At 47.0% G+C, this 72,089-nt stretch overlaps 1 protein-coding gene across 1 annotated transcript; it reads right to left on the bottom strand.

Annotated features, from left to right (window-relative positions):
• Positions 1–25,335: 25,335 nt before the first annotated feature.
• LHFPL1 (LHFPL tetraspan subfamily member 1) lies at positions 25,336–71,815 on the bottom strand. The gene is made up of 3 exons (XM_030575749.1): positions 71,431–71,815; positions 56,577–56,675; positions 25,336–25,517 (listed from the first exon to the last, which is right to left on the bottom strand). Exons 1-3 carry the CDS (start codon positions 71,810–71,812, stop codon positions 25,336–25,338), a joined length of 663 nt encoding a protein of 220 aa, XP_030431609.1. The 5' UTR covers positions 71,813–71,815.
• Between the last annotated feature and the right edge of the window lie 274 nt (positions 71,816–72,089).

Here is a 72,089-nt window from a genome sequence, read left to right as displayed (position 1 = left end):
TGGGGCACCAAATTGCCCCACATTTCATGGTGCCCTAAGCAGCTGCGTGATGCATATGTGGCAGCACCAGCACCAGCAACCAGCCCCATCCCTCGGCTGGCCCCCCTTGCAAGGGGAAGGGGCATCCCTGGGCGGGGGGCCCGGACAATTCCCTCCACCCTGCCTCTTACCCTTCCTCCCCTGCTCCACTCCGCCCTCATTCCACCTCTTCCCCCAGCAACCCCACACTCAACAGGAGTGGCGGGAAGCAGAGCAACCTGGCATCAGTCCACTCTACTCCGCCAGCTCCCACCCGCGGTGCTCTGCTTCCCACTGCCAGTGAGTGTGGGGAAAGGATCCCCCCTCACACTCATCGGCTCCGCTTCCCTTGCCCCAGCCCCTGCCCCAGCTATGTCGCTCGGGTTGGGGATGGACAGCTCCTGGTTCTCACCGGCGGTGGGCAGCGGAGCACCATGGCTGGCAGCTGGTGGAGTACAGCGGGCTGGGGCCGGGCTGATCCACTTCCCGCTGCTTCTGGTGAGTGTGGAGGGGACTCCCTCCCCAGACCCTCGTCCCCCAAGTGACACGGCTGGGACTGGGGCGAGGGAAGCGGAGCAGGCTACTCCCAGCCCCCTGCTAATCCCCCGGGCCACTCCAAAAGTGGCCCTCCACAGCTCCTGCCTCCCATACCTGGCTAGGGACAGCCCTGAGCACATAGGCAAATTTCCTTTAATAACAGGGTATACACGTCTACAAAATGTGACACAACCTGCTAAAGGTAACAATCAAACATATTGTTTGGCAAGAAACAACCTTGTTCCAGTATCCTGCTAACTAAACATTTATGTGAAACTTCTTTTATTTTGATTTCGTTCCTTTAAAGATTAATCAATATTTTAAAATATTATTAAAGAAAGAATGGTTGAGTTTTTATTATGCTTTATTATTTGTAAAACAATAGCACCTAGAGACCCTGACTCTGATCATGGCCCCAATTTTCTAGGCCGGGGTGGGCAAAGTTTTTGGCCTGAGGGCCACATAGGGGTTCCAAAACTGTATGGAGGGCTGGGTAGGGAATGCTGTGCCTTCCCAAACAGCCTGGCCCCTGCCCCCTATCTGCTTCCTTCCACTTCTTGCCCCTTGCCTGCCCCCTGAGAACCCCAGATCCATCCAATCCCCCCTGCTCCTTGTCCCCTGACTGCCCTCTGGGACCCACTTCCCCTTATCCAACCCCTCCTGCTCCCCACCCCCTTACTATGCAGCTCAGAGCACCAGAATGACTGGCAGCCGCTCCGCCCAGCCAGAGCCAGCCACACCGCCACACCGTCTAGAGCACCAGGGCAGGCCAGCGGCTCTCGCAGTCGTGCTGCCCGGCAGGAGCTCACAGCCCCACCACCCAGAGAGCTGGCAGCACAGCAAGCTGAGGCTGCGGGGGCGGAGGGACAGCCGGGGAGGGGCCAGGGGCTAAAAACTGCCTATGGTTCCGAGAGTATAATTCTCATTCTATTGTACATGTTCACTCAATCCCTCGCAAATGGCCCACAAGGATGCCAGTTGTGATGGGTTATAGCTTTAATCTGAACCCTTCTCCAGTGAGATCATCAGCTCCTTTCCCTGGTGCCCTCATATCATCAAATCACAGCATCTCTGGGCATGGACTGATTAAAGGCTAGTCAAAAGAAACAAGTTCTCAGGAGGGAGCAGAAAAAGAAAGTAAAGTTGCTTGGAGCACTGGAGGCAAGAGACTGCTACAAGCATAGGGACTGGCATGACCAATGAAGGCAAGTCTTGATTAGGAGCAAAGGGCGAGCTTGGGCAAGAATCTGCAGAGCATGAGGTAGGAGAGGGAGATTGTGGAGATATATGCTGAAGTATAGGCAGGGGCAGGGCTTTGCAGAGCCTCGATGAGGGGTTCAGATTTAATGTGACTCTGCCAGTGTAAATCTGCTGGCTTCAATGGTAGCTGTGAGTGCATCTCCCCAAGTAGAATTTGGCTCGTTGTGTGCAATCTAGCCACCATGTTTCACCTCCGTGCATGGTATATGGTCACAATTATGGAAGAAACTGATAAAATAATGACACGTTTGTGCAAAACCTAAACCAGTTGTTCACTAGAAGCATCCCCTGCAATGCTGGCTCCTGAGTATCATCAAGGACACTTAACAATTCATTCCCTCTGTTGCTTACCTCACATTGTCAGTTAAGTTTCAGAGCAGTCAAAAGCTTGGCAAAGGGGCTTTTACACACATTTACTGATCTGGTTGATCTCTGCCAAAATCTTATAAACAAGAAGGCAACCAGCCAGCTGGCAAACTCATGCTTCTCTAAAAGACCATAGCAACTTAAGCCCTGACAACCCTTCCTGTTTCTATTAAAAAGAGGGGTGAAGCCAGCAGCAAACTGCTAACACACGGCTGGATTCTGAGCTCATTTAAGCTGATGTGAATCATTGGGAGTCTTTCTTGTATTGGAATGAAGTCACACTGAGGTAAACCCAATGTAAAAAAGGTTAGAATTAGAGCCAGAGAGTCTTTACTGTACCACAGCTTGCCACTGAGCTGAACAGTGCAGCTGAGCTGTCAAGTTCCTATGCTCATTTTTTTTCCCCAGGACCTGCCATTAATATCGCAAAGCAGAGCTCAATCTATATATATATGTTCAACAAAAGGAAAAGAAATGAGCACACCCGTAGGCTGATAAGAACTTTATTATGCCATGTTCAAGGTAATATTTCTGGCTCTGATTTATAAGGCCACAAGTTCTCACGTGCATGACTTGTGCATGCACAACTCCAGGTACAAAGGCAATTCCAGATGAGGGTTCACAAGCATAAACCACAAGTCACAAGCGCACATCTGGGGATCTGTGCATTCATGATGTGCACCTACAAATATGTTGAACATCTGGCCATCGGTGCTGAGGGAATATCTAAACTACAAAGCGTCTACATTAGTGTAGGCACTTACTGCAGCGACAGGAGTTCTTCCATCTCCGTAGTAAATCCACCTCTCCAGGAGGCAGTCACTAGGTCGAAAGAAGAATTCTTCCATTGACCTAGCAGTGTCTACACTGGGATGGTGTCAGTTTAATTGCATTGCACAGGGATTGAAATTTTTCACTGCTCTGAGCACTGGAGTTAAGCCAATCTAACACTGTAGCATAAACTAGCCCAAGTAACTTCAGCTCTTCTCTCACCTTAGATTTCTTTTAAAAGAAATATCATTGTAAGCAGTGTTTGTTCATTTTCTGTTTTATGTGTTCTTGTCTCTGATTTGATCATTTTCCAATAAACTCTGCCTTCTTTAAAACAGCTGAGATTGGCTGTGGAAACTGTTAAATCTGGGCTACTTGCTGCTGGGGAACTTTGGAGAGAAAGAAAGTAAACTCACAGGAGTCTGAATGAAGCATGCAACTGTTTGGGCAGAGACGGATGTTCATATACTGCCGTGATGGATGTAAAGGATGAGAAACTAAATAGGACAGAAAAGAATCAAATAGGGATTCCCTCTCCGAAGAGTGCTATGAGGAAGCAATCTTAACCCAGCAAGGAACAAAATGGTTTGAGTAGCATCAGCCTTGGCTGCATTTTGAAGGATGGGCGAATGATCTAGTGATGAAAGCACAGGACTAGGAGTCAAGTGATCAGGCTTCTGTGCCAGGCTCTGCCAATGATTCAAGAGTGACTATGGACAAGTTCATCGCTCTGAACAGATCCTCGGCTGGTGTAGATCAGCAGAGCTGTGTACATGTGTACTAGCTGAGGATCTGGCTTTCTGTGTCTGTTTCCCCATCTTTAAAATGGAGATGGTACTAACCTCACAGGCACATTGAGAGTCTTCCATTAATTCTTCTAAAGCATTTCAAGGTCTTTATATGGAAGCCGTTTGTAGAGGTTCACTCACTGGCCAGTGTGCCCCCTCGTGACCAGGCATGGTGTCATGGTGCCTCTGAGACTGGCTGCCCCTGTCAATGTCCTGCCCCTTCTCACTGCTCAGTCCTCCAGCCAGGTCGTTTATAGTTCCACCCCTTCCAGAGTAATAGAGTCCAACTAACAAATAGTCCAATGACCTTACACCAGGTCTTCAGACCCGCCTTGGGCTCAGTAATTCTTGCCCCCTTGCATTGGAGGGTTATGGGGGACTTTACATCCCCTTCTTTGGAGGCAGGTAGGGGAACACAGGCCGTCCCTCTCTCTGGATTCCAGCCCAGGGACTAAGGTCTGCTCTCTCAGATTCACTGCTGCTTCCCTCAGCCACTTCCTACCTTGCTCTGCCTCCAGAGTAGCTCAGCCCAGTGTTTTTCCTTGGAGGTTTTGGCTCCTTGTGCCCCATCCTCCCAGTCTGTAGCCAGTGCAAAATCCTCCTCAGGCTCCCAGGCAGCAGCCCTCCCTGCCTGAGCTGCAGCCTTTTATGCTAATGGTCGCTACTCAGATATTTAGCCAAGCTTGAGGAAGTAGCTGCTCTGTCCATTCACCCCTTCAAGGCTGTTGTGGGGCATGGAACACCCTCATTGCACCCTCATTGCACCCTCATTGGACATCCTGGATCATACTGCACCAAGCCTGCTTGGGCAAGGGGACGTTGTAAGAATCTCTGCTCAGTTAGTGACATAAGCAAATTCCTTGATACTTAGGCCATATCTATACATCCAGCACTACAGCGGCATGCCTGTACCAATACAGCTGTGCCACTACAGCGTGCCTATGCCCACAGGAGAGAGGGCTTCTGTAGGCATAATAAAACCACCTCCCCAAGCAGCAGCAGCTACGTCAACGAGAGAAGCTCTCCCACCAACATAGCGCTGTGCACATAAGCGCTTATATTGGTGTAACTTATGTCACTCGGGGGGGTGGATTATTCACACCCCTGAGCGACATAAATTATGCCAAGATAGGTTGTTGCATAGTAAAGTTAGATAGGCCTCAAACATAACAGTGATGGGAAGAAGAATGGCCTTATCTGAAGAAAGATATTACTTCATAAAGTCAGCCTTGCCTCTTGCACAACACATAGAAACCCTGGATGTCTTTGTGATACATCTTTTAAATGATAAAATATGTCCTTAAGAATAAAAGCCGTCAAGAACCTCAAGCAATGTTGTATGACAAAGCTATTAGCAATAAAGAAGTTATGAGAGGATGGAAAATGTGTTATTCAAAAAATGATAACCATCAGAAAGCTACAATACAGCATTTCTACAGTGAAAAGAAATACAGAAACAATAATTCTCCACTCCAGCGTACCAATTTCTCTGAGTAAAATCCAGAGTTTCCAAAGGGATATCAATTATTCAGAGACAGCACAGAAAGCTGTGCAATGATCATATTTTATCTGATTGTTTAAATGTTCACCTGAGGCTTTTGATAGAAGCATATGCAACCATTGGTATATGCAGTTAATGCTGTGCCACTATTTTCACAGAGAGCTCCAAGCTGGATGGCTAGAATTCTCTAGTTAGAAGCACAGATTTATACTGAACTAAGCAATCTCTGGACAGTTGCAGGCAATCAGTGTTAACATTATATAACCTGCAGGTCCCCACTCATGGATGAACAAGAAGGAATCAGACTGAATACATTGTTCTAACTCTACAAGTTTCTTCTTACTGTTTCTATTAAGAAGTTAAAACAATTTGAGAAGCAACCCATATTATCCCACCTGCTTTTCACATGCCCGATTCTGATCTGAGCCTGGTGAAATTCGGGAGTAACCTGGATGAAGTAAGCAGAGTTACGTTGATATTAGTATGCTGAGAATCAGGACTCTGACATAAGTTTTAACTTCGTGTTTCTGAGATGACTATTAACATTACACCCTGGATGAAGTTTGAAAAGATTGCTGCAAAAGATCTCTCTCAAGACTTACCAAAGGGTAATCATCTTGCTTCTTTTCCCAGGCTTGGAGCACCTCCATCAGTCACAAGTTCTAAAGCCATGATGTCCCCTCAGTCTCATGGAAAGTGATCAAAATCTGGGATACCTTTGCTGAGAAAAACACAGGTTTGTGACCAAATTTGTCCTCAGTCACTTCCTTTCCATGCAAGTTCTTCCTTTCAGGCCTTTTAGTCTCTCTCAACCTTGTAAAATCAGAGTATACAAGTGGGAAATTTTCTTCCTGTCTTTAATGCATTCTTCAAATTCACTGCATGGGCATGTTCACAATCTTCTGAAGTTTGATTAGTGTCCCACTTGAGTGCCTGTTAGAGCCTAGCAGACCCTCCAAATAATTACAAATAATAATGTCATAAAGAAAAAGAATTGTTTGATTCTCCACAGGATGTCTTTACACTGATTTCATTCCACTCACTTCTGTGGAGTTCTTCCTGATTTATACGAGCAGATGCACGAGGAGTATGAGGCCTATCAACCCAGGCTTCTCCTTCTTGGCTCTGAAGCGGATGTAAGCATTATTCTTTGGTCCTCGAACATCTTCGTGGCTTCTGTCCTGCTGCTCCCTGAAGACTTTTTGAGTTAAAATCTGTCCTTCGATGTACCCAGATCTTAGCAAACTCAAATGGAGCTTCACACAATATCTGAGGGCTAAATCGCCAGTAACGTTGCTGAAAGCTACAAGAAATTTCTTTCCTAAACCAGGTTTCCTAGGTAGAAAGGCAATGATGGAATGCTTTTGGTGAGTTCAGTCTGTGACAATCAAGTAGAAATTAGAACTTAACTGTTGGCTTACATTCTTCTTCACTCAGATGTAAATCATTTAGCTCTTCTGTTTCTTGCTTTGGTCTAGGATGGGAAGGGTGCTCTTGTGGTTAAAAGAGAGCACTGAGAGGTCTCTAAACTTTATTTCACCCCACCCCAGAAAAAGGTGATTAGCTCATAGGCCCAAGGCATTTCATGAGAGGGCAACTCCCTGGAGGAAACCTTCAATGAGAACCTTTGATGATTTTCTCCTTCTAGCTGTCTTCAATGGGTTTTCACCAGACGGGGGCACTCCAGCTATGTGTTACTGCCTAATATAAGTGGACCCATCAATGTTATACTTAAAAACTATCTCTAAAACTATCTCAGAGCTTGTCCCATGAACTTGTTTCTCAAGCAGATAGTGATGGAGAAGTTATCAATGAGAGTCACAAAAGATGCATTTAATCCTGTGCAAGAATATTCTCCATTTCATCGTTTTTTCTCTCTGAACAGGTAAACCATAGGAAAGAGCCTGGATGATAGGTCAATAGCTCAGAACTTCTTAAAAGCTTTTGTCTCTGAAATATTGGGGGAATTAATGTGGTGGAGAATTGCTTTTTGTTCTCCTACAAATTCACAAAATCCTTCATTATATAGCTTGATTTCAGGAGAATGGATGATGGGTCCAAGTAGAAGCGAAGGGCTATCAGTTTGAGCAGCTCCTATATTTTAAGGCTAATTATTCTTTATTTGGAATTACCTATAGTTAAAATTACACAAGTGCTAAAGTCAATTGCAGTGTTGCTTCTGCATCAAAGCTTTGAACTTTAGCCACCTCTTCGACATTCCCATAAAAGACATGTGGAAAAACACTGACTGTATAAGAAGCATGGAACCTTGCTAGACATTTTAAAAGTTACTTTGAGCCATCAGCAAATCATGGCTACAATTAATGTGACAGAGAGAGTGGGTATTACTGCAAAATAGTCATCACAATAATAATACTATCTTGTATTTATATAGTATTATAATGGTCTTCACTCTGGTGGGTATGGAAGCATGGCCTATTGGTAAGGGCCGCAACCCATAACCATTATGGGGGTTGTTGACAGAGGAGCTCAGGCCCTCCCTTTCCACCAGGCTGCAACTCAGGACCCTTTGGACTACCAGAGATCTGGCAATTCAGGCCCTCCCTGGGCCACTTCCTCTCCCTGCCCCCCTAACCAGCTCAGTCCAAGACTTTCCTCTGCTGGAGTAGTCCAAATCAAGACAATAAAAAGTGACTACCAATATATACTATATGCTATATGCAGGGGGAGGGGAATGCTTCCCTCTCTGTTTCTGAGGTGGGGCCTCCCTTCCCTTAGGGAGGGCCCTTTGGGGCCATTATCCTGGAGATTTCAGCCATCCCTCTGCTCTGTGCGGCTGGAGCTGTGGGCTACAAATCTGCTTTCTTCCAGGTCTGCCCCCAAATGACCTGTTTCCCTGTCTTTTAATTTCTCCACCAGATGGAGCATTTGCTGCTGGTGTGGCGGTGCAGGGCTGACTAGGCCCAAAATAATCTTTTAACCCCATATTGTCCAGTGGGTGGGGGGGAGGAGTTGTATATCCCACCACAAGTATCCTTAATTCTGAGGGATTTCAAAGCACTTTAGAACCAGGAATCACTACATTGAAAAGCAGTCATCTCTAGGGTAGAAAGTTGCAGGCATTTCCAGAGAACAGCAATACTGTACAACACTGCACGATAAAATGGGAAGAAGAATACCACGGAAAATTGATGTCAGTGCAGTTGCAGCAGGTATGAATTATGCTTCTTGTACAATGTTTGCAATGATGGCTATATTCCCCCATATTCAGCTAGTGAATCTACTCAGTATGGTCTGGTGCTGAGGCAGAAAATTCTTAAGGGAGCCCCTTGTCAAAATTCTGACAGCAATCACTGCCCTAGAGTGAAATATCTTTTCTCTAAGTGCAGTTGCAAAGAATGTGGAAGCCACTGACAGTGTTTAAATAATAAGCTCCCAAACCTGATCCCATTGAAGCCAGTGGAAGTTTGAGTCAATCTACTCCCCCTACAGATCACGACAAGCAAATTAGCCTATTAAAAAAAAATTGCTATAAAAGTATATATAATCTTGCTCTGGTTCTTTTGTTGATAGATTCAACTAGCAGGTGCTGAGAACCTAAAAAGAAGTGCAACTTGATTCCTTCTGATTCCTGGACCTTGTGGCAGTTGTAACTTGTTAACTCCATCCTGGGTTTATAGTGGTATGGAGTAATATAAAGTCTGAGAGTCAGGAGGTATGGTTGCAGCATGTAGAGACATACCAGAGCATGCTTTGACCAGGTATGTCTACACATGCTGCAAACCTACCTCCCAATTGTAGTGTAGACACACCCAGAGTCTGATCAGTTGTCAGGAGAGAAACTTAGGAATACTTTGGGGAGCAGACTTGGACTGGAGTTTATTGTTTATTTTGTGCTAACTTATTAATAAAGCCAAGCCCCGGGAATTTTCCCCACTCAGCGCACGTTGACTGGGTTGTGGGACAGGGTGGGTACTTGTAAGCTGCTCACACCAACATTGATTGAACCCACTAGCAACTGCACAATATCCAGCGCTAAGTCAGCGGGCTTGTGAAAAAGAACAAGTAAAGGAATTCAAACACACAGTTGGGACACCGAGTCACTCATCAAACAGGAGCCTGACCTATTTTTGCTGGCTCAGATCTTTACTTTGTATAAAGTAGGCACTAATCCGGTGGCTTTTGCTGTTCTTCGGGCCATGACAAGGAGCTCCTCCAACATACCATGCTTAGAAGTGTGTCACCTACCCCCATGTGTTATCCCATTACCCAGAAAACAAACAGAAATCCTGAGCCTGTACAAAATGTGTTCACTGCCCCACTCTGACAGAATTGTGCTATTTACTTCAGAATAATTTGTGTGACTCTAACACTGTGTAGGTCTGACATTTGCTGTCTGCAGTCCAACAGCGCAGCCAGTTTGCTTTTCTGAGCCAGTCCAGAAAGCAAGGCCAAAGCTGTATTGAGCAAAGACGAGATCTAGATCATTACAGGGAGGGGCAGTCAAGGGCCAAATTAGCTCAAGGATTCTGTTATGGAATGTTCCTTGAGGGAAATAACATGTTCTTATAGTAGAACAAAATGGCAAAGAATGCCAAAGATAAGTTTTAACCAAGGACTAGAATCTGATCGTGTTTATATGAATGCAAATGCTGAGTAACACCAATAGTTACTCCAGATTCACCCCAGTGTAAAAACCAAAATGGCTTTAAGTGAAACTGGAATTTGACCTCAGGCTGTTGTGATTCCTGTGGCTTATTTGCCACCACATAGGCATTGTGATTAAGGAATAAGAAAGCTCCCTCAGTTCAACCAGGTTTGTACAACGATTATTCTGCAGAAGAGGCAGTGATTTGACTCAGATCAAAATGAAATCAAGCTGAAGGAGGAAATTAAATCTGTTTACAGCCATGTATGTAGAAAGATGCTCTTTGTCTCCCTCTAAGCAGGCTCTCACATGCCAGCATCCTTCCCTAATGGCAGGGCACCGAGAATTAAAAGCATAGATTAGTATAAAAACGGATTGAAATGAATCCCTGTGGAATAAATTAAATACCTCACCCTTGAAAGGTGATTATGTTCTTTTCATTTGTGAAATAGGCCCATTCACACTTACAAAAATAACATTGCCATCACCTTTTGCAGCTGAGCTAGGTTAGTTTTAACTATTTATAGTTGTCATTGTTCTATGTACTGCCATGACTGGCTATCATAGCATTTCGTGACAGCCATAGATCAGCTCCTATGAGATTGTGAACTCAAAATTAGACTGAAAATTCATCAAAGCAGGGATTGCATCTTTCTTTGTGTTTGTTAGTACAGTGCCTAGCACAATGGGGCCCTAAACCCCACTAGGGAATCAAGATACCACTGTGATACAAAGAATAAATCACATTATTCTGTTAGCTAGGTTTTAGAGATGGGCCCACTCCACTGGATCTGAATACTCTGATGGTTGGGGAGATTTGGAACATGAACCCAGATATGGCTGCCACTTTTCTCTATTTGTTTACCAAACTGTCTATCAGGTTCTTACACCATGCATATCTCCATGGTATTTGACACATAGCATCTCCGTAATGAGTTGAATCAATGACCTGGGTCTGAAAACTGCCTCTCACTCCCCAAGCTTTGCATCCCAGGCCCATTTCTGTTGAGACTAAATGTGATGCTTTAGTGTCAATCAAGCATAAGGACAGCTACACTGCTGAGTGCTGCACTCTGAAGTATAATTGGTACAGCCTGCTAAACTGACCCATTATTCTATCAAAGAAATAAATCCAGGGTCTTGACCATGTCTGAAATGATCGTTAAAGCTCTCATGGCTGATGTCCTGGCTAAGATCATAGAGTTTGTTGGATTTTTAGTCCAATAATAAATCCTCAGATGAAAGGTGACAGTAAGCACCAGCTGTTGTTATTAATGATCATGACAACTACAGCAGATGCTTAAGCTTTAATTATTTTATATTTACTGTATATTCTTTGGTACTCATGATAGATCAGTCTGGTAGGAGATGTCTTTTGTATGTGGGATCCAACAAGAATGACCTATATTTGACCTACCTTCCTTTCCACAAAAAAATAATCACTATCAAAGCAGCTTTGTATCTGGTGTCATATATGAGTCAAGTGCATGAAAAAAGGGAGAGGCCATTTTTGTCCTTGACTTTTTCAGAAAGGTGAGGGGACAGCACAGGCCTAGCATGACTTTGGATACAGAGGGTGTGTTTTGACTTCAGCCCATATTTCTAATTAGAGAGCCAGTTCCTGTGGTTGCTCTGGGATTGATAGTTATCTTGGGTAGCAACTAGCATGATAGACACAACACAATAATGAAGTGGACTCTAGGAGGGAGAAATGAAAGGAATGAGTGGAATAAGTGTGTGTGACCCTCAGGATATAAGGCCCAGTCACTGGACCTATGAAATCTCTGCACACTTAAGGTGTGCACGGGCCTCCCAAATAAGCTTTATTGTTTTAATTTTGGGAAAGAGGGTAAGGGAAGCATTTAGCACCACATTTCTCCCTTCCCCAGTTAGGGTGGCCAGGTGCCCGGTTTTCAACCAGAAAGTCCAGTCATAAAGGGGACCTGATACTGTCCGGTCAAATCTACTGACCAGACACACAAAGCCCGGTCACTGCAGGTGGGGGAGGCGGAGAGGCACCAGGTCATCACCCGTGCCAGACCTACTCAGCATGGCCCACCTCCTGCCTGCATCAGGAGGCTGCAGCCTGCAGCTCCCAGCCACAGCTCCGCAGGCGAGTCCCTCCCAACCCGGGCAAGGGAGAGAGGGGAATAGCAGCGAGTGATGGGGGAAGACGAGTGAATGGGTGGTGGAGTCTTGGGGGGAAGAGGCAGGGCAGGAGAGGGGAATTGGGAGGGGGGAAGGCAGGATGGAGGAGTGTGAGGCACTCCTGCTGGGGTGTCTGGTTTTTAAATATTACAAAGTTGGCAACCATATCCCCAGTGGTAATTCCAGCTAATTCAACTGGTTCCTACTGGCTTCAGCTGGCAATTAGGTTTTGGAACAGAACATCTATTAGTTACTCATTTCTGGAGCAACTGGTCCTTAAGATGAAATCACTGAAGGTTAATAGAAATTAACAACAGAGGCCCAGCAAGCCCAGGTGAAGGACTCTAACGTAGTTTTCTGGAATTTCCACTAGGGTTCGCCAAACTGGCAATAATTCTCTGGTTCTAGAATCTGAACATGAAATGTCATCTCCATAAACAGCTCTTGCAGAGATCTCAGGGAAAGCTTATTTCCCAGGCCTAAACTTACATCATACCTCAATGTTCCCAAGGTAGAATGCCGAACTGATGCTAACTATGCCCTGCCCCACCCTATCCACAAGCTGCTCTGAAGGGCCTTGACTGTAAATCACAGTGTAGAATGGAATAATCTCATTCCTCAGTACTTTTATTTCTTTCAAGCTACAATTAAACATTTCTAATTTCTAAGCTGCTTTGGAGAGTAAGGATAATTAGTAACAAGGCACATGTGTTAATAACAGGCAATTATAACCCACTGGGTTATAATTTATGTCTTATCCTTCTGTGTGAAATAATTAATATAGTATAAGATGATTTATGGCTAAATGCTTAGATGGCAAAGTTAGCTGTGCATATATAATGAAGCCCAGCTAAATGGTTACCTGGTACAGGGACAGGAGACTTACTAATAAGCCTGTACTTCTCTCACAGGCTAAACTTCTCTCACAGGCTACTTAGAACTGGAGTGAAGCACTTTTTAGAAGAATTCTTGATATAAATTAATAGGCTTCTTGACACTAAATATTCTGCGCACCTGAAAGTAAAATGCAATGAAAAATTGTCATGGTAAAAATGAAAGGCTATTAAATGAATAGGCTGCAAGCTTAGCTGTAAGAAGACTGGTGTGACATGTTCCCTAGGCTGGATACTGCGTAAGAGGCAGGCAGCTGCATTCTGCTGCAGCAGTAGCTTTTGAGTGGCCTTTGTAGCCCCAGGCAGAACATACTGCAGGACTGCAACCTAGATATCAGGAAGACTTGGCTCATAGTAGCAAGGTCCAGATCGGAGAGGAAAAGTCAGAAACATCTAACCATGCACTAATAGGAATGGTCCTTCTGGCCATCAGCACCTCCTATGACTTCAACCCACTAGCATCACCTTTGTCTTATCCGGATTTAACTAGTCCAGCTCACTCGCCACCATGTCACTATCTCAGTCAGACAATGGAAAAGCAAAGACATGGCACCATCTGGGTCTGACCATAACGTGCAGCGGCCATCCTCACTCTGATGGCATTGCAGGCCCAGTCCCCTCATGAGCTTGCCCAGCAGCCTCATAGTAGAGGTGGGGTGACAAAACAGAGCCATCCACAAGAGAGCCATTGGAGCAGACAGACATTTGCCCTAACCACCTCTTCCAACCTGTTATCCTATAGAAGAGTAAGACCCATGTAGCTGCGATGGGATTTCAGCCTCTCTAGTACTCTGGCAAGACATGGGAGATGGGCAGTGCTGTCTTCAGAGACAGCTAGAGAGAGGTACAGGCTCCATAGCAGAGAAACAGGAGGGCCTGATCTGTTTCAAAGTGCTTTTACTCTAGTTTCTTATAGAATGTTAGTTACCTAAGCCAGCCCCCTTCTCCTTCCTTCCCACTACAGGATGGGCACCTATGGAGTTGTGACTGGTCTGGTGCAGGACCAAGCAGTGCTGTAATGTTCATTCTGCACAATCACAGTCTGAGGCTGCCACTCTGATCCCTGGACCAGGGCAGGGTACACACTCTCCAGCACACACACTTGAAGTATTTGTACCTATACAATCACGCGTCAATCACACAAACACTTATGCTCATACACTGCAGGATCTCACCAAAACCAAACAAAACACTTGGAAAGATGAGCTCATAGGTGCCCGGCTTGCCCAAGAGTAACTGGAAGGGTGTCTCTGCTCTCTGAAGCAAAACAAAGGCTCTGCTCTATTTTATGGATGCCATCTGTTGCCCCAAACCAAAGCTCTGTCACACAGACATCTGCGTGTGCTGAAGCCTTTGGCACATTTTCTGCCCAGACAATGAGGAGACATGACCTGCCTTCTCAAAGCATAAGGGCATCTTCAAACATTTAACCTAGGGCTGGTGGGAAGTCATGGAGGCTTCTCAGAGGGACAAGATCACTGAGGTACTGAGTCCTTAGTGCAACGATACAATAGACTCTCCATTGCACTTGGCACACACTTGGTCAGTATACACCATTCATTATAAAGGATAAATGGGGTGTGGTCGAGTGCCTAGGGAACTGGAGGGGAATCAGGACACTATGCTTCTATTCCTGGTTCTGCCATTGACCTGCTATGTGACCATGGGCAAGCCATCCTTCCACCCTTTGTGTGTCTTGTCTATTTTGGTGGTAAGCTCTCTGGGGCCAAGATCATCTCTTGCTGAGTGTGTGCAGCCCCTAGCACAATGGAGCCCAGATCTCAGCTGGGGGCTCTAGGCCCAGCTGTGCTACAAATAATAAATACAAAATGCATAAACCTAATGTACTGAAGCCCCATAAAGACTGAAACAACATGGCATTTTTTTATTTTTTGGTGCACTCATGCACTGTTGCCTTGCAGAGGGTATCAAAGAGCAAATTAGTGCGGATGTAAAATAGAGGAGTGGTGTGTTTCTTTCCCCTGCAAACGAATCATCCTGTCGCCAAGCAGAGATATTTCCTGCATTATGTAAGCCTCTCTCAAATTGTCAGTATTTCCTGTGGCGCCAGCATTGTAATGATTGCCTGTGTCCTCACCTTCTGCAAGCGTCAAAGGAACTGCCAGCAGATTTATGTTGTAATGAAAGCCACTCTGCTGCATTCAGTGCTCTAACTATAAAGTGAAGGGAGAGGAGACAGCATAGAAAGGATGATTAGTCAGGGTCTGGACTGCATGGGCTTCTAGGGGAATGGTCACTGGAGTAGGATTTCTGCCACCTTTTTCATAAACTCTACCACCTGCTGGACCCAAATATAACCCCCGCAACCAAACTAGTGCTGATGTGGGGAAGAAGGGGAAGCTGTCATATTTCTATCATCATGTTGCCCCGGCTCCTTTTGTGAAACTGGCATTTCCAGCAGTGCTAGAGTTGGGCTCACTGCTGGGATTCTGGCTGGCCATTGCACCGGGACATGAGGTGATCAGAAATGTACTTGCACCATCCCGGCTCTTAGCACTCCCATGCGGGGCCAGTCACAAAATGGCACATCATGTCTAGTTTCTAATTCCAGTCCTCACAATGGTTCAGCATTCCAAAATACACTGCTCTCTGGCCTTGTTTTTGTGGAAAGGAGGTGGAAGGCCCATGGCTAATAAATCATTATGTAATGTTGTAATATTGTCATATAATATTGTCGTTTATCTCCAGCAATGGCACCTGATCAACTGTGCCTACAGCACACTAGCTCTGCCGATATTCCCATCAAAATCAGATTCGCCTCTTTTTGTCTGTTGTCTTCATTTTGCTGCTGTTGTCGTTAAAGTGCAGCTGCTGGGGCACTGTGCATGAATGGTAACTACCTTAACTGGATGACAGATCTTCCATGGCTGACAGCGCTTGCGTTTCTGGTGGTAATTGTTAATACGCTGCGTACGCTAACGTGGTATTAAGTACCCTAACAGATGGAGAATGTGTGGGGAAAGGATTCAAATAAGCAGATACAAAATGCATTTGTTTATTGAGTTATGCTTTTTTCCTTGCCAAAGAACAACCATATATTTTTAGCCTGAGTGACTTTTATTTTAGAGGAAGGGAACACAACAAAAGTAACATCTCTGTAAGAATGAGAGAGCGAGCAAAGTAACATGCCACATGAGCACGGCTTCTAAAAATGGCAGCAGACGCCTAGAAATGTAAACGTGCAGTACCCAGAAAACAAACTGGAAACGTTTCCCAGTTACATCCATCAGGGACTAGACTTTCCGAAAGAGCTTAGCTCCCATTTACATTTCCAAATAACTGTTCAGGGTCTCAAAAGGGTGAAAGCTCAGCTTTTTGAAAATATGGCTCCGTGTGTGATTGGTTTCATTAAGTCATAGAGAGCTTGTCTTTGGCAATTTACTGAAACATAGACCATAGTACCCAGAGCCTGCTGTCTGCAGTTCCCCAATTTGCCTGCAGTCCAGTGCCCCGCCTTCTGAGGTTGAGGATGACCTTTGGCCTCTGCAGTCACACCCCACACTCTTCCCCAACAGCAGCCCCAGTTACACCACAGATCATTTTTCTATAGCATTTCTCAGGGACGGGGGCTCTTGGAAGGACGGGGGTAAGTGGATAGCTACAGTTCCAACAATTACAGAAAAACAAAATCAGTATGTAATTGCTTCATGTCTCACTTTATCCAGCACAGGAGTTCTCAACCAGGAATACACATACCTCTGGGGGTATGCAAAGGTCTTCCAAGGGGTATATCAACTCATCTAGCTATTTGCCTCGTTTTACAACCAGCTACATAAAAAGTACTAGTGACGTCAGTACAAACTGAAATGTCATACGGACAATGACTTGTTTATACTGCTCTATGTACTATACACTGAAACGAAAGTACAATATTTATATTTCAATTGATTTGTTTTATAATTATGTGGTAAAAATAAGAAAGTCGGCAATTGTTCAGTAACAGCGTCCTGTGACACTTTGGTATATTTATGTCTGATTTTGTAAGCCCGTAGTTTTTAAGTGAGGTATAACTTGGGGGAGTGCAAGACAAATCGGATTCCTGAAAGGGGTACAGTAGTCTGAAAAGGTTAAGAGGCACTGATCCAGTATGTACCCAGTCCCATTAAAATGCTTGCACTCTGTGGTCCTATGCGTAATAGGTCCGTGGTTTTCATAACTGAAGTCTAAAGGCTCTATCCATTTCCATTCAGGGAGATGTACAGCTCTGCACTGTCTGGACAAAACTTGGTATGAAATCAGGATTTGTTAAAGAATAATCTGGCTATTTGGCTTCCCATTCCGCAATTGCTTTCCCCAGCTGAGCATGAGTCTGAAACAAATGAGGTAACAAGGGAAAGGCTGAACAAGGTTACGGGCTGTTCTTAACTAACAGCAACATGGAGAAATAAATAGATTCTGGGGAAAAACAGGCACAAAGACCACAACCTGGCTATGAACCAATTCAAAGGTGGGCTGGGAAAGGGGTTGCTGGTCAGACAGAAAAACAAAGGGAAATATGGAGCTCAGATAACAGCACCGCAAAAATGGTCATGCCCAAGTAAGTTTAGTAGTTTGTGATGCAAATTAGTAATAATTTGCTTTATCTTAGTATCTTGTGCTTGTGAAACATCTTTTAGCAGAGGGTCTCAAAGCACTTGACAAAGCAAATTAGTACCCCCGCCCAGGATCCATGTGAATAGGAAAGCATTATTATCCCAATTATTCAGATATATCGAAAGCTTAGGAGATTTGCTCAGGGTCGCACAAGAAGTCAGTGGCAGAGCCAATTGTCATGCTCTCTGGGGTGGCTCACAACTGTGAGTGCTGACCTTAGGGCAGACTGTCGCAAAACAAGGATAGACACCCCAAACTGGTGACATAGTCCATAAATTAAATTTCACCAAGCCAGTAACAAATGTGAACTCCTGGATCCCTATACCAGTCCTACCACGGAGTCACAGGCAGTCCCCTTAGACTCTCTCGTCTATCTTGCCACCCACGCAAACTAAACTTCATGATGAAAGGTCACTTAAACCTAAAATCACACCACATCAGGTTGTTCCCAGTCCCAAGAGATCAGTCACTTACCCCAGATCGATTGGTACCGTGACTCTTACCCCAAAGACGAGGCTGGTAGCAAACTAATTATAGGTTTAATCGCTAAGAAAAGGAAATGAGAGTTATTGAAAGGTTGAACCAGGTAAAATATAATAACAGGTGAGTCACAGTTTGTAATTCCAAATGGTAACAGAGCTGTAGTAATTGGCCAGTTTCCCAAAAGTCTCTTGGGGCTACCCAGAATAACGCTGGGGAGCTCCGTCTTCTCGCTCAGTTATTCTGCACTGTCAGAATCCAAACAGTCGGGAGATGAAGGATCTTTCTTTGAATCCATATTTATCATCTTCTCACACAGAAAACAAGCTGACAATAGGCTTTTCCTTTGACGATGATGACTGAGGAATGCACTTAGTCTTTGAACCCCCGACCATCACATAATGGCCATTTGCTTTGAAATTAGCATTTTCTGTTTAAGACTTTAAGTCCTTTGTTAGCATTTCACAAGATTTCTTTGATGCTTGATGAGTTATTAGTTACAGGGGTATTTACCATGTAAACGTTTGCTATTACATTATGACAGGAATAGATATGTGAAAACAATGCATGTAACATCCCATTAGTTTTATGAAGTGTAAACACTAATCACTTTGATCTATACTAATGCACAAGTGAATTGACCTGAATCCACACTAGCATGACCTGGTTTGCCAGTGTCAGACCAGTAATTAAATTTCTTACTCCTGCTCCTGTGTTCTAATCTCGCTTTCAGTGGGGATATCTGGGATCCTGCAAAATATTACACATTCCAATGTCTAGACTATAACCAAAGCTGGGGGGATACTTCATGTTACCCAGAACAGGTTTGTATCTACCCCAGTAACACTCTCATGCATCACGATCTCATCTGATTCCCAGGGTGCTGGCACATAAGACGGGACATCAATTTGCAATCAGCATTTCCAGAGCCATAACATTTCAGGGACAGCAGTTATGTAATTCAGAGACAAAATTCCTATGAACAGTATTACAAACACAGTGCCCTCACGTTATGGTTAGCTGACAATATGGATACAAATATACCAATTGATCAAAGTACCTCCCATGTTTAGAAGTTCCCAATGGTCATTTAAAGGGGAATTTCATTCATCTCTGCTTTCAGTTGCCATTACAATACACTTATGACACTACAACAACTGGAATAGCCAACAGGTTAGTGCAGCTGGGAATAGTAGATGTGCAAGGACCAGTTGAGAAATGGTGTGTGTACATGCATGCAGTTCTCAGGGCTTTCAATGGGGCTTCTGTCTGCTGACAGCAAGAGTGAGTTTGGCCTCAAATCTACAATGATCACTCCAATAAGTTATAAAAAATACCACGCTCCTTGTGCAGTATTATCATACTAAGGATGGATATGGTCTGTATGATCCTTAAACAGAAAAAATAGCTATATTTCAAGAAGCAATACACATGATCTGTGGCCTTGTCAATCATAAACTATGGATGAACTGAACCAATGAGAGGAAACATTATCCTCATGCTTGTGGAAGTGATAGTCGTTATGTCACACTTCCCTCTATACTGGGCTCGCCTCATGTGTCTGATCATCTAGCAGGTTGGGAGGCCAACTTCAGATGCTTTTCATGTTGACTACGAGTGACCAGCAATTCTGTTCAACTCAGTGTATTTCATTCGTTGAGACTGCTAAGCAGTCAGATTTTTCTCAGTGTAATCGGAATTAGGCTTTATGGTGGGATTGTCAAAACCACTCAGCGCTGGCTGGCTTAGCTCTGCTTCCATTGGGCCAGTTTCTCTTTCACACCAGGGCCCCTCTGGGTATGTTCACAATGCTGCTGGGAGTAAGCCTCCCAGCCCAGGTAGACAGACTCGTGCTAGTGGGGCTTGAGTTAGCATGTTGAAAACAGCTGTGTGGAGACTGTGGCTTGGGCTCTCAAGCCCACCTGATCCCCTAGGTTTTGAGAGCCCAAGCTGCAGCCCAAGCCACAACATCCACACTACTATTTTTAGCATGCTTGCTCGAGCCTCGCTACTGTGAATCTGTCTACACAGGCTGGGAGTCTCGCTCCCATCTGCAGTGTACACATACCCCCCTAAGCACTCTTTTCATTGCCAGGGCTGTCTATGAGTATGTCACAAAAAAGGTGTGTGCTTAACTCAGGTTAGCATACACATATTAACTAACTCAGGTTCAAGTAGCAATGACGACACAGAAACTCAGCTTTTAACTCGGGTTAGCAGCTCAAGTTCAAGGAAAGCCTGGGGCTGAAATCAAGCTGTCTTTAGTGTAAGATCCAAGTTAGAAGTTGAGTTACCTGGTCTTCATTTATATTTAACCCATTAGCAAAGGGTGGGTTAGCTAACCTGAGTTATGAACCCACAAACTATTTCAGTGTAGATATACCTTCAATAGGCCTTAGTGTAAACGAGACTCTGGCATATCAGCTTCAGTGGTAAAACTCCCATTGCCTTCAGTGGGAGCAGATTTAAGTCAATGCTGAGCAATTTTGAAAATACCACCCTACTACTGTGGTCTTATCCTGAGCCAGTTTTATGACTGCTTCCTACCACACAACACGACTTTTCACTGCAAACACAATATTGTCAAGGTTCACAAAGAGTTAATTTAAATATTGAAAATAGTTGAGAAGTGCTAGAGGAGAATCAGGCAAACACCTTAAGTACCCTAATCCAAAGTAGCATCAAATATTTTCACTTCTGCTCACGTTAACAGCCTGCCTGCATCACCAATTTTCTTTATGACCTTATGTCTGTTGGGAAAACACACTAGCATCACTATTGTCATTGGTCCACTAATTCACTTATGTAACATTCAAGGCAAAGTCCCCTTTTTTTTTTTTTGGTTTGTTTGTTTTTCCCTTAATTCTGACTCATATGTTGGTTTAAAAGCTAAAAAAATGGGGGCTGTGATTAAAAATAGTGCTTATTACTAATAAGTAGATAACGCACGTTTGGATTTTTTTTTGTCTTTTCTCCTTCAATGATTCTCTAAAGAGAGTGAGACCAGTCAGCACATCCCTAATGGAAACACTGAAGTGGAGATAAATCTGATGTTAGCCCATCATCACACTGCAAGAGAGCCTATGTTCTTCTTGCAAAGCAGTACAGAGGGCTTTTCATTCCAGTAATGAGTGGGAACAAGGGTCATATGCTGGGGTAGGAAGTTAGTAAGAGTCGTGCATTTGTGCATTTCAGGAAGGGTCAGGGAGAAGGAAATCTCTGAGGGGAAGACATTTCCTTGGCTATCTTCACAGTCCAGCCAGAGTGGGACACTTTTCACCCTCGCCAGTGTCACTAAAGTTATAGCCCCTGTCATGAGTGAGGCAGGCAAAGCCAGCTACAGAAATTAAAAACAAGCCAGACTGCGAATAGCGAATTCTCAAAGAAAAGTACCCTGTAAATTTCTCCTGTCTTGTTGCTTCAGCGTCACGATGCAGACTGTAATAGGAAATGAAAGTAGGAAAAATACGATAGCGATGTTCAAACTGCAGCTTCACAACCCTTCTCATCACTGGTGTTTAGATACGGTGCCATAGAGACCACCACCTTAAAAATGCCTAAGATAGACAGACATAGAGGAGCCTGAGGCAGAAGAGCCTAGAGAGCAACTCAGCAAAGACCCCAGGGTTTTTTTTTAAATCACTATCATCATCCATATTTATTCAAGAGAGAACACTAAATTTACGGTGAGCCAGAGTCTGCTGTGCCTATTTTCTGCTCTGTGCAGCAGAGCTGGGAAGGAGGAGGTGGCTCCCTGATTCTCAAGGCAAAGCTGCACTGTTTTGGGCCCCAGCATAGGTTAGAAGGGCCTTGAGGCTGCTATAAATTATGCAAACTGTCAATGGTTCCTCAGGTAATATCTGTCACCTGTTATAGCCAAAGCACTGAACTCTCTGATCAAACCCCGGCTCCAACATCTCCCCGGGCCTGAGAGTGGGGGTGCAGATCTGGCATAGGTAGTCTCTGAGCTGAGAGCTCGCCCATGCTTGGGAATGTCTTAGCTGGCCAGAACAGGCTACTTTCCAGTTCACAGCAGCACAAAGGGGCTAGAACACAGCTGAGAATCTGGCCCAGTGTGGTTAATTAATAGCATCGCTGCATTGTTGTTAAACTAGTCTGCTCACTGTGAGCAGTAACAACTCTGAGGCGAGTACAGATTCAAACCCCTAGGCTCAAGAAACTAAGCATAAGGAACAAACCATTTGCAGCATTTCAGTTAATCCAAAATGAATCCATTTATTCTAATGCCCAAAAGCATTTTTTGCATCTGATCTCTTAGCTTGATGATCTGCAGTGCAAGAATGGCAAGAGATTGACATATCTCAAGATAGTGTGCTGGCCGGGGAAAGGAGGTAGGAGGCAAAACCACTGAAACCATCAGTTCAGTGCACAGCAGCAGTAAAAGAAATAATGAGAGAGGCTGGGGAAAGAACACAAACCAAGAGGTGGTACTCACACTATAGGCTATATGGCAGTGCTCAGATTCCCATCTGAAACAGTTTACAGCATGGGGCATTAGTGTTACACCTGAGCATTGAGCAGCAACAGTGATGCAGGGATCAAGGATCAAAATTAATAAAGAACTGGTTGGGCAAGGGGGGGTTCATTCTCCCACAAAATAGAAGCCTCCAGGGTGACTTGTGGACAGCAGTGACGGTAGAGCCACTCCCCAAGGTATGAACATAGACTTTGCCCTGCCTCTACAGAACCTGTATTAGCTGCCAGGCATGGAGCGAAGGACCTTCAGCTGAGGCTCACAAATAGGCAGCTACAAGAAGCCATGTTCTTTGTAACAGTCTCTTTTAAAACTTAGAGCAGGAAGAACAAATCAAAGCGTTTGCCACATGAAACAAATATATACAAATTAAAAATAGAAAAAAGCAAGCAAAAAATCCACCTGTATGAACAACATACCTGATCTCTTTAAGGGGCTACTCCACTCTCCCAATAGTCTGGGATTTCCCAGATCTGTGAAGAGGGCGGAGCCCAAAGTGTGCATCAAGAGTCCAGCCTCCATCTAAAATATACTTCTGAAAAATAAAGCAAGCCATTTTAAAGGATGAGATTTCTCACCAAATTAATGATGGGAAAGGTTTGTCACAGCGAGTCCACTTTAGTGCTTGTGCAGGATTATTCCATACAGGACATTTACTAGTGCTTTGACCAGTCTTGCTCTAAATGTCCTAAGTGGTGGAGCTTCCACTCCTACCCTTGGGAGATCTTTCCACTGCCAGGAAGCTTTCTTAATTTGAGCCCGTTGTTCCTAGTTCTACACCCTGATTACCACCTTATATAATTCATCTTCCTGCCTAGCATTCATACCCTTCAAAAATGTGCAGGTGGTTATTGTATTCCCCAATCTTTCCCCGCACCCCTAACACCCCGGTCAGCTAATGTTTAGCCAAACTATATAAATTTGCTAAAGTGAGTTTAATTGTTCCTTGGTCCTCATAAATTGATTGCTGTTGCTCCTTTCTCAACTCCAGCAGGTTTGTGTGTATGTCTTTCTAATAATTTCAGTGGCCAGCATTGAAAGGTTTATAATGGTTAGTTTTCCCACTCCATAAGATATTGAATCTTTTCAATTTCCGCTGCAACATATGTCTTTTTTTAAAAGCTATATACAAATTTCTGTGTAAAACTAAACTGTAAAAAAATAGATTGCAGGTTCAGTTAAATACAAAGCTGCTGCTTATGCAAATTTGCAAAGAATGTACAAGGACCCTCAGGTTTTGTGAAGCTCATCTCACACTTGCCAGTTGTTTACATCCCTACATGTTCATGAATTCTGCATCAGTTGCAGAATTTATTTATTTATTTATTAACAGAACACAAGTTGAGTGGTGATATTCAACAGTCTGCAGACAGTCCTGTAGTCCATCAGAGGGCACTGCAGTAACCCCAGGAGATTCTGCCATGAAAGGCATTAGGACTTACTTCTTCGTCATAGTACATGGTTCTGGCAGAAATTAAAAGAATGCTCATTAGTAACCTCACTTTTCTTTCCAAAAGGATGCCAGTTATGTCACTTTGTGCATACACGAGATCAGATAGCTCTGGAAAGTCACATAGTCAATCAGAATAGCTACAAGACTAAATGATAATAAACTTCTATGATGCTGGGTGTAATATACAGCAATCGACGTGGGTTTCCCTCCTGTGGGTGAAAATGGTCATAAACCTTGATTTACAAGACATTGCAACAAGAATATAAATGCAAACACACAAGCTTTTTCTCCAGCTAGTTCTCCTGCAGGGTTAAAGGAATACACACGTTTATAAGCCCAGAGCATGCCCTTCACTGGGTTTTGCAGCATATGGTGCTGATGAAGTGCTCAGTGATCCTAAAATGACCATACTCTGGAGACAATCTTCAAATTTCTGAGGCCCTGCAATAGCCATGGAGAGGAACTCAGTCAGCTCAGAACTCCATATTACTACAGAACAATCTATATATACCACTCACAGCCAGCTTTATCGGAACTCCAACTAGGGATACACATGCTAGATGGACAAACTCTATATCTTTTCTAGGTTTGGGAAGGGAGAAGCTCCTATATTTAAGGTTGGATGCAAGGGCCACAGTTGCAGCACCTCTCCTTGCTTCAGCCTTGTCCCAGCCTGAGACATTTTAGATAAACACTGCACATGGGGCTCCTGTTTCTGTACCAGTACTGCACTGCTCCAGCAATTGTAAAGCAACCATAAGCTGGCATAACCAGCCAGCTGAGCGTAGCAAAGCAGCCTGACGCACACTCCTGAATGTGGCAGTGTGGTCAAGTAGATGGTGCAGTAGAGACACAGAAGACCTGGGTTCTATTTCCTGCTCTACCACTAACCTACTGTGCGGCCTTAGGCAATTCACTTCACCTCCCTGTCCCTCTGTTTCCCCATCTGTAAAATTAGGATAATGATACTGCCCTCATTGGTAAAACACTTTGAGATTTGCTGAGGAAAAATGCTAGATAAGAGTCAGGTGGCATTATTAATGGAGATATAGTTTACGTTCAGAGAATGCATGAATATTTTCCTTGGACCAAATTCATCCCCTTATTTCAAGGGAGTTACAGTGCAGAGGAAATTGGTCTCTTGTTCTTTGAGCCTGGTCTGCAAGGAGACTGTAATTGTTTCTATGATCATTGTAGCCCAAGTTGTGCTCTCAGTTACACCCGTGTAAATCTAGAGCAACCCCACCTGATTGGAGTTAGCCCAGATATCTAACAGTAGTTGGGGGCAGTCTTCAGTTCCCACTGTCGATAGAAAAGTGGGAGTTCATGTGTATCAGTCAGAGAAGTTTGGACCATGTGGCCACCACACCGCCTTCTTTTTTAGGAGAGTATCCAGGAAAGCTCATTGTTTAAGGCAGCACTCGAGCTCCACTCCATATGGATTTGCACTCTGCATGATGCTTTTCACTAACATTATGGGTTTGGGATGTTTTCCGGCGAAGCACGAGAGCCAGGTACAGATCAGCATGGCTGCAGCCGCTCCACCTCCCATGCAGTAATATGCCCAGCCAAGTCTGCAGGTTCCTGCAGAAGGAGAAAGAAGAGGGGAAATCAGGAGCCCAGTACATGTTGTAGTGCTGTGTCAGTCATGAAACAGCCCTGTATTATCTCTGCACCTCCCTGGCCTAGTGGGGAAAAGACGAGGGTGCAGCCTGGCGCATGGGGTACCTGGATAAACTTTTAATGAAATCATCTTTACATCCAAGGCCCTTTGTGATCTTTCAGACACTATGGAGCTGCTGACTCCTGCCATCCTTCACTTCCCATTCGTTAGATTTTCAAACAACTCCCTTTGTGCTTTCTCCCATGCTGCTTCTCAGACGTGAGCTTCCTGTACACACCCGCAAAGCCACAGCAGTGTTCCCCTCCAAATCTCACCTTAAAACACTCCTCAGCAAACAAAACAAAAACTCAGCAATGGTGTGGTCAGACCACTACCTACCATGCCAACTAATATCATTGTTTCCTTGTGCTCCCCGTTTCTCTGTTTGTAGCCGTCTCCTGTCTCTTGTCTTATATTAGAGTGTAAGCATCCGGGAGCCGGTACCCTCTTCCTGTAATTTGTTTGTCCATGATTGAGGTGCTTAGGTGCCTTCCAATACAAATAAATAATAATACATAATCTACCTGTTTATTGTCCTGCTTTCATCCTTTCCATGGTAAGACAAATCAGGGTTGATTTCAAGTATATAGAGCCTGATTTAAAATATATCTATCTCATAGAACTGGAAGGGACCTTGGAAGGTCATCGAGTCCAGTCTCCTGCCTTCACTAGCAAAACCAAGGTTGTTGGGTTTTTTTTTAGTCCCCACTATGTTAGTCCAGTTCTACACTTATTCCTAAAGTTAGTATTATTATTTATTTGTATTGAGTAGCATCTAGAGGCCACTGTGCTAGGAACTGTACACACATATAACAACGAAACAGTCCCTGCCCCAAAGAGTTTATAATCTAAGCAGAGAGCAGTAGATTTACACCAGAGTAAAGCTGGGGTAATTCCATGGTGAATCTGGTCCTATTTTTTTCAATGCATCTTTTCTTTTCTTTCTGTTTGTTTGTCTGGTTGATTGGTAAAAACTTTACTATTTTATACTTAAATCAAATCAGTGACAGAGCCGGCACCGCTTTTCCAATGGGAACCAGGGCGTCTGGTTGCCGTGAGCTGGTGAGACACTCAGGGCAAAAATCACACTGTGGCATCTGGTCACTTTGAGCGGGTGAGACAAGCTTGAGGCAAAAGTTAAACAGCAGCCAGGAGGAAAATCCAGGTCATTAACACAGTCAGTGGAGGCCTAGGGATTAGCTTCGCTTCTCAGATGCTCATGGCAAATTCTTATATCCTGCATTACGGACGGAACTCCCTCTGGGTTCTGCATGAGTGGATAGAGAGGAGCAGCCAAGTCAAGATCTACTACATCGGTCTGAGTTGAGAATTTTGCCCTGAAAGCAGAACAAGTTCTAAGAAGAGGAAATAAATCCTCCAGTTTTGGTGCTGGAAATCCAAGTTCCACTAAGCAGACAGTTCGCTATAAAGACATTTGATAAAGCTTCCACACCTGGTGTCACTGCTTTTGTGCAACACCAGAGCAGCCCTAACTGTAAACCCCCAGCAGAAATTTCATCTAACAGAAAATTAGAGCACCAGCGACTGTGAGGCAAAGTTAAGTTGCATAAAATGATGGTCAGGGAACTAATTTTTCTATTGAGGGAGTTATGGCCTAGCCATTAGAAAGCCTTCAATACAAGCATGTATATGACAAGATCAGCCTCAATGCAGAGGGATGGGGAATAGGTGAGTCCCTGAAGCTCTTTTTCCTATGATTGCTCACTGTAGGCCGATGTACACTAATGCAAAGGGACCTGGTGGTGGTCAAGACAATTGTATTCATCGGGCTAGCCCCAAATGTAGTTTATTACCAGATATGGTACAGGCCATGCTCGTTTATAACATATGTGATATAACATGTTATAACATTGCCTGTGATACTATAAACCTCCAGGTTCCTGCCTTAATTCCAAATTAGATAGTAATATTCATCTGTCCTTGAGTTCCCTTCACCGACCAATCAGTATCCATGAATCCTGAGGTTGGATAGACAATCAGAAAGCTGAGGGGAAGGGGGGAGTGGGAGACGAAACATGCTCCAGGAATGGAGAGAATTGATACCATAGTGGCACTGGTGGTTGTGTGCTTTACCCAGTAATACCTTGTCATAATTTCAGTAGTTACTAGGGCAGACAACTGAAAGCAACCGTAACTAACACGTGGCATATTAATTTACATTAGCACTCTACATTAGGTCTTTTGCATGCTGAGAGTAACTCATGTCCACACTGCAGTGCTGGCGCCAATGTCATATTAGCGGGAGGGAATGTAGTTCATGTTGAGGGAACATCTACAGCAGGTGACAATTACACTTTAGTAAGAAAGATTTTGCAATTTCTAGAGTCACCAAATTGCACAAATTGGCCTTGGTTGTACACGCTGGCTGAAGCTAAATCCTTTGAAATGATGCCGCGTTGCTCAGTGGGCAAGACTCACTCCAAGGAACCCTCTTTTCAGTCATGTGCACTGCAGTACAATAAACTCTGCCAAATTCAGGGCCATGAAAAACGCATCACGGACCGTGAAAGCTGGTCTCCCCTGCCTCGCCCTCTCCAGCCATGTAATCTGGTCTTTTGTGTGCTTTGACCCTATACTATACAGATTTCATGGGGGAGACCAGCATTTCTCAAATTGGAGTCCTGACCCAAAAGGGAGTTGCAGAAGGGTCACAAGGTTATTTTAGGATGGGCTGGTTACAATAATTGCCACCCTTACTTCTCCGCTGCCTTCAGAGCTGGACAGCCAGAGAGCAGCGGCTGTTGGCTGGGTGCCCAACTCTGATGGCAGCACAGAAGGAGTAGTAGCAGTACTGCAACCCCCACCACACACAATAACCTTGCAAAAAAAACCCCACACACTCTGTTTTGGGTGAGCACCCCTACAATTCCAACATGGTGAAATTTCACATTTAAATAGCTGAAATCATGAAATGTAAGATTTTTTTAATCCCATGACCATGATATTGACCAAAATGGATGGCGAATTGGTAGGGCCCTAACAATAAGGTTTGCCTGTGTCATGCAGTCTCATAGTCATGAAGCCCAGCCACATGGAGCACTTGGACAAGCCAGGGAGAAAGGAATCTCAGTAGTCAAACACACAATGCCCTAGTTTAAGACAGATCTGAGCTGGATTATTCACTCCCATCCAAAAAGCTGTTGTACTGGGTTGGGCAGATTGTTTTCCCCTTCAGGAAGCATGAAAGCATTGCAGCCGGCACAACAGAATTTGCAAAGATCCCTTAATAGGAAGGAGTGATCGTTGAACAGATCAGGCAGAAAATGAAGGACTCCACCACACAATTCACGTCCTGCACCACATTTCAAATCCTTCAAAGCGCGGGGGAGTTCAGAGCCGGAGTTTATGCCAATCTCTGATTTAAGGTAATCTGCTAAGGGACACCCTCCACCCGCCTGCTGCCTCTCTCCTGCTCAGTAGGCATCCAGTCAGTAAAGATGGCAAATGTCAGAATTAAAAGTAACATCTCTCCTAAACTGTTATCCCCTGCTTGTGAGCTAGGTATTATTTTTATTATTATTGTGTGACCAATTCAGGCCCTCTGCTGTCAGACATCCTGCACTGCCTACCCAAAAACAATTAAAAATCCACTACAAGGTATTATAATGCAAACACAGTGATCAAAAAGAGGCTTTAGCCAATGTACATCCCCATGGTTCAAGGGACAGATGTGCAGATCTTCATGGGATTCTATGGATAATTTGCACTGATGAAGGAAAGTGCTGCCTTCTCTGCTTGAAAACAGCAAGCATTCAATAGAGGTCATCCTTCTAGGCTGGATTGTTATTGGCAAAAGCAGATCTATAAATACCTTGCACATTTTTTACTGTCCTTAGAGCAAGCCTCTGAACAAGGCAAGTAATGTGTAGTTTGATGTTCTCTGCACTGTTGTGCCAACGGTCAGCTTTGTTGATTTAATCCAGCAAACTGTGCTGCTATTTGAATATTCTTTGTGTAACTCAGGACTATGTCTAGCCCTGTTATTCTGTTGGACTGCGGTTTATTTCATTTATTCATGTATCTGCATTGTTTACCCAGTTTGTTCAAGTCCTTCAGGAAGGATTGCTCCCCACAATTACTGAAGAATCTATCCTTGCACTACAGCGAGCCCAAGATTAGTTGTTTCAACATCCCTTTCTGAATCTGATCTATGGGCCCAGTCATCCCTTTTTGCATAAAGATGTGCACAGGGGGAAAAAAGACGCACCAAAACAATGCAGCTCCATAGAGTATGGATCTGAGTATCCAGGCTAAGCTAAGTAAAGCTTAGCTGTGGGAGTGGTCTGGGCTCAGGGCCGGCTTTAGGAGATGCGGGGCCCAATTCGTACATTTTCAGTGGGGCCCTGGCAGGGATGACTAAAAAAAAAAAAAAAGCCTTTTGTTTCTTCCATGTATTATTTACTTTCCATAACTATATAAATAATACAATTATATATTATGTACATTGCATCATATATGCTGTTGATTGCCTATTAATGACCGCCATTTCATATGTGTGGGTTCCTGCCACTCCCTGCAGGTGTGCACATGTGTGGGGCCCAGCTGCTTCCTGCCCCCCTCATTGAAGCAGGTGTGCAGGGTTACTGCCCTGGGAGCTGCAGGGCAGCAGTGGACATGAGGCTGATTGGAGGCAGGGCAGGGGCTGACTGGAGGTAGGGTCTAGCTGCAGGCAGGGCAAGGGGTGCAGGGCTGGCTGGAGACAGGGGGGTGTGGGGTGGGCTGGCTTCAGGCAGGGCCACAGGGGGATGCAGCAGGGGTTGAGAGGGCTGGAGACAGATGAGTGCAGAACTGGCTGGCTTCAGGCAGGGGGTGCGGCAGGGGTTGGCTGGAGACAGGGCAAGGGGTTTGGCAGGGGCTGGCTGCGGGCATGGGGTGCAGAGCTGGCTGCAGGCAGGGGGGGCAGGGCTGGTGTGAGCAGGGCACGGAGTGCAGCAGAGGCAGCTGGAGCCCTCGCCCTTTAAAAAGCACCCAAGGCTCCCACTATCCCAGGGCTCTGGGGGTTATTTACAGGGCCTGGGGCTCCCCTGCTTCTACCCCCACTCCCGGACCTTTTAAATAGCCGTGGGAGCCCTGGAGAATACATGGGGGCGGGGGGGGGGCTCCGGTGGCTATTTAAAGGACGGGATGGCAGAGGTAGCTGGAGCCCCGGCCCTTTAAATAGCCCCCGGAGCCCCTGCTATCCCAGGGCTTTGGGGGCTATTGAAAGGGCCCAGAGCTCCAGCCAGGAGAGCAGGGCGGCAGGTAGGGCTTGCGCTCCGGCCGGGTGAGCGGGGTTGGCGGGCGGCTTGCCACGCTCTGGCCAGGGCTCTAGCAGGGGCCGCGGCGGGGCTCGCCCCGCTCCGGCCGAGGCTCTGGCGGGGAGAGCGGGGCAACGGGGCTCGCCTCGCTCCAGCCGGGGCTCCGGCCGGGAGAGCGGGGTAGCAGGGCTGCTTGCCCGGCTCCGGCCGGGAGAGTGGGATTGCTGGGCGGCTTGCCAAGCTCTGGCCGGGGCTCTAGCAGGGTCCGCGGCGGGGCTTGCCCCGCTCCAGTCGGGGCTCCGCCCAGGAAAGCGGGGTTGCAGGGCTGCTTGCCCGGCTCTGGCCGGGAGAGCGGGGCTCGCCCCGCTCCAGCTGTGGCTCCGGCCGGGAGAGCGGGGTTGCAGGGTGATTTGCCCTGCTCCGGCCGGGGCTCCAGCCGGGGCCGCGGGGCGGCTTGCCCTGCTCCGGCTGGGGCTCCAGCCGGGAGAGCAGGGCTGCAGGGCTTGCGGCGCTCCGGCCGGGGCTCCAGCTGGGAGAGCCGGGCTGTGGGGTAGCCGCACTCCCACTGGCGCTTTGGTCAGGGGAGTGGGGCCCTGGAAGACGTCGGAGCAGCTCGCAGCCAGGGTAAGCAAAAAACATTTAAAAGGCACTTAACGCGCGGGGCCCTCTTAGGCGCGGGGCCCGATTCCGGGGAATCGGCCTAAAGCCGGCCCTGTCTGGGCTCATAAAAGGATGAGCAAAAGTCTGCTGAATGTGCTTCTGATCTGACTGCCATCTGATGATCCAGCTATGCTGAGCAGTTGAGCAAGCACAGCAAGGGTGCGCAGCACAGAGGAAGCTGCTGATGTGACTAGCCATGCAGGTTTCCCCAGTCGGGGCTACAACAGGTGGTGAAATAAAGCTCAGTGACACTCCCTTGATTAGCTCTGGACAAACACGACAAACATTGTCCACAAATATTCTTTTGCATTTTGAAATGAATTCCCCTTTGGCTGAGTCTCTGCTTATCAGGAATGCTTCAGCGAGTGATATTTTTGGCAGCGATGTTTATGGAGATAGTGAATTGTAAATGTTTCAAATTCCCAATCACCAGCATTCACACTAGCAACATGTTTCAAAGAGCTACATTCATCCAATCGGGGAGCAAAATGGGCCCCTACCAATCAAAACAGCTTGCATGTGCCCATGAACAGATCACAGAGGAATAACAAAGACATCACATAAATTATGGGTTATGAGTTAGTTATTTGCCCACCTCTACTCAAGCTCCAACCATTAGATGAGGACACAAGACTGAATGCCCCAATCTCAGTCAGTCCTGATGTCACATGGACATTGGCACTGAGGTGGTACTCACATGTGATATGCAATTGTGCTTGTATGTAAAGGCAGCAGATTATCCCCCACCCCCAAAGAACATACACTTTAAGGCGCTACAGTGTAACACATCTGACCAAGTCTTTACCTCACTGATGTGCTCTTGCTCCATTGATGTGTGCGAGACTGCGCCTGGGAAGAGAACCACTTAGTGACCCTGCTCACAGCTACAGTCCTGTGCCTCCACTCAAGACAGGCAAGTGTAACCCTCATCCACCCAGAGATTTGCCTCTGTGTTGTGAACAATGGGTGTATAAAACCTGCTGGAAGCAGCTTTAACCTATATACCATGGGCACCATTGTAACACTGTGATGGCATGTGGGACGCATGTGGGATAAAAGATTTTCCACCTCTTTCTGCCACACCTCCAGAGCATGTGACCCTCACATGTAAGCCCTTCTCCAGCTGTACGCCCACTCACAACTCGTGACAGGAACACAGGGAATCGTACCTGGTGTACAGGGCCAGCTCGAGATTTTTTGCAGCCCCAAGCAAGAAAAAAACAAAAACCTCCGAGAGCACAACTGCCGAAGCAAAAAAAAAAAAAAAGTGGCCAGAATGCCGCCCCTGAAATTGTGCCGCCCCAAACACATGCTTGGTTTGCTGGTGCCTAGAGCGGGTCCTGCTGGTGTACCTCACCTTCTGTTTACTCTAGGTCCTGTTTCCTTGAGGCACATGGCACAGGTCAATTCGTTCCTGAAGTATTTTATCCTACAAGAGTGGGGGGAGGGGAAGGAGTTGTAAGAGAAAGAGAAAAGGTTTCCACAACAAATAAGCTTTTAAGCTAAGTCAGGAAGGGATAAAAAGCTCATCTTGTTCCTCTTTGATAGGTATCATTGCTAATAGGCTCTCACTGAGTCACTCCATTCGAGTGTTGAGATTTGCTGTGACAGGATCACTCATAAAAGTTATTAAATCATCACTCAGAGATGGGCCTGACATTTCAATCAGAGACTTTGCTTTTATTCCAAGTTGCAAATCTCATTGATTTGGAATGTGGCTATATTTCCTTAGATTCAGCAGTTCATTAGACTGCATTGTTAACATTAAGCGAACTAAGCCACTGACTGGCATTTTAATCTCTTGCTCATCTCTGGTTTTTATAAAAGTCCTTATCACCATGGTATCTAAGCACCAGACAGAATCAAGGATTGAAAGCGCAAATCACAGAAGTGTTTTCTTCTATCCCTTCCACCCTGCTCTGCCCAGTCATTAGTATATTCCTGTTCCCACAGGATTGAATTGGGATTAAAAGAAAGCCCTGGTAAAACCATCAAACTCTGCCCTCAAACCAATCCACAACCACCTGAAATGCCCCTGGTACTTGATAGTCGATATCTGAGTGTATCCAACTGCAACCTCCCTTCCAACTATGCTAGAAACCATCTTGTGCAAAACATTTTGCTGGCATCTGACAGCTACAGTGAGCGTGTGCAATGAGTCCATACATGTGTTGGGATGGAGACCAACGGACACCCAAGACTTAAAAGTAAATTAAAATACTTTTGTAGCAAAAAAATAAATAAAATGCTGTTCCAAAAACAAGTCTGAGACCCTGGATTGTTAATAAGATTCATCAGTCATTCAGATACCACAGTGATGGGTATGGTATAGGGATAGATGGATGTCTAAGTTTAAAAGTAGAGTACATGGGAATCTTCCATCAACATTTTTTTCTTTTATGGAAAATAGAGTTTCTGGGGAAATTTCTGTTTTGCCAAAAAAAGCCCATTAGGAAAATCATAATGAAATATTTGTTTCTGATCAGGAGGTCCCAAATTGAAACATTTTGGAAGTTTGAACTGAACTGAAACACTTCATTTCCAGTCAGTTCAGCATGAATGTGCCCACCTGAGCTGTCGCCGGGCCTCACGGAAGGTATAGTTCTGCTGTCTCCTGCCCCAGACTGGATTATATCTCCCATAAGAAATTCTGAGAATTTCTACTTTTGACCAGCTGTACCTCAAACATCACAATTAAAATATTTTAAAGGCAATTTTAAAAGCTTTTTTACCTGTTGGGATCTGAATTCAGGCACTCTGGGTTCTGTGCGTTTCCCACAGCATGTGATAAAATCATAAGCACCTAAGACCTGATCCAATGCCTATTAAAGTGAATGGGCCACTTTCCATTGACCTCAATGAGCTTTGGATTAGGGCCCTAAACAGGTCACCTATACAATTTCCTAAATGGATTTAGATGCTGCATTAGAGACATCAGCAGGCTTGCAGAGGCAGTACAAAACGCAAGTCTTGGCAGGTAGATAAAGTAGGAATGCATTTTGAAATATTTTGTGTTACAATGTATTTAGTTGCAATGTTAGGTCTACACACACACACACACACACACACACACACACACACACACACATTCTGTTAAGGACTTAAGAGTTTAGCTTGTTTTCCATTTTTTTTTAAAAAAAGGCTTAAATGCTAATATTTTAAAGGTGACAGGTAGGCCAGAGATAGTGGGCAGAGGAAGTATGGCCTCTGGGTAAAGCACTGGACTGGGCCTCAGAAGAGTTGGATTCAGTTCTCATCCTGCCTATAGTCTTCTTGCAGGACTGTGCATCTAGCTGCAGTTGGAATGGTTTTGGATTTCAGTTATCTAATCAGCGAGTGGATGGGCACCCCAGAAACATGACTCTGGATCTGGTGGTTGGTGAACCACACAATCTCTTTAAAACTCTAACACAACCCTTTGGCACAGCCATAGCTGTGTGCTGTACAATAATGTTTTCCTTATATTGGGTACTCCTGGAGAAATTCTGTTCCACTGTGCAAAATTGTGCAAAATTCATGTCTGGTGCAGAATTTTTTCTTTCTGCACAGAAAATACATTCTGCCAGAGAAGTGCCCTTCACCCACCCGAGGCTGCTGTGGTGCTAGAACAGACAGTAGCAGCTGACCAGCAGTAACAGCTGGCAACTAGCTGCATTAATCGCAGCACTCTGCCCACAGATCCAGGTACGGGATATGCGAGGAAGACAGATGGGGACACACAGGGCTGCTGAGGGGTCACAGACTGGTGTTCACAAGTGCTAGAGGGGGGACAGACTGGGGTGGGAGCTGAAGAGCTAGTGGGGTGACAGCATTGAGCCAGGGGCTGAATGGGAGAGAGCTTTAGGACCACATGGGAATGGAGGGTAGGGGGCTGCAGGACCACATGGGGACGGGGGGGATAGGAGGTGCAGGGACACACCGGGATGGGGGGGGGACTGAATGGGAGAGGCTAGGGGTCTGTCAGGGTCATATGGGGGAGGTGCCCCAACTCCCTAACAAACCCTCCCCCAACTCCCAAAAAAACTGTTCCAGACTTCTCCTACCTACACCCAATAACCTCTAGGTTCACTCCCAGATCCCTTCCCTCTCCCTCAGCTCCTCTGTTACCTCTGACTCCCCCAAGCCTTTGCACTGCTTTTGAGGGGAGCAGGAAATACATTTCTGTATTGCAGTTTAAATTAATTCCTCAAAGTTCTGTATTAATATGCCTAGGAAGAAATCTATTTGTCACAAAAAAAAACCCAACATTTCCTGGATTTTTTTTCATCTGTATTATGACAGACATACTTGCTGACCATTTTTTGTAATAAATTACCAAAATAATTGAAACTGGTATAATTACACTGTGTTGTTTTGACAAAATATGCAAAATTTTGCAGAATTTTAAAATATTGTGTGCAGAATTTTTAATTTTTTAGGGCAGAATTCACCCAGGAGTAATTGGGCCAGAGTCACCCATTATAGTGTACAGCAATTGAGTAGTACCCTTTAAATCAGAGGTGGGCAAACTTTTTGGGCTGAGGGCCACATGGCGGTTCTGAAAGTGTATGGAGGGATGGTGTAGTGTATTAAATTGCTCTCCATAGGAATGTGCTACTTATGGTTTACTGCTAATAGCTGCTAGTCCTGGTGCTCTGAGCGGCATGGTAAGGGGGCCGGGAGCGGGGGGGTTGGCTAAGGGGCACGGGGCTCCGAGGCGCAGTCAGGGGACAAGGAGCAGGGGACGGTTGGATGGGGCAGAGGTTCTGGTGGCAGGGGCGGTCAGGGAGCGCGGGGGTTGGATAGGTGTGGGAGTCCTTGGAGACCTGTCAGGGGCAGGGGTGCGGATCGGGGTCAGGGCAGTCAGGGGACAGGGATCAGGGAGGACTGGATGGGGGTGAGGTCCCGGGGGGGGGGCAGTTGGGGTGGGGGTCTTGGGAGGGGGAAGTCAGAGGACAAGGAGCGGGGGGGGTTGGATGGGTCAGAGGTTCTGAAGAGGGAAGTCAGGAGGTGGGAAGTAGGAGGGAGCGGATATGAGGCGGGGGGGATTACAGCCTTCCCTAACCAGGGTGTAGTGTATTAAATTGCTCCCCGTTCAAATGTGCTACTTATGAAGCACCAGGACTGGCAGCTGTACGTAAGTAGCACATTCCTACGGGGAGCAATTTAATACACTCCACCCAGTGGGTCACGCAGCCGTGCTGCCTAGCAGGAACTCACAGCCCCGCCGATGGCACAGTGAGCTGAGGCTGTGAGGGAGGGGCCAGGGGCTAGCCTCCTCAGACAGGAGCTCAAGGGCCGGGCAGGATGGTCCTGCGGGGTGGATGTGGCCCGCCGGCCGTCTTTGCCCACCTCTGCTTTAAATAGTTTGGGCGCCCTCTAGTGGGCTCCCTGTCTTCTATTGCAGAAGCCACCAGAGCCTAAGAGAGTAGTAATTTACACGCAATGCCAGGCATTTTATGTTGCTAACGGGATTGTCTGTACTGGCAACTGGCTGTGTAGTCACGGCAGAGCTCTAAAAAAAGACACCTCCATGAGGGGCGTAGCTCCCAACACTGGGAGCATGGTTCCCAGCGCTGGTGCACTGTCTACACTAGCGTTTTACAGCGCTGAAACTGTCTGTGCTCGGGGGGTGTTTTTTCACACCCCTGAGCAAGGAAGTTGCAGTGCTATAAAGTGCCAGTGTAGACAAGCCCTATGTTGGACCAAATTAATCTATGACCTTTGATGGAGTTACATGCGGGAGGAGACACCTTCTTTGTTAGAACTGCACATTCACTCCATCTGCTGGGAAAAGCTTCCTTCTTACCAGACTGTAGCGAGGGGGCCCCACTCCCCCACGCTCCTGAGGGACATAGGCCAGAGAAGGTGCGGCCACGGGCGGAGGCCCCGCCGCCTTTCCCCGCCCCCCGGAAGTCAAGGGGCGGGACAGGAATTCCAAGGCCCATCCCATCTGTCCCCACCCCCCGGAAGTCAGGGGGCGGGACCGGAAGTACAAAAGCCCGGCCCCAGCACTCAGTTAGGAGGAGACGGCCAGAGAGAGCAGACGCTAGGGCCCGAGCTCCCGCTGGGCCCGGCCTACCCCGTGCCCGGTACCCGGAGGGGTACTGGCCTGACCTCCCCTGGGGCCAGCACGCAGAGGAGCCGACTGAGCGGTCCGACGCTCGGCCTGTGGAGGAGCTGTCTGGACCTCCCGGCGCCCAGTACCCCGAGGAGTGGACTGGACCTCCCGACGCCCGGTACCCCGAGGAGTGGACTGGACCTCCCGACGCCCGGTACCCCGAGGTGTGGATCGGACCTCCCGCCGCCTGGTACCCCGAGGAGTGGACTGGACCTCCCAACGCCCGGTACCCCAAGGAGTGGATCAGACCTCCCGCCGCCCGGTACCCCGAGGTGTGGATCGGACCTCCCGCCGCCCGGTACCCCGAGGTGTGGATCGGACCTCCCGACGCCCGGTACCCCGAGGTGTGGATCGGACCTCCCGACGCCCGGTACCCCAAGGAGTGGATCGGACCTCCCGACGCCCGGTACCCCAACGAGTGGACTGGACCTCCCTACGCCCGGTACCCCAATGAGTGGACTGGACCTCCCGATGCCAGACACCCTGAGGAACCCATGATCTGGGACCCCCCGGACGACGCTGGCAGAAGGCAGGTACCCAGTGAGAGGGAGGTTGGAAGTGGCCCGGGGGCAGCCAACCCCAGTCAGGCTGCAGGCCCACCTGAGCCGATGGCAGTGTGTTTCGGTCAGGATCTCCCACTGACCGCTAGCGGTGTTGACCGCTACTAGGGCCCCGGGCTGGAACGCAGTGGAGCGGGAGGGCCTGCGTTCCCCCTGCCACCCCTTGAAGGGTGGCAGACTCCCCCTCCTCTGACCTGTGGAGGCTATAGGCTGTTCCCCTGTGCTCAGCCCCACTGATGAGGCCTGAGCCTAGACTGTGTGTGTTGCCCCACCCTCCCCAAGGGCCTGGGCGTACTTATATACTGTTACCTTGTCGCTCAGCCTCGCTGAAAGGCCTGAGCGTAGACTGTGTGTGTTGCCCCGCCCTGCCTAAGGGCCTGGACCACTTGCTGTTGTGGGTTCACTCCGCCCCGCAGCAAGGGACGGGCCCCAAGTCGACAGTGCGCAGTGGGCCGGTGTGGCTCCCCTCCGCCCGCAAGGAGGGTTGAGCCCCGGTGCCGCTCTACTACACAGACCTACGTCAATGTGAGCCTGTTCCCAAGCCAGACCTAATTCGAAAGCATTTCCATAATGCTGTGCAGCTGGGTTTGGCATTCAGGTGATTCAGCTTGTCTCAAGGCAGTTCCCTTCAGTGCTTGGAGTTCTGATTTCATGACACGACACAAATACATTTTGCATTAGCAGTAGCAACGGAGCTCAAAGGAGGCTGAAGGTCCCATCTGTTCAGAAAAGTGACTGTTGAATAAGTGCCTCAGCGTGTGCTGAAGTTTAAACATATTTTTCCATGCAGCCAAGCTAAATGATGGCAGGGTTAAGGAAGCTCTCCCCCGACAGCACTCAAGTACTAGTAATTTTAAAATGAAAAGCCAACGGCCTTGAGAGGAGCGACTGCCAGAAAGCACAGCAGAATGGCAATCAATGGGTGAGGGTAGGGGGACCGGCATATTTTGCCGGACTCTGGATACTACAAAGATAGGCACATTCCAAGCACTTGGCTAGGCAGAGACAAACAGGAAAGTCTCCTCCCTCCTCTCCCCAGAGAATGGAGGGTAAGTCAGTGGGAGAGCTGGATAAAAAGATGAAAGGGGAGGTTTTAGAAAGGTTTGAAGTTTTCAAACGGAACTGAATAGTTCAATATTCACCTTCCCCACCCTCCTTTATTTTTTTTCATTTCCATTTTGCTGTTGAAAAAAGGAAAGAGGCAGGAAAAAGAGAAAACCCCAAACACTGTTTGTTTTTGAGCAACAGGCCATTTTTCAAGTAAATCATTTGTGTTTTTTATATTTGAAAAATGGTGACCAGCTCTCATCAGGAGCATTCACGGGAGTTTGAACCCACTGAGTAGGGTCTGAAGGCCATGCACAGGATCTCACAAAGGGCCACTGCCGTTTCATGCCAGTCTTTGGTGCATGCCGACTGATAACCTATCTTCAGCAATCATAATACGTAACGCTTCAGAGGAAGATGAAAGATGCATCAAGCCAGTGGTGTATGAGTGTATATGGAAGATGGTACTTCTTTGGGATTCAATCTACACTCAGTCATCTGACACCCTGAAACATGAAATGTGATCCCTTTATTATCATATCTTGTAGTCTACAAATGCTATTAAAGAACATTAATTATCCATTTCATTACTGAAATCTACAGCACTGCCTTAATGTAAATGATCCTACCTGTCTCACTTCCACTCCAGAAGGGATTGTTTTGTTGGGTGGGCAAAATCATTCCATTAATTAAATGCTCTGTAATTGTATAATGTGCTTTGAGGCTCGTGGAAGGTGCTATACAACAGTAAGAACAACATGCTGCTATAAAACACAGGCAGAATAGCTAGAATTATATTAGACTAACTAACTAGTAGAACTACTTGAAAAATTCCCATCAAAACTGTTTTTGACAGACAGGGCCGGTGCAAGGATGTTTCACGCGTTAGGCAAAACTTGCACCCTGCGCCGCCCTAAGGTGCCCAACCTCCGCCCTGAGGCATTCCCCACCCCAGCTCACCCTTGCTCTGTGCACGAGCACCCCGAGCATGCCGTCACTGCTTCACTTCTCCCGCCTCCCAGGTTTGTGGTGCCTAAGCTGATTGGTGCTGCAAGCCTGGGAGGTGGGAGAAGTGAAGCAGCTCACCCCTGCCCCTACTCCTCCCTGAGCACACTGTCACCTCTTCACTTCTCCCGCCTCCCGGGCTTGCGGCGCCAAACAGCTTAGGCGCCGAAAGCCTGGGAGGCAGAAGAAGTGAAGCAGCCACGGCGTGCTCGGGAAGGAGGCGGGGCAGGAGTGAGCTGAGGCAGAGAGTTCCCCTGCATGCCGCCTCGCCCCCTTACTTGCTGCAGGTGGCCCTCCTGCACTCCCCTGCCCCAGCTCTCTCTGCCTAAATACCAGCGGCGACCGGGGCAGCTGAAGATCTGGCCGCCACAGTCGCTGCTGAAGAAAATGCCACTCCCCAAATCCCAGTGCCCTAGGTGACCGCCTAGGTCGCCTAAATGGTTGCACCAGCCCTGTTGACAGAAAATTGAGTGAAACTTTTCATGTTAAGTGCCTGCTTTCCACAGAAAACTACTAATACTTTTCAAGGAAAAAATAAACAACCAAAAAAATTCTTCCAAAAACTGAAAATGTTGATTTGGAAATGTTGTGCAGTGCCTTCTGGATTACCGGGCTGGACTACACCACCCACAATGCACCAGGGTGACTCAGCAAGAGCATGGTACCATGGTGCATTAAGGTAGATGTAGTCTGGACAAGGAGGCCAGCCTATAGAGAAGAATGGGGGTATGAGAAATGCAAACTACAACTCTCATGCACCATAGCAGCATTTCCAAATTTTAAAAAAAGTCAGTTTCCATCTGAATTTATTTGGTTTTCAATTTTTTCTAAAATGTAAAAAATGTATGTGAAGAAAAAATTCATTTTCTAATCAGCTCTACTAACCAGCAGACACACTGCAAGAAAACAAGGCACAATCAATATCAATTTGTTAGATTTGGCACTTTGATTAGACATAGAGAAGAACCTCAAAGATATGAAAACCAGAGTTATGGACTGACCAGTCAACTGGATACCATATGAAACTGGAAGTATCCAATCAGGCAGCAGTAGAAACAAAATTTATAAAAAAGCAAATCCTGTACTGTGCCTGTATTGCATCTTAGGGGTAGGCAGATCTGGGCTGCCTGTCCCCACCGCTATCCCTGTCCCCACCCTCATGCGTGGGGCACACACTTACACTAGGGCCATGTCTACATCTAAAATTTTGCAGCGCTGGTTGTTACAGCTGTATTAGTACAGCTGTATAGGGCCAGCGCTGCAGAGTGGCCACACTTACAGCAACCAGCGCTGCAAGTGGTGTTAGATGTGGCCACACTGCAGCGCTGTTGGGCGGCTTCAAGGGGGGTTCCGGGACCGAGAGAGCAAACCGGGAAAGGAAACCAGCTTCGCCGCGGTTTGCTCTCTCGGTCCCGGAGCCAGCCAGCAAACCGCAGGGAAGGAGACCTGCTTGCTCGGGGTTCCGGGACCGAGAGAGCAAACCGGGAACGCCGCGGTTTGCTCTCTCGGTCCCGGAGCCAGCCAGCAAACCGCGGGGAAGGAGACCTGCTTGCTCGGGGTTCCGGGACCGAGAGAGCAAACTGGGAACGCCGCGGTTTGCTCTCTCGGTCCCGGAGCCAGCCAGCAAACCGCGGGGAAGGAGACCTGCTTGCTCGGGGTTCCGGGACCGAGAGAGCAAACCGGGAACGCCGCGGTTTGCTCTCTCGGTCCCGGAGCCAGACAGCAAACCGCGGGGAAGGAGACCTGCTTGCTCGGGGTTCCGGGACCGAGAGAGCAAACCGGGAACGCCGCGGTTTGCTCTCTCGGTCCCGGAGCCAGCCAGCAAACCGCGGGGAAGGAGACCTGCTTGCTCGGGGTTCCGGGACCGAGAGAGCAAACCGGGAACGCCGCGGTTTGCTCTCTCGGTCCCGGAACCCCGAGCAAGCAGGTCTCCTTCCCCGCGGTTTGCTGGCTGGCTCCGGGACCGAGAGAGTAAACCGCGGCGTTCCCGGTTTGCTCTCTCGGTCCCGGAACCCCGAGCAAGCAGGTCTCCTTCCCCGCGGTTTGCTGGCTGGCTCCGGGACCGAGAGAGCAAACCGCGGCGTTCCCGGTTTGCTCTCTCGGTCCCGGAACCCCGAGCAAGCAGGTCTCCTTCCCCGCGGTTTGCTGGCTGGCTCCGGGACCGAGAGAGCAAACCGCGGCGTTCCCGGTTTGCTCTCTCGGTCCCGGAACCCCGAGCAAGCAGGTCTCCTTCCCCGCGGTTTGCTGGCTGGCTCCGGGACCGAGAGAGCAAACCGGGAAAGGAAACCAGCTTGATTACCAGAGGCTTCCTCCTTCCACGGAGGTCAAGAAAAGCGCTGGTGAGTGTCTACATTGCATTACCAGCGCTGGATCACCAGCGCTGGATCCTCTACACCCGAGACAAAACGGGAGTACGGCCAGCGCTGCAAACAGGGAGTTGCAGCGCTGGTGATGCCCTGCAGATGTGGACACTCTCAAAGTTGCAGCGCTGTAACTCCCTCACCAGCGCTGCAACTTTCTGATGTAGACAAGCCCTAGGAGTTGAAGAGGCTGCAATTCAAAGCCAGGTACAGGACTGGGATCTGCGCTGCTTTTGTGTAAGCCATGGTGCTGTTTTCACCCCCACTTCCCCTGGCTGGCGGGGGGGGGGAGGCTGTTTTCACCAACACCACCCCCGCCAAGAGGGGGACTCGCTGTTTTCACCCCCACCCCCAGCCAGGCGGGGGACAAGCTTGCCCTGCCTGGGAAAGAAGCTGCCTGCAAGGAAGCTGCCTAGCTGCCTCTGGAACCTGGCCCGGATGAATTTCTGAAGCCGGAGCTGTGTTTTGTTCAGAGTTAAGAACATTTTGGAGTTATGGGCAACCTCCATTCCCGGGGTGTCCATGACTCTGAGGTTCTATGTAGTTGTCTGCATTCAGCAAGGCTCATATGTGAAAGAGACAATCCACCAGGCAGAAGAAAGCCCTGATGGTTCTGGCTTCTCCTATTCCTCATTTCCTAAAAACAAACAAAAAAATTACTGTGTAGTCTTTGCTTCTGTGGAAAAGGGTTTCGAGAGCCCTTTGAATATCCACAGCCTTGTTGGATAGATGAGAACTGGCAGTCAGCAACACTCAGAGGCAGATTAGAACTAGAGTGGAACCCAGAATCAATACCTCCTGACTCACTCACCACATAAGATCAACACATCCATCCAAAACACAATGCTGATCGAGGCAGTTCCTTCCCCATCTGCTGCTTGCTTGTAGCAAAGAGGAGGGTCTCTTTAGTGCAGGCGTGGGCAAACTTTTTGGTTCAAGGGCCACATCGGGGTTGCAAAATGTTATGGAGGGCCAAGTAGGGAAGGCTTTGCCTCCCCAAACAGCCTGCCCCCAGCCCCCTATCCAGCCCCTGCCACTTCCCACCCCCTTACTGCCCCCCCTCAGAACCCCTGACCCATCCAACACCCACCCCCGCTCCTTGTCCCCTGACCGCCCCCTTCCAGGACCACCCCCTGCTCCCTGTCCCCGACTGCCCTGATCTCTATCCACACCCCCGCCCCCTGACAGGCCCCCCCTGGGACTCCTATGCCTATCCAACCCCCCCCAGTTCAACCCCCCCAAACCTCCACCCCATCAAACTGCCCCCTGCTCCCTGACTGCTATCAGGAGTCCCTGCCCCTTATCCAACCCCCCTGCTCCCCACCCCCTTACCATGCTGCTCAGAGTGGCAAGACTGGTTTATCAGAAAGCCTTGGAGATGGGCACTTGCAAGCCATGCAGCCCTGCAGGAGCGGCAGACCAGAGCGCTCCCTGCGTGGCAGCATGGCTGCAGGGGAAGGGGGGACAGCAGGGTGGGGCTGGAGGCTAGCCTCCCCAGCTGGGAGCTCAGGGGCTGGGCAGGATGGTCCTGCGGGTCAAATATGGCCGTAGTTTGCCCACCTCTGCTCTAGTGCCTTCCTCCTAAGGCAGGCAAATCACCTCTGGATCCTTTCACAGGAAAAGTGCTTCATGCTCAACCCTCTGGGACTGATCACAAGCAGAGATGGTCTGCTCAGCAGCAAGGCAGATCAAGTCACAGTGGGAGGTCTCACACAGCGTTGGAGCCCAGTGCTTCATGTTGCCAAATTTGAAGGCCACAGACCCTGTTGCTCCAAGGAATTGACTTTTAGGAGTTGATGGAAGTGGGCTGTAGCCCACAAAAGCTTATGCTCAAATAAATGTGTTAGTCTCTAAGGTGCCACAAGTACTCCTGTTCTTTTTGCGGATACAGACTAACACAGATGCTACTCTGAAACTTTTAGGAGTAAGTCCTCTAGTTGTTTTTTAACCTATCTTTGTTTGAAATTACACATGCTTCACTGTACCACACTTCAGTTTTAATTACCTGTAGCGGGGTGGTCCCGCACTCCTGCCCAGAAGGTCTTAAAACAGCCCTGGCAGAGGGCTGGGGCAGGGAAAAAACTATGCTGATTGGAGAAGCAAGCACAGCTGGGAGCCACGCCCCAATCAGGCCACAGCTGGCCTGTATGAAAAGTCTGGGAGCCAGGAGCTCAGCAGTCTCTCTCTGAACACTGAGAGAAGGGCCTGGCTGCAGGATGGTTAACATGTGATGTGATGTGATGTGATGTGGAGCTGGGGAAAGGCCAAGGGAGTCAGGAAGCTCCAGCCTACAGGCCTGGTAAGGCTCATTAGGTACTGGGTCACAAAGGCAGCCCACAGGTAGCCAGAGGCAGCAGGTCTGAACCCCTTTGCCTGTGATGAGTGGCTTATACTCCAGTCTGCCCCAGTGAATGGGGGTTAGGTGGAGACTGGGCAGTAGCCAAGACTGAGGCAAAGTGGGGATAGTGGGTAGGGGTTTCCCTGGGAGGGGGACACCCAGAACTGTGGGGGTACTGCCAGGGGGCAGCACCCAGCTAAAGGGGCACTGGGGTTCTGGAAGGGACATGGGGGCCAAGCAGCAGTGGGACACTAGCCTGCAGAGGGCGCTCCAGAGGCTGGAAAAGAGCTAATTCCCAAGATGACCAGCAGAAGATGCCACAGGGGTGAGTCCTGCATATTTACATTACCCTTCTAGCCAAGCAAACAGTGCTCAAAGTACCAATAAAATATACACGAAGTGCCACTAGAACAATGGGGGAACAGCTTGTGTGTTCACAGGACATCAAGGAACAATTGATCTCAGCCAGAATAAGCAGACCTGTTCCCTTTGAAGGAACTCTGAATGTACCAACAGACCCTCCATCTCTGTATTCTCTTAATACACATGCCAGCAGAAGGTAGATGGTATAAATTGTAAAGTGGCAACTACTGGAGCTACCAAACCACAACGAAACAGACCGAAGATCCAGGGAGCACATCCATGAAGGGGGCATTTTTTCAGGATTTTACTAGGCTTTCAAGCTTGATATTGGCTGAGAAAAGCAGCCTGGTAGCCCCTTAAGAAGCTAGGGTGCTAGGAAAAAGCAATGGGAACCTGGAACTCTCATCAGACCCTGTCTGCACTAAGAAAATTCATTATTACTTTGCTCTCCTGGAAACAGCAATGATGAATAGTAGTAATATCTAGTATGTAGTTTTACCACCCTTCCTTTAACCATTACCAGAACTGTTTTTCACACAACTGTCTTCTTTTATCTACATTCACTCCAAAGTCATTTGTCCTTCCTTTGACAATAAAATCAGAAGTAGAAACCAGCTGCAAGGAAAGAGAGCAAAGAAAGCAGGATGAGTATAAGAATGCTGCAAAATTAAGAGACTGGAAGGTCTGGAGCAGCTGATTAAATTATCTGGCTATACTGACATCTAGAGTTTACTTAGGATACAGTCAGGTGTAGAGTGACATGCTGCTTGTTCCTTCGGAGGTGGGGAAGTGTGTGTTCAGTAAAGCACTGAGAACCCACAGCAATGGAGGATGCATGTATGAGAGATGCCCCATATACCAGTGGCTCTCAATCAGTGGTCCGGGGACCTCCAAGTTTCAGGGGGGCCTCCAAGCAGGGCCAGCATTAGACTCACTGGGGCCTAGGGCAGAAAGATGAAGTCCCACTGCATGGGAGTAAAGCCCAGGTCCCTGAACCCCACCATCCGGGGCTGAAGCTGAAGCCTGAGCAATTTAGCTTTCTGGGGGCCCCTGTGGCATGGGGCCCCAGGCAAATGCCCTGCTTCCCAAATCCTAATGCCAGCCCTGACTTGTATATGTAGAAAACCAGTTATTGTGACACAGGTGGGCCATGGAGTTTTTATAGCATGTTGGGGGGGGCTCTGTATCACAATCTTTCAGATATGAAGTATATAACAGCCTCTCACTCGGGACTACAGCTTTTGTCTGGATTTCTCTATGAATGTACTTTTTGTAATCTTTGGGAATGGAGCCTGGAGACAGCCTTGAAGACTGACATGGTCCAAGAGGCACAGCACAAGTGCGAGCAATGCAAGCATTCCACATTGCAAGATCATCCTGAGCTCGAAACCTCTGTGCATCATTCTGAGTCCCCTTTGACAAAGCTTATTCCTAAGAGCTTTTTACTTCTTTTACTTTATAATAATACACTTGATTTTTTTCCCCAGTGTCATCATCCAGCCTATGAAGAGTTTCCAAATGAATGATGCCACTTGTCTATCTGAGGTTAAAGACAGGGAGACAATTCCTGGGGCTACCTCAGTCCAGTGGCTAGAACTAGCAGATTCATCCCTATACTGATGCAGGCACAGAGGGGAGGCAGACTGCACCTCCACTATTCAGATGCTGTAGGGACTGGTGCAGTCCCCGGTGAAGGCCAGAACTTGTACCCCTCGCAATGGGCAGTGTGGGCCCCTGCAGGGGTGCAGAATCAATAAGGTGCAGCTCCACCCTGGCCACAACTCTTACTTCTATTTGCCTCCTTCCCTGCCAGCCTACCTCTGTGCCATCCCCATGCCTCTCCCCTCCCAGCACAGAATGCCCCTGCGTGATGCTGCATGATTGAATATGACCATTTATATTGATATTACCACTGTTATACAATTGCAACAACTCCTGTACAAAGTATATACCATGTAAGGTATCAATGGAAAAGTTATGATTTGCTATGTATGATAGGATAAGGGCCTCGCCAAAAATACTAGGCCCTCCATGGCAGGGGCTGCCCCCACTGCTGCAGCCCCGCCACCGTCCACAGCGTCCCTCCCTACTGCTCCCTCCACCAGCTCTGCAGGTGCTCCTCCCCTGACCCCCCACGGCATATGCCTGGGTGGCGGTGGCCCCCACACACACCTGCCTATACATCATCTCTCCCGGCCACCACCTCTGTTCCCATCTCTGGCGATCATGGCCCCTTTCCCACCATGACCAGGAAAAGATAATAATAATAATCCTGTTTATATGCATGTATCCTCTTTGTATCTGAAGTTATGAATATTGGCCACATTTCTATCTCAAATGTGTTTGTACACGAGTGACATCTCTCAGATAGAGTTACCTCTGGCGACACAAATGTGTGTTGATGGCCCATTAAGGTCACTCAGCTCTAACAATGGGCCATTGAAGAAATGTGCTGCCCAGATAGCTCCTCCTAAGGATGCCTCAGACAGCCAGGGGCCAATGGCCGTGCCAGTGAGTCAGCAAAGCATGTAAGGACATGTGATGAGGACATGTGACCTGAGACTCCATTTTCTCCCAGACCCTAGAGTCTATCTTGGGTTAGTATCTGTCCATGCACATGTGGGCTTTGTTTGGAACAGTAAATTTTCATGCATATGGCAGAGGATATAAAAAGGCACCTGAGACATCTCCATTGTGTCTTCATTTCTCTGGACTGGATTTCTAACAAGGAAGCTTTGAACAAGGACTGAGGACGCCCAATCTATTTGGGTGATTCCAGAGAGACTTTTGCAAACCAGCAGTTTATTCCACCACTGCCAGAAACCTGATACAAGGACTTTCCTATCACTTGCACATATATGATCTATTAGCCATTTATAACTCTCTTCTTGTCTTCTATTATTAAATCTGTAGTTAGTCTACTAAGGATTGGCAGAAGAGTGATATTTGGGTAAGATCTGAGATTCATACTGACCTGAGGATATGTGTCTGATCCTTTGGGATTAGAGAGAACCTCACATATGGTGAAATGGGTTTTCAATAACCCCTCACTATATTAGACTTGGTTGTCTGGATGGGAGCCAAGGGGTGGAATGCCTACAGGGGACTGTGTTTGGCTTCTGGTTAGCCAATATGGTGCTGCAAAAGCTCTTTTGTTACAGGCTTGATGAATCTAATTATAGAATAAACCACCCGTTTGGGGGATTGTGCTATTCTGTGCAATCTGCCTTGAGTGTGGCGTTCTCAGTGAGGCCCATTCCAGGTACCCAGTCGCACCCTGCACCCATAACTGCTATAGATCCTGCTCCCTGCCTTAGCACAGGGGCTCCCTGCACCATGGTGTTCCTAGTGATTCCCAACATTCTGTTACCTTTGCACCAGCCAATGGGCATCACAGGGCCACCGTGCAGTTATGAAACAGCTGGTCCCAGAAACTCTGCTGGAGCTGGGTAAACTCAGAATAGAAAGTATTGCAAGTGTTCTTACAACTCAAGCCAGCCCAATCCATCCCACCCCACTGGTATTTGTCCTCTCTGTACAGATAGCTTAAAGGTTAACACCAACATTAGAAATAAATACACTTCTATAACCAGCTGTCCTTTCTGGACAGCTGCCTGAAACACAAATTCAGGATGTAATTGGGTTACCAGTTGCTGACTTGAAAAGCCTTGTAATAGCACAGGAAACGATGGGAGGAGAGGTTGATTGTGCCTTTCTTGACTTTTCCCAGAGTGTGCTAGATCCCAAATGTAATTTGGAGTACAGTAGCTACACAGATCTATGGTCAGAAGCCCAAAAGAAGAGACGTGTCTTGACAATTCAGCATGTTTGGGCCTCTGAGAATTCTCTTGCCCAGGATATATGTAGCCAATTAGGCAGAGATTTAATAGGAAAACCAATCAACCAAATCACTACTTCTTGTGCTTGCTGTGGATCTTCATGTGCAATATGACAAGGATAATAGTGCTGAGACAACCTTATGACTTTCCTGAATATTTCTCAACCTTAATGATACATTCATGTCACTTTTGAGAAGAGATCATGTGTATCATGCCCAATTTCCTGTTCATCGGTCTTACGTCACGTCCTTAAAGCAAGGCTATGCTCAGAAAATAGACTGTGTGAAAAAGGAACCTTCTTACTCAATAGATATGTAGATGGAGTCGGATCTCCATGTGTAGATGGAGTCAGAGCTGCTTACAATAAAGACCAGGGCTAGGATGTTCAAAAGCTCTAAGGGAGCCAGCCAATGGGAGTTGGGTGTCTTTCAATGGGAACCAGGTGTCTAACTCTCTGTTTGAAAATCCCAGAGTAAAATAATTTAAACAACTTTCTACTTCAGTGAGCAACTGAGAAAAGTCACTGGTTTTATTTTCGAACTGAATATTGTGAATTGTGAATCAATTTGGAACCTCAAAATGCCTCTTTCCCCTCTCCCTCCCCCAAATCACTTTTCCAAGTGTTGCTTCACCTTAAGGTGAGAGCTTCTCCATTGAGAAGCTCAGATACCATGGGAAGAGGTGCGGTACAAGGGCCTAACCAGAACAGACCGTGTCTCTGACATTAACAAGCAATCAGTAGTACCTCTGAGAGCAGCTGACAGCAAGTTAAATGCTATTTTATGGCTTAATTTGATTAAGAAAAAATAGGAGAGATGCTTTGATTGTCTGTAATTGGCCTCAGCCCATTCATCATAAGCTTCATGCCCCTGTGATCCATGTACACTGCTACCCTGATCTGTTGCTATCTCAGAGGAGTCAGCAGCAAAGAGAGCTCTACCAGAAAGAAATTCTTCTCCTTTCTCAATTCTCCCTGTGTGTTTGATTAGGACAGCACATTGTACTCAAGGGAGCTGAGACAGTTTACAGAAGAACTCCACTGTCAGGAATAGTTTTCCATGGTGCTGCTCCTCCTGAGAGGGAGGTTTTGCATAATGTTATCCGTTCAGGGTGCATTCTCTGTCCCTTCAAAGCCACAGTAGAAAGTGATCCCCTGATAGAAAGGATTATATTCAGCATGTCTAGATCAAATCACCCACAAGGCCCTGATTCAGCAAAGCCCTTGAGTGCATGCGTAACGTTAAGCATGTGCTTGAGTCCTGTTGAGTCAATGGGATTTAAGCATGTGCTTAAAGATAAACACACATCAGACGCTTTGTAGAATCGAAGAAAGGATGCCCTTCTGCCTTAGAAAGGAATGAGATGTCTCTGGGGTACTGGGTGACACGGGGATGATAATGCAGTATAGAGTCTTTAACTGGGTTGCCAATTCAAATCTGACTCAAATCAATAGTTGTTAGAGTTGAGCCAACACCCAAGTCCTGAGTCCAAGCCCAACAGGTTTTTTGGGGGGATGGGTTCAGCTGTGAATCCTTAGAGCCAAACCATCTCTCTATGATTTTGATTCCTGATCAGATGCCAACGCTGGGACCCACTTTGAAGTCCAGGTTCAGATGCAGCCCACAAGGGCTGTAAACCTCAGGAGATCAGCTGATCTCAGAAACTTCGATCACTGGGGAGCTGAAATCTCATGAGAACTACTCAAAAGGTTTTAACACCTTATACCCAAACCCCAGTTCAGCTCCAAACCCAAACACCAGTCCTAAGCCCAAACCTAAAACAGATTCAAACACAGCCACTTCTAAAAATGAGCAAAAGTTAATTTCACTGGAGAGCTGCTTATTGGCCTATGTGAAATGAATTTGTGGTCTTAGTGGACAAATGTCCGTATTACAGAAAGAGTCTCCACAGTTGATGCTAATTGCCCTCATTGTCAACTCTCCCAATGAACAGGCCCAGGAGGGTTGCCAGTTTTGGTTGGACATATTCCTGGAGGTTTCATCACGACATAATCTTTAATTAAAGATTATTCTTTAATTTCCGGATACTCCAGGACAATCCTGGAGGTCTGACAACTCTAGGAGAGAATGAGCCATGGAAACTGACCTCCTCTTGTCACAATCCAATGACCCTTCCCCTTAGGCTCTCCAAAGACTCTCTGGCTGAAGCTGCTAATGTCGCTCAAGCACAGTATGGCGCAAGACTGGAGGGGAAATGCCTTAAAAACAGTGCATAGTCCAAATAACCACAGTAGGGCCACAGCAAAATACCTGGTGGGTAGCCCCGAACCTCCCCTGGGCCCTATGGAAACAAACCCTGTTCCTCCTGTGGTGGCCTAAAAGCCCTTTAACAAGTATTAGCAATCCCTAATCCCTAAACTCAATATTGTTGTTGTAACCTCCTAAACCAAGCAAACAATATCCATAACAAAAGCCAAAAAGGGCTGTAACAAAACAACTAATAATTTTAAAAAATTTATCCTTTGTGCCTCAGTTTCCCCAAGAAATGCATTTGCAATGTCCTTTTTCCCTCCCTTTTGCTTTGTTAACAGGGCAAGGCAGTAATAGCAAAAGCCCAAGAACACCCCGAACAGGAGTGGTGGACCTGCTCTTGCTGCTTCAGGCCTGCAGAATTCGTTAGTAAAATACAATGTATGTTTGGTGGCACATATACCTCTACCCTGATATAACGCAGCCCTCGGGAGCCAAAAAATCTTACTGCGTTATAGGTGAAACCGTGTTATATTGGGTAGGGAAGGCTGTGCCTCCCTAAACAGCCTGGCCCCGCCCCCATCCAACCCCCACCTACTTCCTGCCCCCGACTGACCCCTCAGAACCCCCAACCCATCCAACCCCTCAGCCCTGGCCTGGCACCCTTAACACACTGCTTAGAGCCGTCCCTAGAGGGATGCGGGGTCCAGGACAAATAAGCCTCCCTGCTAGTCTCCTCACCATCCACCCAGTGCTCCCAGCCGCCGCTCGCCTCCTCACCCCACCTACCTGCCTGCCCACCGCTCGCCTCCGTGCTAGTCTCCTCACTGTCTACGCAGCATGCCTCCCCCATCCGTTGACAGCTGCTCTCCTCGCCGTCTTCCCGCCTGCCTGCCTCCTCACCCCCCTCCTGCCTACCGCTCACCTCCCCATTCGCCTCCTCACCCCACTTGCCCACCTGCCTTTACCGCGTTGTATGTGAACCCGTGTTATATCGGGTTGCGTTATATGGGGGTAGAGGTGTATCTATAAAAATCCTCAGGTGTCCTCTTTTGTTAAGTTTACTACTGTCCAAAATTGGACCTGGTTGATTTTTTTTTTTTTAAATCAATTATCCACTGGCAGGAGTGAGGGGGAGGGCAGTTGTTGCACATCATCCTAAAAATTTAACACCATGTATTACTTGGGTATCTTCCCCGGGGAGGCCCCCTGCCAAGAACCCTAGGTCTCCTGGCCCTGTGTATCCCTCCCCAATTAAATCCCAAACCCTAACACGCTTTCAGGTCTCCACCTTCCTCCCCAGTTTTACAAGGAGTGGACACCCTCCAACTTCCCCTCCTTACACAAATGTGTCTCCCTCCCCCGAAAAAAGCAAATCCTAGTAAGCTCCTTGTGGAATGGAGCTAATTCGGCAGTCAATATTTAAACTATTCAATAAAGGGCCATAAAAAACAAGCAGTTAAAACAATTTTAAAAGGCCATAAAACTGGTCACAAGTGCAAATCTCACTCATCCAACAGTGGCCACTGCCACCCTCAAACGTACTGCCAAATTGGCCCTCCACATGCAAAATACCTTGCAAAAATTAATTAAAACCAAAATTAAGGCCAAAAACCAACTAGCGTAAAATTCTGTGTATTCCCAGCCCCAACAATATTTAACCCAATAAATCCACAGCCTCCAAAAAAAATGTACTCCATAAAGCCCAAATCATCCCCTGTAAAATCCATTCCCACTCAAAAATTCCCCCCAAACAATGGCCTTTTTGCCATTTTTAAAGGCTCATTAATTAAAAGTGCACAGGCAGGGCCGGCTCTAGCAATTTCGCCGCCCCAAGCACGGTGGCACGCCACCAGGGGCACTCTGCCGCTCGCCGGTCCCATGGCTCTGGTGGATCTCCCGCAGGCATTTCTGCAGACGGTCAGCTGGTCCCGCGGCTCCGGTGGACCTCCCGCAGGCGTTTCTCCGGAGGGTCCAATGGTCCCGCGGCTCCGGTGGACCTGCCGCAGGCGTTTCTGCGGAGGGTCCGATGGTCCCACGGCTCCGGTGGAGCTGCCGCAGGCCTGTCTGCGGGAGGTCCACCGGAGCTGCGAGACCAGCGGACCATCTGCAGCCACGCTTGCAGCAGGTCTATCGGAGACGCCTGCCGCCCTCCTAGCAACCGGCAGAGCGCCCCCTGTGGCATGCCGCCCCAAGCACGCGCTTGGCGCGCTGTGGCCTGGAGCCGGCCCTGTGCACAGGTACAGCCTGCTCCTTCACGGCTTCGGTCCTATAAAAAAAAGTGAGGGCCCCTACTATAAAAATCCAACCATGCCTTTAAAAAGGCTGCTTCTAAAACTGGGTATTCCATCATAATGTACAAAAGGTGGTGGCTCCCCCCTAAAAAACACTACTAAGCAATATGTGCTGACTGCATCCCCAGACTATCAGCACATATGAATTGCAAAGGGCAACACCTGGCAACTCGGGCCTGTGGAGCCCCCTCAAATAATGTGTTTTTTTTAAAAAGGCAATGCCAGGCCACTTTTATAAGGTGGGTCAACACATCTGTTGGGAAGGGGAGGCATCAAAATATGCTCCCACTATAGCACATCTGTTTACCAATACCTCAGCGTATGTTTAAAAAGCCATCAACCCCAGGGTGCCTCTCAATTTACTGTTAAAATCACAAACACAAAATTTTCCAGTGCATTGGCCTGCCATTCTGCAACAAACTGTTAACACTTCTAACTATGCCATGTTTAATTTTTCATAAATAACACCCAATGTGTTTTTCCCATTGGCACATACCCAAAAGCAACTTTCCATATTCCAAACAAATGCCGCCTCCTTCGCAACGTTAAAACACACATTTAACCTAAAAAAAAAAAAAAATGCCTTTGCTACAGCCATCCAAATAAGCCATCTATGTCAACAAAAAATATGTTATGCTTTGTTACTAATAAGGCTAAAAGTCATTATTGGCTAGTGTATGCAATTGTTGTTGTCCTAACAATCTGGTGCATGCTGTATTGCTGTTTAGGTAAAAAACCAACAGTAACCCTCGCCACCGTGTGGGACGGAGGGTAAAAACCTAAGTAGTGACCCCTCCCAACAAAATGTTGATTCAAGGTCAACGGAGGGAATGTTGCAATCCAATGGAACCCTCCCCTTAGGGAGTCCCCTGGGAAGGCAAATCAGCACTGTATATTGCTTATGCTGTTGCAAGCATCGCAAAGCAATTGGGAAAGGTCAAAGGTGTGTGAGTGAAAAGCGAAAGTTTCCTTACAAAGTCCGAGGGGGGGCAGGGAAGAAGAACGGGTTAACTCAACACTGTAGCTAGCAAGCTCAGTCCAAAAATAAAAAGCTGACTCCCACACAAGGCCAGTTGCTACCTGCTAAAACAAAAGGGGAAAAGTCCAACCCCCCACAACCACCTATTTAAAAAAAAATGCAAAGTTGCAAAAATAACAACAGAAACAATAAAAGCCAACCAAAAAAAAATGTTTCCAAAGCCAAAATGTTTTAAAAAAACAAAAAAGGCCACAGCAAGCCTGTTTAAACTGGGGCCTTGGCTACACTCACACTTTACAGCGCTGCAACTGGGGTGTGAAAAAACACCCCCCTGAGCACTGCAAGATACAGCGCTGTAAAGCATCAGTGTAATCAGGGCAGCAGCGCTGGGAGTGCGGCTCCCAGCGCTGCACGCTACACCCGTAAGGGATGTGGTTTACATGCAGCGCTGGGAGAGCTCTCTCCCCGCGCTGCCGCTCTGACTACACTCACACTTCAAAGAATTCCAAATGTAGCCATAGCCTGGTACAAAGAGCATCAGGTACAAAGAGCATCAGGCACGAAGGGCCCTAAATAATAACACCCCCAAAAAAACCCCAAAACTTAAAACCCTACCAAAAGCTAAAGCAATTCGAAAATTACTGTGAATTTGCCCTGGGCCCAGGGCAAAAACTCCCATCCGCCCCTCTCCCTCTTCTTCTTACGTTACACCCAGGCCTGGCCAGTTTTGGGTAGTGCTTGTGTAAGTATAAAAGTGGGTTAGGTTCCTTCTTCCCCTGAGTGACATGGGAGCGTTCCCAGCACACTCTGCTATATTGTCTATTTTATTAATAAATCTTTAAAACTTAAACCTTTGGTGTGCTTCATCATCTTCTCCCAAAAAAAATCCTGTGGCCCAGCCTAATCTACTGTGGCCCAGGCAAATTGGTAACAAAAATCTGTCACACTCTGTCCCCAGCAGAGGTGGTCCCTCCAAGTCAGTCTAAGGGTACGTCCAGACTACCTGCCCTATCGGCTGGTAGCAATCGATTTACTGGGGATCGATATATCGTGTCTCATCTAGACACGATATATCGATCCCCGAACTTACTCCCCGTCAACTCCGGAACGCCACTGGAGTGAGTGCCGGTAGTGGAGTCGACAGGGGAGCCGCAGACGTCAATCCCGCGCCATGAGGACGGGAGGTAAGTTGGAATAAGATACTTCGACTTTAGCTACAGTATTCTTGTAGCTGAAGTTGTATATCTTGCATTGCCCCCTCTAGCCCGACTCCCAGTGTAGACCAGGCCTAAGCTTGTGAGCTCTGGGAACTTTGGCAAAGAAGTTTGCACAGTTGCTGCTTGTGCTGCATCTGTCCTGTGGATAAACAGAGGGCTTCATTCTCTGTTATATCACAAGCATTTTGCTTAACAAAATAAGAAAGAAAGAAACAAAGAAAAATATAACATATTATGGGGTTCGCTATTTAATGTTTGTATGCATGACTTTGAAGATACAGGGCTACATATCTACTGGTGCAGCAGAGAAGCACCCCTTGCACCTGGATGGGGAAGTGGCAGGAATCATGTCTGCCTAGCTCTCTGTACACAGCATCTAGCACAATAAGGCATCCATCCGGATAACAAGTGCCCCAGAGCAACTTTTCTGACACACTACGTATTGTTTTACTCGACACTCACAATCAGCTGCGCCAGTCATCAAAGAAAGATCATTAGCAATAGGGCCAGGAGGTAGCTTTAAACACAAGAAAATGAAAATCGCACAAATTGCAGAAGGCAGAGGGGTGATATGACCCATGATACTGACAGCAGCCAAAATAGCTGGACCTACCAGGCCAGCATAGGTCCTGGCTGAGATGAATAACATTATTGTCATTGATTCAGGACTCATCTACGGTGATTAACTAGAGAGAATATGTGTAAAAACCCATTAGCCATTAGATGTTCTCCTTTCCAGGGCTGCCTTACCTAACTGAAATTGATTGGAGGCATTCCCACACGTCTGCTGTATTTCTGGGCTGTTCCATCCTAAGGGATACAAAGCACAGCCTGAGCTTATCAACAGCCCTATAAAAAAAGAGAGAGAGAGAAATGTAAAGACGTCCCACAGAAGTTTTAAAAAAACAAACAAAACTCCACCACTCTGGGGTCGTCGTGACAGGATGCCTAGAAACACAGACTTTTAGGCTGCTCATTTTATTTCATTCATCATCATCAAATAGATGTTTCTGAAAACCTCACTGAAGATTAACAGGGGACTGGGAATTGACACAATTTAATAAAAAGCCTCAGTAGAAACAAATGCGGTTTGAAAGCCAAGCTAGTGTTCTGAGAAATCAAGATCTCCGACTGCTAAGAGAGAGGACACTGAGACTGTGTCTACATTGCAGTTAGACATCCTTGGCTGGCCCCTCACAGTTGACTCACACTCGCAAGGCTTGGGCTGCGGGGCTGTAAAATTGTACTGCAGGCATTTGGGCTCTGGCCGGAGCCTGGCAGAGTCCCAGAGCTGAGGCTCCAGCCTGAGCCCAAACTTCTCCAGTGTAATTTTACAGCCTGGAGCCCCATCAGCTGGCACAGGCCAGCTGTGGGTGTTTAATTGCAGTGTGGACATACCTATAGAGCTCAGCCACACTGGCCCATGTTGCTATGTGACTGAAAGGTGATGCTGCTATTCTGTCTCCTGTGTACTGCGCTATTAAGTGTAGAAGGGCCTATGGAGGCAGCTGCCATGTATTGTTACATTTCAGACACGCAATGTTAGAGAGGGAGCCACTGAGTTCTCGCTCTGGTGGTGACTTTGGGCCATTGATTTACTCCTGATTTGACTGAAAGCAGAACGGGTCTCTGGATAGTTGTTGTTTCTTGCTTCATATAAAACAAAAGTCAGCTAAACAGAGAAACACATAATGTGCCATAACAGGCATTAAGGACTCTACAGGAATGTGTACGGAGTTGAAGCAAACTCAAGTTAAAAATTCAAACAAATATTCACCAAAAAATGTTTGGACTATGCATCCAGCTCTGGCCAAGAATCCGAAGGGGAGTACATGTGTGGTGCTGTCATAAACAGATAAGTAAGAGTTAATAGAACAGAAGTGCTTCATATCTCTTTGCCTGGAAAGGGTTAACAAGTTCAGTGAGCATGGATGTCACCTGACCAGAGGAGCAATCAGAGGACAGGATACTTTCACATCTTGAAGGAGGGACGTTTTTGTGTGTGCTGTTAGTTTTGGTTGTTGTTCACTCTGGGGGCTCAGAGGGATCAGATGTGCAACCAGGTTTCTCTCCAATCTCTCCAATACAGGCTCTTATAAGTTCAGACTAGTGAGTACTAGGTAGATAAAGCGAGTTAGGCCTATGTTTGTTTTCCTTATTTGCAAATGTGTATTTGGCTGAAAGGAGTTCAAATTGGTATTTGGCTGAAAGGATTTTAATTTGTACTTGTATACTTAGGCTGGGAGGGTATTCCCAGTGTCTATAGCTGAAAGACCCTGTACCTATTCCATCTTAAATTTACAAAGATAATTTTCACTGTTTTTTCTTTCTTTAATTAAAAGCTTTTCTTGTTTAAGAACCTGATTGTTTTTTTATTCTGGTGAGACCCCAGGGGACTGGGTCTGGATTCACCAGGGAATTGGTGGGGAGAAAGGAGGGAAGGGGGAGAGAGAGGTTGATTTCTCTCTGTGCCAGGATTACTTTCTCTCAGGAAGAGTCTGGGAGGGGGAAAGAGAAGGAGGGAGGAAGGTGAATTGTCCTCTCTGTTTTGTGATTCAAGGAGTTTGAATCACAGTGATCTTCCAGGGTAACCCCGGGAGGGGAAGCCTGAGAGAGGCAACGGTGAGGGAAAGGGTTTACTTTCCTTGTGTTAAGATCCAGAGGGTCTGGGTCTTGGGGGTCCCTGGGCAAGGTTTTGTGGGGACCAGAGTGTACCAGGCACTGGAATTCCTGGTTGGTGGCAGCGCTACAGGTTTTAAGCTGGTAATTGAGCTTAGAGGAATTCATGCTGGTACCCCATCTTTTGGACGCTAAGGTTGAGAGTGGGGAATTATACCATGACAGGTGCTTACAGTGGTCTGAAAACTTTTGGGGGCTGGGAGGGTCTTTCATAATCTGGGAGCGGCAGCTTTGGTAAAACAGTGCTTAAAGTACAGGCCTCAGTGACCCAGCTTGATTACTCTATTTATTTGTTTGATTGTTGTCCCTTCTCCTCCAACACACACACACTGTAAGCCCAGCATGTATGTGTGATGTGTAACGAGCCATCAAGAGGATCACTGGCAGCATTGCAGAAAATTGTGCCTGCACCCAAAAATGATTGCAACTTTTTGCTCTGTAATGACAAAGTGGGATTGATCAGAAAACCTGTCCAACTGAGCATTTCTCTGATTTGGGTTTCCAACTCCTGGGCTTTAGGTTTTGTTGTTTTTGTTTGGTGATGTAGCAATGCAGAAAAGCTCAGTTCTGGTCCAGTAACTGGTTCTGCCTTATATCAGAGGGGAATGGCTTGCCAATTACAAAACCAGTTTCTCCTCCCTTGGTTTTCACACCTCAACTGCTAGAACAGGGCCTCATCCTCCCTGATTGAACTACCTCATTATCTCTAGCTTGCCTGCATATGTATACCTGCCTCTGGAAATTTCCACCACATGCACCTGACGAAGTGGGTATTCACCCACGAAAGCTCATGCTCCAAAACGTCTGTTAGTCTATAAGGTGCACAGGATTGTTTGCTGGTTCTGCCTTGTGTAATCTTTGCTGTCATTGTCTTCCCTGGACCAACTCAGCAGTCACTGACCGCTGTAAATGGCTTGCCAGGATATGTGTTTCCAGTAGATAATCATAGAATGTAACAATCTAGCAGAAAATGATAAATACACTGTGCTCCTTCGGGTCTCCTGCTGGGTCCATCATCATTCTCAGCTGTTTAATGATGCAAAGTTGCATTGAATTCTCTCGGTCTCTCTTCTAGGGGCTTGTCTACATCACAAAGTTGCAGCGCTTGTGAGGGGGTTACAGTGCTGCAACTTAGGAGGTGTACACATCTGCAGGGCATCACCAGCGCTGCAACTCCCTGTTTGCAGCGCTGGCCGTACTCCCGTTTTGTCTCGGGTGTAGAGGATCCAGCGCTGGTAATCAAGTGTAGACACTTACCAGCGCTTTTCTTGACCTCCGTGGAATAAGCAGGTATCCCAGCATACCTGAGGAAGCCTCTGGTAATCAAGCAGGTCTCCTTCCCCGGTTTGCTCTTGCGTTCCCCGAACCCCCGAGCAAGCAGGTCTCCTTCCCTGCGGTTTGCTCTCGCGTTCCCCAAACCCCCGAGCAAGCAGGTCTCCTTCCCTGCGGTTTGCAGGGGGGTTCGGGGAACGCGAGAGCAAACTGCGGCGAAGCTGGTCTCCTTCCCCGGTTTGCTCTCGCGTTCCCCGAACCCCCGTGCAAGCAGGTCTCCTTCCCTGCGGTTTGCTCTCGCGTTCCCCGAATCCCCGAGCAAGCAGGTCTCCTTCCCTGCGGTTTGCAGGGGGGTTCGGGGAACGCGAGAGCAAACCGCGGCGAAGCTGGTCTCCTCCCCCGGTTTGCTCTCGCGTTCCCTGAACCCCCCTTGAAGCCGCCCAACAGCGCTGCAGTGTGGCCACATCTAACACCACTTGCAGCGCTGGTTGCTGTAAGTGTGGCCACTCTGCAGCGCTGGCCCTATACAGCTGTACTAATACAGCTGTAACAACCAGCGCTGCAAAATTGTAGATGTAGACATACCCTAGGACAAATGCTTTGAAGAGCTGCCTACTGCCTGTTAGTAAAGGATGCTAGTGAGTAACATACAAACACACACACATTCCCCATCCCCCTCAGTATCAAAGTTACAATTTTCTAACCAAGTTTACAAACAATGGGCTCCATCCTGTCAGGTGCTGAACTCTCTTAAATCAATGGAATTTAAGGGGCTCAGTACAAGGGAGGTGAATAATTCGGATGTGTGTAGCTTATACAATTAATGTTCCTCTTCGTCTGTTCAGACTATCTAGAAAAGGAACATGATTTTCTAAAATTTCATAATTATTCAGCCAATGATTTTTGAATTTTTGAAGCAAACAGCTTCTCTATCATTCAGTAATTGACCTTTGACATACAAGTTGTTTTGACTGGACACATAGGTCATCTGTTAGGTTTCTGGTCCTTGATTGGTTGAATGTTATTCTTAGGGCTGGTCCTCATCTGGTGTAAATGGGTATAGGTCTACAGAAACCAGTTGTGCTATGCCAACATGTGCTATGACACAGCTGAGGAGCTGCTCCTTCCACAATGCAGACTACAGATCTGAGATTCGCTTGCTGCCACTATCCTCCAATATTTGCTTAAAATAGGGCTGTCAAGTGATTAAAAAAATTAATCACAATCACACCGTTAAACAACAGAATACCATTTATTTAAATATTTGTGAATATTTTCTACATTTTCAAATATATTGATTTCAATTACAACACAGAATACAAAGTGTACAGTGCTCACTTTATTTTTTTATTACAAGTGTTTGCACTGTAAAAAGACAAAAGAAATAGTATTTTCAATTCACCTAATACAAGTACTGTCATGCAATTTCTTTATCATGAAAGTTGAACTTACAAATGTAGAATTACGTACAAAAATAACTGCATTCAAAAATAAAACAATGTAAAATCTTAGAGCTTGCAAGTCCACTCAGCCCTACTTCTTGCTCAGCCGATCACTCAGACAAACAAGGTTGTTTACATTTGCAGGAGATAATGCTGCCCACTTCTTGTTTACAATGTCACCTGAAAGTGAGAAGAGACGTTCTCATGGCACCGTTGTAGCCAGCGTCGCAAGATATTTAAGTGCCAGATGTGCATGCTCCAACGACAATTCCAGGGGACATGCGTCTATGTTGGTGACGGGTTCTGCTTGAAAGCCATCCAAAGCAGTGTGGACCAAGGCATGTTCATTTTCATCATCTACGTCAGATGCCACCAGCAGAAGATTGATTTTCTTTTTTGGTGGTTCGAGTTTTGTATTTTCCGCATGAGAGTTTCCACATTAAGACTTCTGAAAGCATGCTCCACACCTTGTCCCTCTCAGATTTTAGAAGTCATTTCAGATTTTTAAACCTTGGGTCCAGTGCACTAGCTAGCTTTACAAATCTCCCATTGGTACCCTCTTTGTGTTTTGTGAAATCTGCAGTGAAAGTGTTCTTAAAACGAACAAAAACATGTACTGGATCATCATCCGAGACCGATGTTATATGAAATATATGGCAGAATGCGGGTATAACAAAGCATACAGTTCTCCCCCCAAGGAGTTCAGTCACAAATTTAAATAATGCATTATTTTTTTAACAAGCATCATCAGCATGGACTCATGTCCTCTGGAATGGTGGCTGAAGCATGAAGGGGCATACGAACGTTTAGCATATCTGGCACATAAATACCTTGCAATGCTGGCTACCAAAGTGCCAGGTAAATGCCTCTTCTCACTTTCTGGTGACATTATCGATAAGAAGGGGGCAGCATTATTGTCCATAAATGTAAACAAACTTGTTTGTCTTAGCGATTGGCTGAATAAGAAGCAGGACTGAGTGGACTTGTAGCCTCTGAAGTTTTACATTATTTTGTTTTTGAGTGCAGTTATGTAACAAAAAAATAAATCTACATTTGTAAGTTGCACTTTCAGGACAAAGAGATTGCACTGCAGTACTTGTACCAGGTGAACTGAAAAATACTATTTCTTCTGTTTATCATTTTTATCATACAGTGCAAATATTTGTAATCAAAATATACACTTTGATTTCAATTTCAACACAGAATACAAGATATATATATATATAAAAATGTAGAAAAACATCCAAAATATTTAATAAATTTGAATTGGTAGTCTCTTGTTTAACCATGTGATTAAAACTACGATTAATCATGATTAATTTTTAATTGCAATTAATTTTTTTAGTTAATCACGAGTTAACTGCGATTAATTGACAGTCCTACTTAAAAAAATATCACTGTCTGATGACATTGCTGCCAGTAAACTCATTCACCAGAATATTCACAGAACCCAAAGACAAAAGGGGCAGCTGCCCAGTTGAATCACTTTTATTTACAATTTAAATCAGTTAGTGGAGCATTTTTTCCCCTCATTTGATACTATCAAAGCCTAAAAATTAGAGCCGGAAAAAAAAACCCCTCAGGTGGAGTGTATCCAGATACAAGTCATACCAGGAGAATAACAGTATGAACACAGCTTGACACTAATGCAGTCTGGGCTGAGAAGCCAATGCATCCTATCGTGGCAGTCAGCCATATCCCCCGAGAGCTTCTCCAAAAAATATAATATACATGTGCAGCCGCACCCCCATGCACAATCCTTTTAGAGAAGTACAAGGCACTATGCCAAAAATGTATTTTGTGGACTCGTAACTGACAACTAATCCCATTATACTTGATCAAAGGGCTAATGGAAGCCCTTAAGGGCGTATTCTTAAAAATGAAGTAGTAAGTAAATTATGCTGCAGTACATTTGCACTTTTCCGCATTTCCTATGTTACATTTTATTAGAAGGGGGAACTGATCAGTTTTCCCTGGTGATGTCTCTTTCTGATGTCACTGCTTGAAAACTAGGGTGATACCCGACAGACAAATACACCGGGCAGGAATGATGTCAAACCCATGTGTTTAGCACTGGCTGCATGTGTAATAATTAGCAATGCTATCTGCCCAGTACTGACTGTGAAGCTGGATAGTATGGAAAATATTATTTCCTTTGCTGTAAACACTTCCATGAAATAGTGAATCAGCATTTCAGTGCTAGCTACTAAAGCCTATGAAGGGTTGCAGAATTTGAGTCAGTAGAAGGGATGCTGGAACCAAGGATAAGGTGTAAGGAAGGGGCAGGCCACCAGGCTTATCTTGCAATGGGAATGGGAGGAAGCTAGACCTCCAGGACAAAGTATGAGAAGGCCTCACATTGGCAAAAGTGCAAGGATCATATGGGCATGATGCTACTAGGATCATGCATTTAATATGCACGCTCAACGTTAGCTAGAGAGGATGTTTGCGTTAATTGAAACTTGCCATGACTTGCACCATCCAGGTGTGATCCTTGCACTTTTGGCAGGTAGGGGAAGGAGGGATGCCTGGAACTCTGCTAAGGCTGCACCATGGGCATGTTTCAGAGTGCAGCATTGAGCACTGAACTTTGAGAACACCAGCATTGTCCAGGTCCACTGGCCATAGGAATGCTTAAAGGGGGGAAAATCAGATATATTTACTGCTACTATACAAATATTATACATACAAATTGCCAGCATTTATGTGGGAAGAAAATACAAATGAAAAATGTATCACATTTCTAATGTATTTTGTATGTTCCCCTTACAAGGCTGGAAGCCTAAAAACTACTAGTGTCCAAAGGGTTAAAGAGCAAAACTCATCATAATGCTCTGTGGCCTTTTCGGATGGAGAATGTTCCATGTCAGTGAATGGAGGGACAAACGGCCTGTTTCTATCACCAGCAAAAGGAGCACAAAACTAATGTGTGGAAGTGACATATCTAGTCTCCGGGGGATATTACAGACAGGCCATCACTGCAGAAGATTAACCTCGGCAAACCGCTGTTTACTCTGATAGGACATACTTGCAGGGGCCCTGCTCTCTGTCTCTGTGGTTAGTAAACAAACTGCTGAGTACAGCTGGGCTCAAAGCAAAAGGAAAATGTATCTGAGGTCTGGGTCTTAATGGGTCCATTTTCTCTGCACTTTTTGCCATGCTGAGATTGCTCTGACTGGAAACTAACTGCACTTCTCCCCATTTCAGTTAATGCACCTACTGCCGAGAACCTTCTATGCCTGTCATAAAATCCATAGAGTTTTGTAGGCACACGTGACTCAACATTGTGAGATGCTGTACAAGTTGAGAATCAGTGGACATCAGGAAGGTCTGGGGGCAGAGACTACTTTTTATTCTAGGTTTGTGCAGTGCCTGGCACAATGTGGTTTGATCCCTGGTTGGGGCCTTATAAGCACTGTCATTATACAAATAATATCATTTAAATTACAAATCTAATTTCTCCTGCAACCTTCTAAAAAAAACCTGTAAAACTGCTAGGTGGTGAAATATTTTCTTTTAAAATAACATTACTAGCTCCTTTATCTGTAATGTACATTAGCTCTGTAATGCAGCTGGTAAGGATAGTACTTAAAGCAGGCTTTTTGGTTTACCTGTGCTGCTGTATGAAATGATTTAAACCTGAGTCTATGCTTGTGTATCACCAGTGCATTGATCTATGACACTGCTATTAGCTGAGCGGTTACTGGCTAACTAGTGATACTAATTCTTCCCAACGAAGGAAAGAGACAAGTTGATTCATCCAATTACAGTCTTCTATAACCTGCTACCTGCATGGCCGGATTGTCAGGAGACAGTAGCCACAAGCCATATTGATTTATCATTGTTCAGGAACACACGTTGCTCTTGGGCATATTTTTATGTAATGTTGATTGATTTTTAATTGTTACTAGGGGAATTTACCCCTCCTTTTATCTACTTGGTGCTTAATAGCCCATGACCTATACCTAGTTAAGATCTACTAAGAAGCATTTGACTGGAGGAAAAAATATATATTTAAGCAATAACCATACGAAGGATCACACACAGGGCTTAAATTCAGCAGGAGCTGCCTGGAGCAGAGCTCTGGTAAATATTTTCAAATCTTGACACCAGCCTGATGCTGTTGTGGTTCTCAACCAGGGATCTGCAGTCCTCTGTGGGGGGCATGGGCCAGTTTCAGGGGGTCCATGGGGCCCCATGGCTGAAGCCTGGAACCCCAGCATGCCCCGTGGAGAATGGTGGTGGGGAGGCATGGTTGGCGCCAAGACATACTCTCTGAGAATTTAAACCCTGATCACACATGATGAAACATTGTGAGTGGTGACCTTTCAAAATAAACTTTGACCTGCAGTTTTCATACAGTTGTCTTTTATTTTTTGGAAATGTAGGTTGACACCTAAAATACTGAGCAACAATTATTTTTTGAGGTATGCTTCAACGGGATAAGTAGAAATGGAAATTCAGGTAAACAAATGTTCAGCAGCCTTAATAAGACAAGCCCTGACCAGATCCCCACATAGAGAAGTATTCTGAAGCAGTTCATATCCAGACCTGAACTTCATGGTTCTGACCAATCTTAAATGTAAAAATAAAACAGCCTTCAATCTCTCACAGGGCTGGGTAGTAATGCAAACTACCCTGAGAGCTAGCTAGATGGCGGTAGAACATACTCAAATGTTGCTAGATTAGTATGACGAATAAATCCTTGTGGTCAGAAGTTCCTATTCCTTGGTCCTGAAGAAAACACATAACAGGCTTGCCAACAGACGTTAAGTAGAACAATGCAACATAATCTGAAAACTAGTTCTTCAGCAGGAATAGTCACCCAGGGAGTGATTTCTGCTAATGTACATGCAACCCAAAAAAACCTGCAAGCATATATATCTTACATCAGTCTTGTTTCTCACATTGTAGTATAGGACATGAAACTATATGGTACCAACATCAAAAGATTGCATTTAAATTGAACAATTAGGCAAACACAACCGTAGTGGGGAATTGCAGACTCTGCCCAGAATGTAGCTTAGCAGCAAAGTCCCCTACCCCACACATGGAGGGCACACTCCATGAGTGGATCTACCCTGGTCTACATGGAAGGTGGAGGTGGTTGAACTGCTCCACAGGGAACTGAGAGTGAGGAGTGGTTTGACATGGAGAAGATCAAGGACCTGTCCAAGGGAGGCGCAATCAGCCATACGGGAGATCCATGGAGAGGTCAAAAGCTGAGTCAGCCCTGCTGGGATTCCTAGTCTTGATGGCAGGTACTCTAGGTATTTCAGACTTGATGCTTAGACCTCTTTGCCATCCTCTACCTCTGTTCATCTAAATCTGTGAAGCCTGCAACTCTGTCTCCACTCTCCCATCATCAAAGAATAATGTGCCTGATTTGCTGGTCTGGCCATGCTGCACTTGATGCAGGACCAGAGAGGGGCTCCCCTGATCCTGGGGCCAGCCAGGGCCGGCGCTACCATTTAGGCAGCCTAGGCAATCGCCTAGGGCGCCAGGATTATTCGGGGGGCGGCATTTTGCCAGGGGGGTGGCAGGCAGCTCCGGTTGACCTGCCGCAGGCATGCCTGGGAGGATCCGCTGGTCCGTGGCTCTGGTGGAGCTGCCGCAGTCATGCCTGCAGGCGGTCGGCTGCTCGCGTGGCTCCGGTGGACCACCCGCAGGCATGCCTGCGGCAACTCCACCGGAACCACGGACCAACCGACCCGCCGCAGGAATAACTGTGGCAGCTCCACCGGAGCCGCGGGATCAGCGCGGGGGGTGGCGAAATGGCCGTGCACCTAGGGTGCGAGAAACCCTGGCGCCGATCCCGGGGCCAGCCCACCCTCCAATATAAATTACTTACACTCCCCAGAGCTAGTCTAGCAGCCAGGACCCACTGGAGTATGTGCTCTGTACCACCTGTGGATTCTCCTTGTACAGAGATGAATCGTCTGGGTTCATGGCTGTTTTGCACTGATAGAGAGATGCAAAGCAGCCCCAGCAGAGCCAAGAATCTGGACTATTTATTTTCCTTAACTGAAAATTATCACATCCATCACAAGAGGAGGTAACATCCATTGGTTTCAAGATTTAGTGGTACATCTTAATGAATCTGGCCGTCATTGCTGTAGGATTCAAGCCCTTCACTAACATTAGTAGGTTCTCCCCCACAATAACTTAAGGAAATATTATTGTTCCTATTTTATAGATGGGGAACCAGAGTGCAGGGAGATTAAGTGTCTGACCCAAGGTCACACAAAGAGTCTGTAGCAGAGTCAAGAGTTGAAGCGAGATCTAATGAATACAGTCCTGGGCCTTAACGACAAGCCCTTTCTGCTTCCCCTTTGTACCACTGTGCAGAACACGGCTACCCTGCTGTTGTAGTCTGATGTCCCAGGGGGAAGTTGCCTGATTCTGCAAAGAGCTGTTGAAAGCAATTTGTACTCAGTTGCTGAGGATGATTTGCCTGGATGGGAGGAGATCCTGGAGAGAAATGCATCTATTACAGAGCTCCGGAGGGCGAAGGGACTCGGACAGCAGTCAATTAAAACGTTTGGACTCTGACACCATCCCTGTAATATCTCCCCTACGGTTCTTGCCCATAAAGCTGGATGTGCATTTTTAAACAATGCCTCTTTGTTTTGTTCAGTTGGAAGTGGTCTCAAACAAACACAAGCAGCTGCCTAGCCAAGCCCATGCATGCCAAGCTAAAGCGTAAAAGGAGGAAATTACGAATGTTCCAATATTTATCATATTTTTTAAAAATAATCCAAATGCAACACTATTCCCAGCAATGGTTCTTCATCCTTCGTGGTGCTGGTTTCAGGGGCTTGTGCAGCTGAAAGCCTCATGGCAATGAGTTATCTAAATTATGCACAGCACACACAGATGAGGCCATCTTAATACAAAGGGATGGCCTTAGAGAAAATAGTAGTGAGCTGATTTTCGGAGGTGCTAAGCAGTCACAGGTCCCACTGACTTTAGCTGCAGTCAGGACCAGCGCTAGGGTTTTGAGCGCCCTAGGCGGATGGCAATTTCGCCGCCCCGTGTGCTGGTCCCACGGCTCCGGTGGAGCTGCCGCAGTGGTGCCTGCGGGCAGTCCAGTGCTCCGCGGCTCCGGTGGAGCTGCCCCAGTGGTGCCTGCGGGAGGTCCACCGGAGCCACGCGAGCAGCCGACCGTCCGCAGGCACGACTGCGGCAGCTCCACGGGAGCTGCCTGCCGCCCCCTCCGGACACCCTGGGCTGCTGGCTGCCACGGTGGCGCCCTGACCCAGGGTCAGTGCACCTCTGCGGCAGCCGGCAGCCCAGGGTTTCCCTGGGCCAGGGGACTCCCGCTCCTGGGCTGCCGGGGCGGCGCCCTGACCCAGGGGACACCCTGGGCTGCCGGCTGCCATGGGCAGCTCAGACTCCCTCTCTGTCCCAGCAGCAGCGGCTGCTCAACCATTTAAAAAAAAATTGGGGGGGTGCTTTTTGGCGCCCTCAAATCTCGGCGCCCTAGGCAACCGCCTAGTCCGCCTAAATGGTTGCACCGGCCCTGGCTGCAGTGGTAGGTCCTCGGCATTTTTGAAAACCAGTCTCCTTAGTTCCCTACAGTCTGGCAGCCAGATTCTGATATCAGTGGCATTCTTTGGAATTCCTACTGACAGAACGGAGAGCAGAACCTGGGGGGATGACAGCCTAGTGTAATCATAGATTTCACATGTGAATATAACACCCACAACTGAGATTTATTCTTAACTCCTTGGGGGTTCCTTTGTTTAAACTTCTCCCTTAGTCCCAGCTCAGCTTTGTGGACAGGAACTCCTGTTTGCATTGCTTAGATGGCTGCTTCCAATCCATTACATCATGGTTTTATATGTATAACCCCTCATGCTTATAGCCCTCCTTTGTGAGAAGAAAGCAGTTGCACACTGCTTTGCTGTGGTCTCTGTGGTTTTCAAGCTATTGTGTAAATAAACTAGCAGTATCGCACTGGGGAGGGGAAACAAAGATGTTCCAGTTTATTACAAAAATGCAGACAACACACTAAGGCCTTGGCTACAGTGGCGATTTTGACTACTGGTGCAGCGGTGCAAACCTCCAGTGTAGACATGCAAAGCCACAGGCCATAAGCCATGTTTTGCGCCAATGTTTGAAACTGAGATAAGTTGCCACAGTGCAAAACTACATTTCAAGGATGGGTTAGCGGTACCGGGGCAAATCACTGCTGGTAATTGTACACTAAGGGACCTCCCACCGGGAGCAATGCCACTGCAGCTGATGGAAGCTTTGCCTTTTATTTTCCATCAGTCATCTACGGTAATTTACTAGCAGGCACAAGGAGAGTATGGAACCCTCCGGGAAGGAGAGAGAAGGGAAGATGGAGGCATGGTGGGCAGTCTCAGAGAGGGAATGAAGGCAGGAGGGTAGGACGCCTGGGGCTGAGAATGGAAGACAGACAGGAAAGGGCCAAGTAGTTGATCAGTTTGGACTGAACAAAGCATGGGGGAGAGAGGACAGAGAGAGAGGCAGGATTCTTTTGGTATCCCACAGTTCTGGAGACAATGAGCCTAATTCACCAAGGTGTCACTCCAGCTTCACACCAGACTGATTTCAAAGGAGCGAAGTGGGTGTCAAACTGGTCCACATGTATGTAGGAAGGACATTATGGATAGGAATGTGTTCTGGCTAGGGCACTGGACGAGGATTTGGGTGACCTGAGTTCTGTTGCCAGCCCTGACACTGGCCTGTTGTCTGCCACTAGGCAAGTACCTGCCCCACTCTGTACCTCAGTTTCCCTTTTCTTGTCTTCTCCCTTTGGATAGTAAGCGCTGCAGGGTAGGTTTGTCTCTAGCTGTGTGTCTATGATGCCCAAGACAACTGGGCCCCAGTCTTGACACATTCCTGCAATACAGATAATGATAACAGAATTGTGGAGACAACCGAGGGCAGGACCGATAAAATGCCACAAGGGTTATGCTAGGTAGAAAGCCACATTAGGAGAACCTCTCCACAGCTATAGCGTGACTGCAAGAAGAGGTGCATTTGTATGCAGAGATAGCTAACCTCAGAGAGCTGCCACAATGTAACATCCTTGTGGAGTCAAGGCATAGATGATTCTCACCTGAATGTAGTTAATCAAAGCTGACATTATATGCCCTCCCTTGGGTGGACCTCGATTAGCTGAGGTGAAAACTACAGTGTCCCATGTCCGCCAGGAGGGAGCTATCTCCCTGCTTCCAGAGGCCACTAGCATCCCACAGGTAAAATTATCCTTTTTTTCTAAAAAAAAAACCGCCTACAAATATCCTCTCTGTCTCACAAATTACGGCAGGTCCCTGCCAACTTCCCTCCCTCACTCAACAAGACAGCATCTCTTTTTTGCAGTGAAGACATAGCCACAGGATTGTCTACACAGCAAGCCATTTCTACAGCGAGAGGGACCTGGCCTTTCTGAACTCTCTTAGGGCTTGTCTACATGGCAAGTTGCCGAATGGCAGGTCCCAGTGTGAATCTATAACTCCTGAGCTGGCTGCACAGCAATGTCCCATGCAGACATGGCTACAGCACAGTGAAAGTGCCGAAGCGAGGCTTGGCCAAGCCGCACTCTGGGACTCTCACTGTGCTGTAGCAGAGTCCACATAACAAGATGCTACCGTGCAGCAAGCCGAGGCGCAGTGGAGTCACATCCTGGCTTGCCATGCAGTAACTTGCTGTGCAGTCAAGCATTCAGTGGGTTCAGAAAGGTCAGGTCCTCCTCTTTCTGGAAGAGGCATGACTGAAGTAATCAGGGGTGTTAAAGACGATAGTGGAAACAAAGTACTGCAGTTACTGTCATCAGGGGACGGTATTAAAGAGAAAGCACCGTGACCAGCGGCTAAAGTAGGAAGAACGTTCTCCCACAGAGATTCCTGGCTTTTGGGGAATGTTACAGCTCTGGGGCTGGTAACAAACCAGAAGAACATTTAATGTACTGAGAGTGTCTCTCGTAACAGACAAGGTATTTATGTAGAGCCTACAGGAAATTAAAGACTATACATAAAACAGAAGGGTGAAGTACTGGAATAAAAATCATATTCATGCTACTGAGATTTACTTCAGATGTTTAATACAGATGTTTCCAGCACAGTGGATCTTTGCTGTCCTGAGCAGTGCTCTGAAGATCACTGCACAGTATTAGCATATGCTAATCAGCAACCTGAAGCCACTCACGTATGTAGCATAATGCAAACGATTTCCATTACCTCCTACAAACTGTGCTGCCCCCATGAAGCGTCCCATCATCCGAGAGATGAGCTCTTCCACACAGCAACCCAGGATGGCTACTAACGCCACCAGGAGCAGCAAGGCACAGCCAATTCCCGTCACCACGGTGCAGATCTGCCAGGATAAGCTGGGGATAGCCCCAAAACTGGCATACCTCCCACATTCTTCCACCATCACCAGGTGCCTCTCTTCCGTCCGAGCTGGGTACGTGCACCGTCGGAAGGTGCCAAATGAAACCGGCTTCCCCATCTGGGAACCAACAAGCCAACAGGGCACAAAGTAACTGGCCGAGCTGGCAACTGCTGTGAGAAAGGATAGGAAAGCCCAGAGGGCCCCAACCAGCGTCAAACTGCTGCCCATCTTCTTAGAGCTCTGGTTAGAAGTGAAATTGAAGGTAGCTGCCTCAAGGCATGTAAAGTGTCTCCCTGTCAGTGGTCTTCACAAACCTCAGAGAGAGACAAAAGAGCGGGCAACAGAAGGGACTCAGCCCAGAGAGAAAACAGGAACAGTGCATCAGGTCTGCCTCTCAGCTTTCAGAGGCCACGAGCTTCCTCCAGGCAAAATTATCCTTTTTTTCAAAAAAGTCTTACAATATTCTTATCCTCTATATATTGCAAATAACTATGGGTCCCTGACA

The sequence above is a fragment of the Gopherus evgoodei genome, chromosome 9 (genome assembly GCF_007399415.2).
Source record: "Gopherus evgoodei ecotype Sinaloan lineage chromosome 9, rGopEvg1_v1.p, whole genome shotgun sequence".
Taxonomy (NCBI): Eukaryota; Metazoa; Chordata; order Testudines; family Testudinidae; genus Gopherus; species Gopherus evgoodei.
The sequence above is the reverse complement of the archived record's forward strand: the minus strand, read 5'-3'. Positions and strand labels throughout refer to the sequence as shown.

What these genes read in the sequence shown, in the direction of transcription:
- LHFPL1 (XM_030575749.1), bottom strand. Translation starts at nt 71,812, where the DNA reads ATGGGCAGCAGTTTGACGCTGGTTGGGGCCCTCTGGGCTTTCCTATCC. An exon ending in GGCAGCACAGTTTGTAGGAG is followed by an intron (nt 56,676 to 71,430) that starts GTAATGGAAATC and finishes CTTTTTTTATAG; the next exon opens with GGCTGTTGATAAGCTCAGGC. An exon ending in CTCCAATCAATTTCAGTTAG is followed by an intron (nt 25,518 to 56,576) that starts GTAAGGCAGCCC and finishes CTCCTTCTGCAG; the next exon opens with GAACCTGCAGACTTGGCTGG.